We start from the raw sequence: 72,089 nt of genomic DNA on the forward strand, positions 1-72,089 counted from the left end.
ACCATACATATTGCATATATAATAATTTTAACTATATATGCGCATATAAAATTAAGGAACTTCATATATCCTTCTTCCGGAATAATAGTTTTAGGAAAAATATTATGATTATCCGATTTATTTAAATTTACTTGTAACATTTTCACATTCTTAGTAATATATTAAATTCACAATATTGTTTAAATGTATGTGATGTATTGTATTAATGTATGTATGTGCAAATAAATTATAGCTATTCATGAAAATTTATTTTATATATTTTATAACAATAATAAAATTATATTTACCATGAAAGAAAATATAAAGGAACGTTTCTTATATGGTATATTTGTTTTGAAATCCTTTCCAAAAAAGAAAAAGAAAAATCAATTTCTTAGAAGAAATAATTCACTTGTCAGGCGAAAAAATCACATAATAAAATAAACACCAGGATGTCACATGGAAATCGGGGAAAATATGAAAATTTTTTTTTTTGGTATTTAAGAATTTTCTTTTATTATCGTTCTTTTTCTTTCTCTTTTTTCTCTTTTTTTCATAATAATTCTCGAAATATCTTTTTTCAATAATTTTTCTTCTATCTCTTTCTAATAATACGATTTATTATTTACTTTCAATATTTTTATTTTCTATTCTCTTGAATGTCATTATTTTTATTGTTCTGTTTTCCTTTTTTTCCTCTCTTCATTTTTATTTTATTTTTACATTCGATTTCATATTTTTTTTCGATTTTTTTTTTACTTTTTTTTGTTTTTATTTTAATCCGTTATGATGTATGACATTTTTATTTTGTTTTCTCCTTCTTTTTTTGTTATTTTTTTCCCAATAACTTTTTGTTTTTTTTTTTTAATATTGTAAACGGTAAAAAATTATAGAATGTTTTTTTTATCTTTTCTTGACACACGTTGTTTCCTCTTCTATTTTAAATTTCAATTTTGTTGTTTTGTTGTTTTTTTCGTATTTTATTTTTTTTTCAGTCAATTTCTCTAATATTTTTTTCTTCTTGGTTTGTTTTTCAAATTGTTTATCTTCCACTCTTCTTTTGTGTTGTTTTTGTGTTGTTTTTGTTTGTTCACATGTTCACATGTTCGTTTGTTAAATTGTTGTTCGTTTGTTTGTTTGTTAGCTTGTTGTATATTTTATGCATTAAATATTTTTAAAAAGTTTCAATTTGAGTTGATATTTTTTCGATTTATTTCTTGTTTTTTTTTCTCGCTTTTTACCTTTGTAATATTGAATAGTTTTGTATATGAAATATTCAGGCAGGTGAAATTAATGTATTCACATTTTGAATAATAATATAGTTAAAGTAAAAAATTTTACACCTGAACAATCTTATTGTACCGTTATATATACAAATAAAAATGACAGAAAAAAAAAATGAAAATTACAAAAATATTTTATAGTGCGCTATTTTCATAGTCATTTTTTTTTTGTGTTTTCAACTACATATTTTTATATTTTTTTTTCTTATTTTTATTGTGTTTTCTCTTTCTCTTGTACTGTGTTATATTATTGCTCTTAAAATAAGGAAGGTAATTTAGATAAGGACGTGATAAAGTACAAGCATACATTTATATATTAAATATATGCATTTCTAGGTACCTACTTTACTTGTAATTCTTTTTGATATTAAAATATGAATGATAAATTTTACTTTGGAAAATACATAAGAGATTTTTATGAATTTTGTAATTTTAAGTAATAATAATTGCAAATGTAAGTGCATTATACACTCATATAATATAGTTAAAAGTATATCATGTATATAAAAAATTTAAGTAATTTGTATTTTGCAAGAGATGATAATATTATTTTGTTTTTAAAAGGAATATAAATAATTTTGCACGATTTATGTACATATATAATATTTCAATGATTTTTATTATACCCCTTGTGTCTGTCATATTATAGCACGTTCCTATAAAGGGGTTTTTTTAAAACAACTTTCAAATTTTTTGTTTTTTTTTTATAATACAACTCAAAACAGAACAAATTTTAGAATTTTTAAATTGATACAGACACAGATCTGTTAAAAATATAAATAATTTTTTTATTATTCGATTTATGTAAAAAATGCAATAACTACAAAATAAACGAAAATATAGTAAAAAATGTAAAATATTGGTATAATTACTTTTTTTCTTAGTTTTCGATACTATAATTTAAAATTAGAAAATTTAACAATGGGAAGAATTTCGATTTTTTATCTGAATTACGAAAATCGGCTTTTAAATTCAATTAAAAGTTCCTCTCAATATATAGACAATTAATAATTATTTGTGAAAATAGAATTTAAATTTCATAAAATACATCAAATCAAATTATTCAAAAAATATAATTCTTTTTTTCTTTTTGCTTAACTAATTCATTTTGGAAGAATATTTAAAAATCACAATAAAATTGTCCTACAATTCATTCAAACTAGGAACATATTCGGGCGCCATCATCTTTACCTTGCATAAACTCTAAATCGAGTATTAAATTTAAATAACAAATTTATATTCTCTATTCCGTTTTCTCTTGATTATGAGCATTATCACTGGAACCCTATAAACATAAAATTCACAAATTAATACGAAATTCTTAAAGTACTATTTCCATTTTTATAAAGTTAGATTTCTCAAAGTAATATTTTAGTATTAATTTAAATAAAAAATGTGTTATACACGTTATTTAAAAATCTGAATTTCTCCGCGTATTATTAATGCATTCAATATTACAAAAATTCAATATTATAAAAATTCAAAACGTGTCTATAAATATGTCAGTGTAAAATACTGAATTCGGTTATAACACAAAAAAAAATGATAATAAATATTTTTCGATATTTGAATAGTTCTTTTGTTATTTATTTGGAAATTGTTATTTCAACCATATAACAGAAAAATATGAAAATCAATAAAAAAAATATTGGAAAAAATTTAATAAACGCGCGCGAAGAATAGGTGGAAAAGTGAAAAATAAAAATTCAAGGATTTAAAGGATTTTAAATGTTATTTTTAAAAATACTTAATTTTTTTTTTGTTTTTTTATAATATTCGTTTGTTTTTTATATGTGCAGGTGCAATTTTTAATTTGTTGAATTTTGTTTTTGTTATTTTAATTTACTGATTATTTCTTCTTTGTTTACACTTTTAATAATTTTTAATATTTTTTTTTTTGGTGTTTTTTACTTTTGTTATTTTTATTCTGTTTTTCTTTTTACTATTTTACTTCCTTTTATGTTTGAACTTGAACTTTATTCTCATTAACAGATGTCGTCCACATACCGCTACCGGAACGTGTTTTTCTTGCTTGTACAATACCATCCATAATATCTAATTGTAAATTATGAACACTTCCTCGATGTTCAGTTAATGGTGGACCAGCAATTGCACTACCTCTACGACTATAAAATAAAATTATGAAATTTATGAGATATTTTTAATTTATATGGAATTTAAAATAAAATGATTAAAGTTACTTGAAGTACTTTTGAAAATAAGATTAAAGACTGATTTATAAATCAGATTTGTCGAGCATCTAATGGAGGAGTTTATTCTACTAGAGATATGGTAACAGTTTGGCAATTATATTTAGAACGAATATTTCTCTATGGAATAATATTGGAAGATAGGAACGCAAATAATAGTAATAAAGTATCAACAGCATCACTACAGCCTACAAAAAATGGATTTATTACGTACAATTAAGTACATAGAATGAAAAACGTATTGTAGTCGCACTTGATCTTTTTGTTAAAATTTTAAGAAAAATTTTAAAATACGTGCACGATTTTTAATTCTGTAAAACATTTTCACAAACTAATAATAATATATTATGTAATTAGGATTTTGGATATCATTAAAAATTTAATGTAATATTTTAATTTATGTATAATAAAAGAATATTTTCTGGTAGACACACGAAATTATCCTTATCTATATATAAATTGAATCTAAGTGTCCTGATTTATTTTTTTTACAAAAATATTGTACTATCGCATAGTGAGAAAATGAATACGTTCTTCATAGAGTAAGTTAAGCTAAATTGTATGGAAAAACGAGAAAAATTAGAGTTGACTGGGTTAAACAAAATTTGAATACTATACACTTTAAAGTACACACATAGCTCATACCATAGCCATAAATTTTAATCAAATACTGGGCCTAATTCTCGATTAATTTGTACTTAATTTAATTCTCTTTACCTTGCAGTTTCCGTAATATTGTCAAATTATTTTTAAAATTGCAGGGCAGCTATTTAGTTCGAGACTGTTTTGATTGAATCCAAATGAAGGGTTCTTATGGCAACAGTCTTTTTAAAATGGTGAAAATTTGGTTAGCCTTGATTAAATAATCTTTGAGTTAGGACGGACAGATAGAAGGACACACGAACTTATGAACGGGCAGACATTGCAAAATTTACCCACAATTCAATGCTGATCAAACTTATATACTTATGCCTATTTCTTAATATTTCAAACGAAATAGCCAATTTATAATATCCATTGAATATTTTTGTGTACGGCTCACTAGTATAATGCAACAAAGATAGTACAAAACCTAATCAGTAACCTAATAGTTATAACAATGAAACTTAATTGAATATTTTTATAACGATATTTTTTCAATTTGGCAATTCTTGAAAATACAGACTTGTTAAATGTTACGCAAAAATGGAACGTAAGGCAACCCCGATGTTATAATCTATTAAAATATTTCATATTTTATCATATGAAATAATTAAAATTATTAAATTTACAATGTAATGAAATCAAAACAGAGGAAAAAAATTAAAGCCCTTTCAAAAAAAAATGTCAGCAACTGCAACTGACAATAAAATTTTTTAAAATAAAATATCTTTCAAGCATCCAACAAAAATAATTTTATTTATGATTTTAAATACAAAAAAACTTTTATTACCTAGTTGAAATAACACCTATTGATTCCCTTCGATTTCGACCGAATAATGACGTTGGTACTGGTGATATTGTAACAACTGAATGACGTCTACCACCAGATGATGGACCAGCTGAACGTTGAGATAATGTTGCCAAAAATTCAACTTCTTTTGTACTTAAAGTTGTTGACTCAGAACCGGCTTCAGATAAACGACGTACTTGACTTGCTGTTATACCCTCTGTAATTTGTAATGATGGCAATGAATGTTTACGCCTTTGATGAGGATCATTAAATGGACATAATAAATATGGATTTACAGGAGACTGTGGTTCTGATTCGTCACTATTTGAATTTTTTTGTTCTAAATTTGTTTCATCACCTTCTTCACCGGTATTTGATTCTTCCACTACAATTAAAGGTTCTTGGGCACTAGCATTAAAAATCGGTGTAAAAGAGGCTCGTCTCATTTTGATAATAACTTTTTTTTTAATGTTGTTGTTATTATTATTTTAATTTTTAATTCGTTATTAAATAATGTTACTATTGGATATTTTTTAATAAAAAGAATTGAAAAACAAATGAAAAATTGTTTTGGTTATTTGTAAAAAATTTTTGGTGTTTTGATTTGTTAAATTTTTGTTTTGAGTTTTGTTTCTTTATTTTTCTTTTATACTTGGAAAATTGGATCCTTTAGTTACATGCAGTTGATTGTCTGAAAATACGAAAACAAAAAAAAAAATATGGAAATTAATTTTGTGTTTAAATTTTTGCGTAATTTTGTTTTTTATTTATTTATTTTTTTTTTAATTAAAATATCAAAAAATTTTTTACTTATATTAAAATAAGTAAAGTTTTTCATCATGAGATTTTCACATTAAATCTACTTTGGATTTTTGCAAAAAAAGAAATAATAAAAAAACTTGTTGAAAGTATCCTTGACAAAATTTTATTTGAATTACTCGTATATCCTTCAAGCAATAAAAATCGTCCATTTTTTCAGAACAAAAAAAAAAAGAAAATCCTCTCAGATTCAGAAATTACTGAAGAGCCATTAAGGAATATTGCGCATTCCCTCGGCCTACACAGATTTTCACGAATACCTTTTGATACTAAGTTACTATTGTAATTTGTATAAATGTGTACCTGAATTTAAAGGAGAAGATTTGTATTTCAAAATTTATTTGCAATATCTTGTCGGTGTCTTCATTTAAAAATAAAAATATTTGATTTAGACTTTCTTTATTGTTTTACATATGTGATTATTCTTCTTCGTTTCCACGGATAAAAATAAATGTAGTAAAAATACTCCAATTAAATGTGAAAATATTATTACCGCACACTGACCAATTTAACTAATCTAATATGGTTCAAACAATGTCGGCATGTTATTATAAGGAAATGATAATTAAATGAGCGCTACCTAAAATTTATTAAGGTGATAAATACCCTTGATATTTCAAATTTGCATGTGCTTTTACCTAATATTCTTGATATTTGGTTAAATTTTTTTCCACAATACAAGAAAATAAACGTTTCATATACAAACAATTTTTAACTTCACCTTGCTTTCATAGAAATCACTCAAAATTGGCAACTAATTTAGGTCTTATATAAAAACGCCTAAAAAAAGAGCAAACTATAAATTACTAATTGTGGTTTAATAATAGAAAACAATTAAGTGAAATGTAATTTTAGCAAATGCTTAAAACTTGAGAGTAAAGTTAAAAATTATTCAACATTTCAGTAAAAAAAAATTTATGCTTTAAAATTCAACACGATTTTGTGTTGCGATTTGCGAAAAATGAAAAAAAGTAAAATTTCCATTTCTTTGAATTGAAACATTTTGGGATGTTGAAGGGCTTGTAATACTTAAAAATGCAATTTTATACTTGAAAATCTATTCTTGTGCTTTTTTCTATTTATAAATTGCAGATAAATAGTTCAATTACAAAGTTTTTTTAGTAATTACACGAGATAAAAGAAAGTAGATAAGGTCCTTAATACGCTGATTAATATTACGTGGGGTAGACACATTTGAAGACGTATTAATAATGAGTTCATTTGGGTAATTTCCAAAACGAAAATATTTTCTTTTATTTTTGAGAACATCAGAATACTTTTGTTTTTGGTATTCTACTAGACGCGAAATGTGATATGACAGAAGAATCGAAACCCAAAATTTTTTGAAGTTTAAAGGTTAGAAAATTGTTTTTGAATAAACGGGTGACAGAAAGAAGTATAACTAATTAAACAGAGAAAGATGTCTTCGACCGGTTTTTGGTTTTTGGGAAAAAGAAGAGGTGAACCTGACAGAGACAATTAAGAAAACTTTTATATCACTGTCGACTACTAGACGCGCACCTAGTAGATTCGCAAATCTGTCACCTCATACATTTTTATGTGCGACGCGTAAATAATTATCCAAATTAATTCAAAAATTTATTAATCTTGGAGAAAGAAAGTATTTATTCACGCTAAGATAGGGTATCAATAGTTATATATGTATATTAATTAGTAAGTTATTAAATAAAAAATAAAGAATTAATTTTCAATACCAAAATTTATGCGAAAAATTCAATTTAAGTTCCCAATATTTAACTTATTAAAATTATTTCATAAAAAAATTATACGCAAAATTACTGCAATAATTAAAAGAAGCTTTTATACCTTAAATTTCATGTAAAATGAATTGAAAATTAATTCGAGTAATTTCCTTTATAAAAACTTAATATTAGCTCAGCACCGCAGGAGAGAGTAAAAGCACGACCGTAGAGTAAACTGTGCTTCCATGTCTTTATAGATTTTTTTGTAAATTTACCCTTTGTCTAGAGAATATTGGATATCATCAATGATTGGATATAAGGAATATTGAATTCTGGCTGTAAATTGCTTCACTAAAATAACATATCACACAATTATTAGGAATATTCTTTAAATATTTATTTTACTGGCATAAGCATTTCCATTCACCACCTCAATTACATTTTTAACCTTCACTAAAATTTTTCAACTAAATTTTGAAACAAAACGTTGTATAAGTAAAGTTTTGGACGCCATTCCGTATTGAATGATTTAGATGTAATATAAATCGGATAAGCTTAATCCATCATTGCCTCAGATTTTTCTTCGTCTATGGGAACTTATTAGTACTTGCAAACAACGAATTAAACAGTTTCCGTTTATATTGTGTTAATAATGGGTAGAATTTAATGTTAGTAAAATTCATAATTTTCGGCTCATTCACAAGAAAGAAAAGATTCTTTTGGAGTTATATAAATTTATAACGTAAATCTAGACGAGTTCTTAAAACAGTGAGTTTAGTCAATAATCTTAGGTAATAATAAGGTATTTTACATGTTCACAAGCATTATTGCACACAGATTTCCAAATATTTAAAATATTTGTTATCATAAGTAAGCATCTAAGGTATATTTCAAAATATAATTTCCACGTCTGGCTATCATGTTACGTTGTTGGTCGACGGTAGTCCAAAAAAAGATTTTTGAACTTCGTTTTTTTGGGATGTAGATGGTCTAATCCAAACTTTTAAAATTTATAATCTAAACCTTTAAAGTCTTAATAAAAAATTTTTCTCAAAAATCTTAGCCCGTCAATTGTTAATTTCTTTTATTGATATTATACACACATCAAACCATAGTGAATCCGATTATGTTTCCTTAATATTAAAGCATTTCTATAGAGCTATAAGAAATGCTAAAAAATCTACATGATATTTGAACAAATTAAAAAGTTTTCGTTCCTTTTAAATAAAAAGTCCTTGTGACAGCATTAAACAGTTTATTTTTTTTAAATAAATTCTGGACATTAAAAGAAAACGAAGTGAAAAAACAATTGTGCAATTTTTTTTACAACTTGTCTAACAATTCTATTCTTTTTAACGTTTATTTTCAATTAAGCATTTAGAGCTGTGAATAATAGTGACGTAAAATAGAAAAATATGGAAAGAAAGGAAAAACGGATATCAAATAAAAATGAAAATTTTATTTTAAATGTTCGTTCTTTGAAGAGAACTTGATTATATAATTAAAATGTACGGAAAAAAAACAAAATGGATGGGAAAAGAAAATAATAAAATTTTTATTCAAATAAAATTGTGAAATCGGATTGTATAAAGGTGTTATAGCATAGAACAGATCGTTTCGCTACAATTATTTTTAACGATGTTAAGTTGAAAATTTACGTGCACAATTGAAACTATACGATTGCTGAACAAACACATACACACATACAATATTAACAAAGATTCTATTTACTTTGCAAAACATTTTCATTTCATGTTTTATTAATTGCGTTTAACACAATTACAATTTATTTTTCATTTATGCAGCAAAGGAACATTTCAACGATGAATGGCTGATGATATTTTTTTAAAAATAAATTTCTATTTTTTACTTAAAAATCACTGCAGGGTTTTTATATTTTGAATTATTTTATGGCATAAGTTTTATACGTCTAACATTAATAGTAAAATTAAAACTGTTTCTTTATCGTTTTATCACAAATTTTATGCACTGAGGCTTTCATTAATAGATTTTGATGATTATTTCTGATTGCTTAACTAAGTCCTATCGTATATTAATAAAATTGATCACATGTTGGAAGTGTTTAATCATGAAAATTGCTAACAAAATATGAAATAAATCACAAATTCAAATTTGTATTAAATCTAAGCCTTTTAAATCAATAAAAATTTAGTTTAATTCTATGAAGTGGGAAATGTTAAATTCTCAACACAACAAATAATAGGCTAAAATCACAGCACAAACTCCACAGATGATTTTTGCATAGCTTGGGTTTTGGTCTACGTACCTTTACGAATATTACAAAAATTTACGCAGTTTAAAATAAATTTGAATGCAGTAACCAAGTTGTTGATATTTTTATCAGATTTTACAATGAAGACATTAATGAATCTTTTATACTTAAAATCAATTAACCACCTTATTCCTTGTTATTTTTTGCTTTAAAATATTTTTTTAATTAAGCTTTTTAACAAATTTTCGCTTCATGCAAAAATATTCAAACAGTTTTGCCTTTTAGCTTCGTTAGATTGATTATTATAAATTTAAATTTTTAGTTGAACACAAACTTAATGTGATTTTTTTTCTGCTTTAAAATTAATTTCATAAAAAAATAAAAAATAAAAGTTTTCCAACTTCAAAATTTAATTAAACTCCGATGAGTTTTACTCTTCAGGGTAGTAGAGTGGATTATCAAATATATTATTTAATTTTATGAGATCCGATTACTTCAAAATATTTCCAACTTATTCAAATCCCATACACTGAAACAACAAAATTTATTCTTCTTTAATCCCTGATGTTTGGTTTGGTCTTATTGATCTTTTATCGTAACAAAATGAAATTTTTAATGTAACGTACCACAATTTCATTTTCTAAAAAAGGTGAAAAACAATAGTAATATTATGATAAAGTCAAGTTAAAACTATTGAATATGCAAGGCAGTTAGTCATCCATGCCCTTAGTTGCTATCCACAGTCCGCTAGTTGCTTAGACTATGTAAATGCTATATTTTAAAAAGCTCTACGAAACTTCTACGAAATTTTCAATAATAATTATCAGTTTATATTTTCTCCGTATTGCATAGAACTTTCCTTCATTATTTGTACTTACAGCCAGTACTACTACTAGACTTAACTTGTTAAAGATTAATGTGCTACTATTTTTGCAAACCATTATTTTAATGAAGTACATTTTTGAATAGTAGGCTCGTTTTCATATTTCCTAAAAAACTTCTTCCAATTCAATCGTAGCACGTTGGGACTTAGTACTCAAATCCCATATTGTGTATGTGAAACAATGCGAGGGTATGTGCATATTTTTCAAACTAAATTCTTAAATGAATTTGCCATATTCCAGGAATATTTGCTTTTAATTGACATGCTTTATTTATTGACAGACCATGAAAAACTTTATCGTAAAATAAAGTTACAAAAAACATATACGAGTAATAAAGTGCAAAACTTTTAGTCTGAATATAAAATCAAAACTTTTCTTCCCTTTGACTCACAACTTTTTAAAACTCCCCTAAAAATTAAATTCACTCACACTTTTCCAGAATTTTAAAATAAAAATTAACTCTGATTTTAAATCATATTTCATTTATTTTTTATTTATTTTTAACACTTCGTTCGACTTAAAATTACCAGCTAACTATACATGAATACATGCTCCTTTTGGCAGCAGAATCTCAAATATTGTTAAAAATTAAAAATCTCTAATGGAAAACTTTTTAAACATTATAATGTACTCGTACAACTATAATAATATTGTAAAGTTTTACAAATAGTGGCAAATAAATATAGTTAAATATTATTGTCAACTCTGGGATATTCACACATCATGTAATGTAATTCATAGCAGGTAATATTTTAGAAAACGGAAGTTTAGAATGAGAAGGTAATTTTTGCAGTTTCAAAATTAATAAGATCTTCAAAGTGGCTTATTCAATATTTACTTTAACGAGTTTGTAAGCCTATAAAGAAACGTTTATATTGCATATAGAAATTTCAACTACCTCAAACGAAAACGCTACAGTTGACAAAAACAAGTTTTCGAGAAATCAAGCAAAATTTGAGAACAATTGAAACTTTTAAGTTAGATATTCTACTTGACTCCTTGATCTTAGGAGCCAGCAATAGTTCTGTGTGAAATATTTCAACATTATAAATGTAAGATTGAATGTCACCGTATAAGATTCGCCAAAAATTTCCTGTTTTTATTTTTCATTTTATAAATTTTGATGATAAAGCCAATTGAGAAAAAGTTCATTGCCGTACAAAGGCTGGGTACAAAAAATTACTTCAAAAGCCGATTTCTACATTCCCTTTTTTTTCAATTTAGAATCTTCTGTTTGAATCAGCCGATTTGTTCGACATGATTAAAAACAAAGTTCATAATGAAAATCAACTTTTGTTTTTAAATTTTGCTTCCAAAACTGTTTTTAAGTATGAGAAATGTAAATATCAACCTATATACAGACATACATATTCTCATTTGTTTAAAACTTTTGTACAAGCAGATTTTCACACATACATAAACAATGCTTATGTGGTTTCAAATAAAAATTTGGTACGTATAGAACAACGAAACTTATTGTAACTGAAATAGCAACTCGTTTTAAAATACCAAATAAAACAAAAATATAACAATAAATTTAAAAGTTATGACAACGTGAGAGTTGTTTTTTTATATAACAGTAAATAAGTTTTAAACAATTTGCAGTTACAAATTTTCTTTTGAATTAAAAAACAACAATAACAGAAAATTTAAAAACAAAAGAAAAAGTTTTTAAATCAAAAGTTATACGAATTGTTTTTATAAAATTCCAAGTAAATAAAAAAAAACACAAAGACGAAATTGAAAATGATTTGTTACATTTGTTTCCCTAATATTTTCCATTTGAAAGCAAGCAGTAACGGATTTATTTAAAGCCAAAATTCGCTCCATTAGAGAGATGCAATAGATTAGCATTTTATTTGCAAAGTTTTTTGTTTTCAAAAATTTCAGGGTGTGCGAATAATAAAAATAAATTCTTATACATATATTGCATATTTACATGTACAGAATAGGTTCTTATAAAATTACAAAAAGTTGGTGGGAATGGCATTTTAGGAAACTAAAAAAATCTCTAAATTATTGTGAATTTTCATTCACAATATTATTCGATAAGTGTCAATGTACGAATGTTTGCTTGAGGGATATTATAGATTTGCCTCTCCTTTTGTAAAACTTATTAAATGCCAGAACCCTATTTAAATCGGAAGTAAGTGGAACATTAGGTTGAGTAGCTGCCTTACAGACTTTATCTCAAAAATTATAAAAACTTAAATGTTGAGATTCGCATAAACAAATACTTGATAAGGCCCGTTATATTTGATAAAAATTGTTAAAATTTTTTGACTCATTGTTGTAGCATTTGATCATATTATAGAAACTTTTGAAAATTTGCAAAGTATGGTTATAATTTTCAGTAAAAATCTTTGATAAGTTTGAATCTCATAACATTATGGGTTTATAAAGTAACTGTAGTTATTTGTAATGTTTTTTATACACATATGTATAAAAAACATTACAAGAGTTCTTGGAGGCAGTTATCAATTATCATCTCTTAAAATCATTCATTCGTACGGGTATAACAGAGTTGGCCGGTCAATCCTAATCTATTAATATAGTTTTTAGCACTTTTCCAAAATTTTTTTTGAAAAAAGTGGATATTAGTTTCACTCTGTCCGTCCGTCCGTTCGTCCGTCTGTCCGTGTGTTGTTTACAAAACTTCTACACCCTTGAAGATAGAAAGCTGAAATTTCCTACGTACATAGATCTTTACTAGAAACTTATTTCCGTAGAACAAAATTTTTACCTATCTCCCCCCCTCTAGAAGTTATACCCCCCCAAAACTCTAAAAATGGCCTTTTTTAAATATTTGTTGCAATGAAACCATAAGCATTTTTGAAATTTTGCAAACGCAGAAAGGCAGTGGCTTGCTTCCACTAGCGCGGTATACTATAGTTAGACTTTAGAAAAACAAAATGGCCGTTCAAATTTACCGTTATCTAAGGTCCTTTTTTTCCAAATTTTTGATGTCGTTTTTCTTCTAGACCCAAGACTGTAGAAGCTTGAAATTTTAGGAGCTTTTAGACATTATCAAATAGTTCATTTCGTTAGAAGAAAATTTTTTTCCATCTCCACCCCCTCTCAAGTTATAACCTCTTGAAATTCGTAAAATTTGAATTTTTGACACCTTATATTTCCGAAACCGCAAGCTTTTCCAAATTTTTATAAACGCAAAAAGCTAACGGTAAATTCCGTGAAATTAAAAAATATAATTATTTTTCTTAACTCACACAAATAACCCTTAAAATCGAGCATTATGTTAACCCCTTTTTATATTAATTTTTGCTTTATTTCAAAGACTGCATATATGCGTCATCCTAAATATATGCAATTCTAGAAATAGCTTTGTATATGAATGAAAATAATTTCAATAGTGTGATAGGTATACATAGACTGTATTTAAAAGCAGAATTTTCACTTGTTGAAGGGAAAAGTGCTACAATACAAACCATTGGTTTGACCCAACTTTATTTTTACTATTAATATTAATTTTTACAAGTAACTAAAACAGGCTGAATCTCCAAGACATTCTGATCGCTCTTCTGATCAGCATCAATTTTAATCATAAATTATGGATATTAAATATAGAAAGTATATTATTTTCTTACCAATAGTAGCAGGATAAGAGCTTGTCTTAAACGAATAATTTGTTCTTGTCACGTTTCATCTTATTTCTTTAAAATTTTTTAACAGCAAAATTAATAAAATCTCTTGTTCTCAAAAAGTGTTTTTCAAAATACAATTCTGAAATTGAAAATATTTTAATAGAGTTCCACTATCCAGCCTCACCTCGCATTACAGATTAAACATATTTTAATATGAACACAAAAATTAAATTTAATGCAAAGTAATAATTTATTAATATAAATAATAAAATCAAAATTCAATTAATTTTAATAATAAATTATTTCAATTAATTGAATTTGCAATAATTTAAGATTTCAGACTTCGGACTAATGACACTCTCAAGGGAAAAGATTGGCCACTCTCGGAAAAGTATTTTTAACTTCAGGTACCTGTATGAAAAACGAATACGCACTTCAATATTAAATTGTTGCGTTATTCAATATAGAAATAAGTGTGAATTCGAAAATTCATAACCTCTTGTATAAGTGCTAATAAACCTGAATACACTCAGTTAACCGTTTCCAAAAATATTTGATAACATAAAAGGCAATAAAACATAAATAAAAATTCACTTTAGCTTTTAATAACCTTCTTATCAATAAATTATTAATTAACTTTTTTTAATGATTTCATTCAATTTTTTAATTGCCTTCTATACCATTTAAGAATAAAATCCAAACCTACTTAATTTTAATAAAAATAAAAATAATAATTATTAATATAAAAACAAGCGAATCAGAATAAAATTTCATATTACGGCGATTAAAAGTCATTCAGATTATTAATAATAAAAAAATGTTTAATCATAATTAAAATAATTATGTTAATAAATACATGTAGGTTTACTGTCATAAGTCCAGCAAGACAAACATACATTCATACATAATGAAAGGGCATGCATGGTTTTAGACAGTTATTACCATAAATATTTGAACAAATAGAATTTTCAAATAAATTTGGAAAAAGAACAATTTTGTAAATAGTCACAAAAGTGCTTGCTTTTTGTATCAAAAATAACATACTCGATTAACAGAGTGATATTGTATGTTGCAGAACTTAAAGAACTGGTATACTTATAGGTAACACTAACATACTACACTTACAGATAATTAACATCATTTCAATCTAATATAATATTAATTTCGAAGAAATTTTGAAATAGCTTAAAAAATGAGAACTAGTTAATTGTGTTAAGTACAATTTTTGAAAAGAAAATAATGTTGTTGTTGCATATTAATCAGAAAGGTGTTGAAGTGGAAAGAAATTTGGTTGGAATAAAATAAAATAAATTCATGGACAATTACAAATTCATAAAATTTGAGTATCCTTTGATTTGCTATTTGTAATGCTTATAATTCTGACATTTTAATATTTTGTATAATTTTAATTCGAAAAATATATTAGAAAATAGCAAACTTTTTTTATGAACAATTTTACAAAGAAACGCGGAAATCTTTAAAATATTTAATTCTTAAGAATCCCAGTTTTTCTTTTTCTTTTCATGATTAATTTTTAGTATGGGCAAATAATTATGTCTATGACTGTGAAATGAATTTATAAATTTCAAAATTTTAAATTTAAATTTTTCGTACGTTGATTCCATTTAATATCAATTTGGAGTCAAGTGGAAAATAATTCATAATAGAACAAGCAATTTATTTAACGCTTTCTACAAAAAAATAAATATTATATAATTTAAATTGGTTATAGCAGACAATTAGACGCTGAAATTGCAAAGTTCACAATTTAAATTTATATTAAAATTTCATTCATTTTTTTGTGAATGAAATTTTGAAATTAATTTTTCGTTTATTGTTAATATCAACAATCACTGTGGCAACAATTTTACAAATATTTAGGTCCATACATATATTCAATATTAGCAAGTTAGTTATTAGGATAATAATTTAGTTTGACAACATGTTGTGATTTGAATTAATTCTGCCTATTAGATGTCAATAATAAAAAAAAATCTACAATATTGCAAACTTTGAAAAATTAATGAGATAAAAATTTTGATATTTGCCTTTTACGAAAAAAAAAACAAAATTTAAAGTTTTTCCTGAAAAGAACCGATGTATGCTAAAATTTTAATAGAATGAACTACTAGACAGTATTCAACCATAGATAGAAACTCAAACATACATAGATTTTGGGCAACATAACACATTTAAAGATGGAAACTTTTAGAAAATAAATACTTTCAACTGGTAACCATTTTGTGAAGAAACTACAACTATTCCTTTCAGATATCAAAAACTAAAAAAATATGTAGTTGAAAAGAAGCTAAAACTAGTAAGTTTCTAGAAGAAAACTTGAATCTGGCATCAGATCGCACGAAACAGTTAATTCCAGGATTTATAGAACTTTCTATTTTATTTATAAGGAACTATCGTACTATTTAAGAAGAAAGCAGAATTCTCAACTAATTGAAGATAATGGAAATTCAATTTGAAAACTCTTAATTCTGAAAATAATAGATTGAGTCAGCTAACCAGCTAAATTTAACCCACACATCTTATTGTATGAAATCCGTTCGCTAAAATGATAAAATTTTTTTTTCATTATATTATAATCAGTTATCCTTCAAAAATCAATTTATAATTTTTCATCTCATAAAAACAGACAATCTCACCTACTTCTATTATCATTTAATCGTTAACCTTTACAATCTTCACATATTGTACATAACTATATACGCCACCAGAAACCCATTTATAGTTCATGATAGCAAAGAGCAAAGCTCATATTGCCTCTTATTTATGGTACAATCCGTTTAATTAGATTTTTCTATCGGTATAATTTTTATTTAAAGGAAAATTACCATAATAATAATTCAAAAAGCTATTTTAATACACGTTATTATCATCATAAATTTAATTATCAAATAAGAAAAAAAAATTTCAAAGATTAAGTTACACATAGACCGCTACAAATTTTAATATCACTTAAACCAGACAGTTTATTTATTTGTGTTGTATTTATTATACAGGAAGAGTCCATAATATGAAATGATATAGAAATTTGAATTTATCACATTTTGCTCCCACTCTCTTGCTTTATTTATTGAAATAAATTTATTATGTTTTAGATAAATGGATTTGTCGTGCATCCAATTAATTATCCAAGGATCACTAGTTTAAAGTCAATATTCAATTGGTATTAGGCGCTTATAAATAAGGATAATTGCTTCAGAGAAATTTGTAGAAAAAATTTAAAATGATATTGCCACAAAAAGTTCAATTCTAAATTTGTTTGCTGAATTTATTTTCTTTAAGCAATTAATTTTAGACCAACACTGGTCAAATTTTTAGGTTTTCCCTGGATATAATAATTTCGATCTTTTAACACTTTTCCCAAAAAAATGTTAAAAAAGGTGCTTATTAGTTACACTCTGTCCGACCGCTTTCAAAATATTTACAAAACTTCAACATTCTTGAAGACAGAAAACTGAAATCTCATGTACACATAGATCTTTACTAGAAATTTTCGTAGAAGAAAATTTTTACCTATCTTACCCCCTCGAAAAATTATACCCTTTTTAAAAACAAAATGGCCGATAAAATTAACTGTTATCTAAAATCTTTTTTTTTCAAAATTTTGATATAATTTTTGTTCTAAATCACAAGTTGTGCAACTCTTAAAATTTTTTTCCTCCTCGGCCCATCTAAAATTATCGCCTTTTGAAATAATGTAAAATTCGCATTTGCGCCACCATATATTTTTAAATTTCTATGAATAAAAAAATCTAACGGAAGACTAATTATTTTTCTTAAATCCCGCTATTAACCCTTAAATTCGAGTTTTACGTTAACTCCACACACTCTTATTGTCCAATCATTACCTCTGAATATGTAGCATTGATGGAAATTATTTCTTTATTAATTGTAGTTTGCTTCTTGACATCAAACATCCCTTCTTCCTTAAGAGTTCCGTTTGGGTAAGATTGAATACTAGTGATCAGATTTTCAAATTCTTTTTATATACAAATCGATGAAAGCATACAAAAAGAATGCGAAAGTTATTTTAAGGGAAAAAGAAAAGTTGTAAACGAAAATTAATTAACACAATTAATTAACCGTTATATCGAAAGTCTACATCTTTATGAGAGTCTGTTGTCTATATATTTTTTGGCACCTCCAGATGGTAAATGTTAGAACTAAAAGCAGTTTTTTTTTATAATTTCATTCGTAGAAAAAAATTCTTAATCTTTTTACTTAATTTTATTTTTCCGCTATTTTACCTTACTATACGTCGAACAAGACATGTTTTGAAAATAGGAAAACAACTTCATCAATATTTTTAATGCGATTAAACATCGACGTGTGTGTTCTATTGTTGACGAATCGCATTTATTATACTTGTATTATTAAAAAATTTTGTTTTAAATACAGAAAATTTAATAATAAAAAAATACTTTTCTTCATTTTTTCTAAATACCTGATTCAGCAACTTTTATTTAAGAGCACCGTAATACTTAAAGTAGATAAAATAAATATAAACTTTACAAAATATTTTAAAACTTTCAATAAATCGATTTAACTGCTCTATACATACATACTTATTCATTTTTATAAAAGTAGAAATAATCATAAAAATTTAAGATAGACGACGAATGACTGGAATAGAAAGCAAAATCATCAGAGTTTTTCATACCTCCCATTTATTTTTATGTTTCATTGTTTGTTAATTTTATTATTATACCTCAATTTAACATTGTAGACTTTTGACAAATGGTATACTTGTGTTATTACCACACCAGAACAACTTTATTTTGCTTTCTCTTTTTCATTTTGACAATTTATTATTTACTAATGGAATTGATTTTCTCAAATAAATAACAGTAAAGTAAAGTAATATTATTATATTTTGAAAAATCACTGAAGTTGATAAAATGTTACAAAATTTCCAAAAAAGAAAAATAAAATAAAAAGATAGAATGCCATCTAGAATAAAAGGAATGAAAAACAAGTAAAAACGTTTCAGTCGGTATAAACCGATTGAATTATACCCTGCACCTTTCGTTATTGTGTAGCAATTACTCGAACCTGTGAGATCATTCTATAGAAACTTCACGGACATGTCTGACCTAAAATTGGACATCCGACTGCCAAGTTTCATCAATCTGACCTTATAATTTTTCAAAATATTTAAAATTAGCTTTTGGAGTTGTATGGTAAGTACCTAAACCTGTCAAGCAATTCCATCAAAACTTCACAAATATATCTGATCTATAATCGGACATACAACTGCCAAGTTTCATGAATCTGACTTTATTATTTTTCCAAATATTAAGAATAAGCTTTTATACTTGTATGGGATCTACTCGAACCTGTTAAGCAATTCCACCACAACTTCAGAAATATGTCTGACCCATAATTGGACACATGACTGCCAAGTTTCATGAATCTGACTTTATTATTTTTCCAAATATTAAGAATAAGCTTTTAGACTTGTATGGGAGCCACTCGAACCTGTCAAGCAATCGCACCAAAACTTTAGAAATATGTCTGACCCATAATTGGACACACGACTGCCAAGTCTCATGAATTTGACTTTATTATTTTTCCAAATATTTAAAATAAGCTTTTGGGGTTGTATGGCAAGTACCCGAACCTGTCAAGCAATTAAACTAAAACTTCACAAATATATCTGATCTATAATCGGACACACAACTGCCAAGTTTCATGAATCTGACTTTATTCTTTTTCCAAATATTTAAAATTAGCTTATGGAGTTGTGTGGCAGGTACCCGAACCTGTCAAGCAATTAATCGAAAACTTCGGAAATATGTCTGACCCATAATTGGACACATGACTGCCAAGTTTCATGAATCTGACTTTATTATTTTTCCAAATATTAAGAATAAGCTTTTAGACTTGTATGGGAGCTACTCGAACCTGTCAAGCAATCGCACCAAAACTTTAGAAATATGTCTGACCCATAATTGGACACACGACTGCCAAGTCTCATGAATTTGACTTTATTATTTTTCCAAATATTTAAAATAAGCTTTTAGGGTTGTATGGCAAGTACCCGAACTTGTCAAGCAATTCCACTAAAACTTCACAAATATATCTGATCCATAATCGGACACACAACTGCCAAGTTTCATGAATCTGACTTTATTCTTTTTCCAAATATTTAAAATTAGCTTATGGAGTTGTATGGCAGGTACCCGAACCTGTCAAGCAATTCCTCCAAAACTTCGGAAATATATTTGACCTATAATTGGACACATGACTGCCAAGTTTCATGAATCTGACTTTATTATTTTGCCGAATATAAAAAATTTGCTGTTGGAGTTGTATGGCAGCCACCCGAACCGGTGCAGCTATCCCATTATAATTTTTAGAGCATGTGTAGAATATAATTGGACACATGTATACAAAATTTTATATTTACAGCTTTATTAGTTTTTGAAATATTTAAAATAAACTCTTGGAGTTGTATGGCAGCTACCCGAACCCGTTGTCCGACTTAGTCCAATAACAATAGGGTTCGTCCTTGGCACAAAAGAAAAAACTTGTGAAAGTTTGGTGTCGATTGCATTATTGGTTTTTGAGTTATCGTGCGATCGGACGGACGGACGGACGGACGGACGGACGGACGGACGGACGGACGGACGGACGGACGGACATGTCTAAATCGACGCAGAATTTTACGCTGAGCAAGAATATATATATATGTCCATACCGCAGATGACTCCTTCAAGTAGTTACAAACTCCATACCAAAGTTAATATACCCTTCATAGGGTATAAAAAGGTAGAAACATAAATAGATTTTACAATTTTACCTTAATACTATAAAAAATTACCGTTATCAATTTTAATGACATTCTCTTTTGCTATTTTTCAATACGCAGAATATTCGCGTAAAATTTTACAATTTAAAAGGTATTTTGGAACAAGAATGTTTAATACAAATTTCTTCTGAAATTCTAGGAAAATTGTTTTCCCTTACTTTAAAACTTTTATGCTTAATAAGGGATTCGTTGTGGAATATTTATGTAGGTGAAATTTTTAACATAGGTCAATTCAAAATAATAATATTGTGAAATGTAAGATTGATAGATCATTGCGCATTAAAAAAATTGAAAATTCGAGGGTATTAAAAACGGTAAATATTGAAATTAAATGAATATTAACAAAATAAATTAATACCTTAAGAAGTAAACTAAAATAAAAATAAATTATTAAAACTAAAAATAACATGTACAAGTTTTATTAGTAAAATTCATTGGACTTTTTCTGTTATATAAAAAGAAACTGAATAATAAAGATTTGATTCTTATTTTCATCTTTTATGACCTTACTATATGGCATCGAACTAATATTCCAATAAAAAAAGTTTTTTTGCTTTTTGAATTTTTTGCAATAAAACAAAAGTTCTTTTTGTTTCTATTTGAGCATCAGATGGCGAAATTGTAGAATTGTGATATTTCAATGTCAAATTAATTTTCTTTAAAATTTATATAAATAGATTTACGTCTACACATGTGTGTGTACAAACGTATAATATAATAAGCTCTCAAATGTTTAGTGAAATTTAATAAAAAGATTTTGTTAAATAAAAAATAGCATAATTCTCTTGCTCTTTTTATTATTGTGCACACAAAACACATAAAACTCGAGAAACGTTTCTATTTTCATCATTTGCAATTTATTACTAAGCAAAAGAATTTTATGAGCAACATTAATATAAATTACAATTCAATATTAATTTGAAATTATGACTTTCTTGCTTTATTAATTTAGGACATGATAAAACCATATGTACTTTTAATAAACTTTGCTGTTTGATTGATATTTAAAAAAAATCTGATATAGCCAGCACATAACAGAGCCCAATATATATTTTCCACAAAATATAATTTAAAGTTCTCTCTAATTTTTTTTTAATTTAATTTTGTTCTTGGTAGAAGCTTAATTTCTGCGACCCATTCTTTCTGGAAAATTTGCTTAATTTGCCAAATAACATTAATATTCAAAAATTCCGTTGATAATTTCCTTAGATATGGGCATATCAATGTGAAATTGAGACCCACTAAATTTTTGCTTTCCGAGCCTTGCAATAAATTTGTATAAGTAGAAAGGTTAAACTATCCCAATTTATCTATCCCCCAAGTACTAGTCTACAAACGTTTTGGTTAAAATAAAAAGCTCCTTAAATTGCGAGAAAAGTTTAAATATTTGATGACAAAAAAAGTATCACTCAAAACTTAATATTTTACTTGTATATTATACATATACATATATACACGTAGTTTTCAAGAAAAAAAAATAATAATCTTTAAATATATGGATTAAAACTTTATGATGCACGAAATTTAAATGACTTGTCTTAATAGTAAAATTAAAAAATGTTTTCACTAGATTTATCAGTTCTAGTTTGAACTTTATGCCACCAATTAACTTCTAAACCTCAAATTAATTATACCCAAATAATAATCGTAAAAATAGATAATAAAAATAGATAATAAAAAGAAATAATTCGAATTTAAAACTGCATAGTAACAACAATAAAATTGTTATTTCCTCTATTCTACTCTATAAATATGAATTATGAGATTTCGGTACAAGCAAGTACACTGAACAAAAACATAATTATCGAAGATTATAAAAAACTTGCAGTGAAGAATGAAATTTGTCTACGATTTTAATTTTTGAAAACACAGACTAAATGAGTAGAACGGTATGTGTTAAAAATGTGTTCTTGTTTTACTGAATTTCATTAAAACTCAAGGTAAATAAACTGGCGCCAAAACAACTATATGTTTTATATATTCCCTATGTTCTATATATTGATTTTCTTTTCTAGTAATAGAAATTTAAATAAACGTAAAATAGCAAAACACAAAAACACAATCAATATAATGAATATGCAATATAATATTTTTGACAATTCTATAAAAGCTAGACAGTATAAATGATTTAACTGCAGTGCTCAAACAACTTCACTATATTTCTGGCAATTTTGCCAGAAATATAGTGAAGTTGATAAAATAAATTTGATTGATAAAATTTCTTTAGGAATACAATTATAATGCAGTTAGAGTTTAGGAAAATAATTATAGTGCCCACTACATCACGTTATACTGTGTTTACGTAAAGAATTTGTATAATATGCATACTAACATGCCATAGCTGTTGCATGTATCAAAAATGCAAAAATAAATCAAAAACCGTTTCAAATCATTGAATTTTAAGAATTATATCAAGATATAATTTTACTTTCTGTCAAAAAAAGGAACTCAGTTCTTTTAGAAGTGTTAACAAAGGTGAAGGTTTTTCGCTAATTTTTAGTAAATATCAAAAAAGTTTTAATGGATAACTCGTTTTTCTAACTAAGACTTGATATACTTTATGGAGACTCTATCCCAATTTATTTTATTCTGCTTCACATTTACAAACATAATACATACATATAATGTACATGTTCCTTTATACATACGTTAAGAGGTTGTACTTAATTCTTAAAATATAAAATTTAAAATATTAATCAAAATCACATTATTTGTTTTCTTATTCAATGTAACCTCAATATTAAACTTCATTAAGTAAAGCTGACGGAAAATTATTTTATAGCATTTTTAACACTATATTTAATTACTTAACAATCAAATAAAAGACCTATTTTCTTTTTCATTTTGATGCTCTATTTTTATTGTTATATTGGTGGTTTTTTGATAAATGGAAATCGTTTTATTTCATCTTCTTTCCTTATTAACCTTTTTATAAGTCAATATTATGTCAATTATACATGTATATATTATGATCTATATACAAACATATATTTTTATATGCCTATATGACTACAGCGACCAAGAAAACAAAACTCAATTATGAAATATAATCCGTCCGGCGAAAAAAAACGGCTATAAATTAAATCACAATTACGTCACATACACGCTTAATCGCTTTAGTATCTGCTATAATGCGATCATAATAAAAAATTTTTTACAAATCTCACTCACTTCACAACATAACAACAGAACAATAATTATTGATCGATGTTCAGCTTACTAATTTTCTCACTGCTGGTGTTACCATACGCTGTTTACTTTCCTTCTTCTTTTATTTTATAAGTGCAAATGCATAAATATAAATGAAGGAAAAAAAGAATTAAAAAGAAATCACTACAAACTTGTTTATTCGAAAAATTCAAATAAATAAAGTTGGGTCAAACCAATGGTTTGTATTGTAGCACTTTTCCCTTCAGCAAGTGAAAATTCTGCTTTTAAATACAGTCTATGTATACCTGTCACAATATTAAAATTATTTTCATTCATATACAAAACTCTTTCTAGGATTGCATATATTTAGGATCAACGATTTATGCAGTCTTTGAAATAAAGCAAAAATTAATATAATGTGGGATTAACATAATGCTCGATTTTAAGGTTTAATTATGTGAGTTAAGAAAAATAATTATATTTTTTAATGTCATGGAATTTACCGTTAGCTTTTTGTGTTTATAGAAATTTGAAAAAGCTTGCGGTTTCGGAAATATAAGGTGTCAAAAATTCAAATTTTACAAATTTCAAGAGGCAATAACTTGAGAGGGGAAGGAGATGGAAAAAAATTTTCTTCCAACGAAATGAACTATTTGTTAATGTCTAAAAGCCCATAAAATTTCAAGCTTCTACAGGTTGGGGTCTAGAAAATAAACGACATCAAAAATTTGGAAAAAACGGACTTTAGATAACGGTAAATTTGAGCGGCCATTTTGTCTTTCTAAAGTTAACCTTTAGTATACCCCGCTAGGGGAAGCAAGCCACTGCCTTTCTACGTTTGCAAAATTTGAAAAATCCTTATGGTTTCATTGCACTAAATAGTTAAAGAATGGCATTTTTAGGGTTTCGGGGGGGTATAAAGAGGGGGAGATAGATAAAAATTTTGTTCTACGAAAATAAGTTTCTAGTAAAACTCTATGTACGTACAAAATTTCAGCTTTTTATCTTCAAGGGCGTAGAAGTTTTGTAAACAGACACACGGACAGACGGACGGACGGACGGACAGAGTGAAACTAATAAGCACTTTTTTTCAAAAATTTTTTGGAAAAGTGCTAAAAACAAGAGAAGAATATATCGAATATGTCAACTTTGTGATACACGTTTCGAATTTTTAGCAAAAGTGATAATATTTGCTGATACTAAACTTTTTTCTGAATTTCTAAATAAATGTTCGGATGTCACAATATATTGCAGCTTTTTAGTTTTTTGAGATTATTTTTAAAGTTTTGTTGCAGCAAAACAAAATGTTTTGAAAACAGAGATTAACATACACGCTTATCCAAAATTTAAATTTTGTGAATCTACGCACCTATTTTGAAATTTTGTTAAGCGGGTACAGATTTATAAAGAAACTTACATAATTTAATTGCTAAATTGATTCAGAATTCGAAGATGATCATGAGTATACATATATTTTCGCAGCTCAGTGGCCCTTTTCTTAGAAAAAAGCATAAAATAATACTTGTTATAAAATAACGTGAAATAACACTTATAAGATGAGTATACAAAACAAACATAATTCATATTGTATTGACAGAATGTGCATGCTATAGAAATGTAATCAAATGAATTGAAATTTTTGTTTTGAAAAAACGCCAAATTCTTCTACATGAAAAAATAAATTTAGTAACGAACTCTGGCAGTACTACTTATTTCACTCAAAACAAACTCAATCTCATTTTCACTAAATTAAGATTTTTTTCTCTTATCTCAATCTTTCACCAGTTTAACATTTTTCAGCTGCCGATGATAAAAAGCAAAACCGAACAGTTTTACTTGAGCTTTTGTAGTGAAAATATTGACCGCTTACGGACGAGTTTCTGAATATAATAAAAAAGAATATTTCAATATTTACTTTTTTAATGCAAACGTTATCTAGTTGAAAAAATATTTATATCAAAACTGAATTATATGTTTAATTCTGCAATAAAGATAAATTTGAAAAAATTTGTATAATGAGCTCATCATTAAATGTTGAAATAGCTAACGATAGTGATAATATTATCAAGCTTGAAGCAATAAAAAGTGCATTAACAAATGATTGGAAATTTTTAAAAGAAATTTATGATTTACTTTTGGAAGGAAATGTTTTCCCGGAAAATATAAAAAATGGTTTCAGTGGTTGCGGAAATCATAAAATCGTTGATTACATTTGCCCAAGTGAATTAAAAGTAAAATGTCAAAGTTATTTATGACAATTTTAAGTAATTTTAAAGCAAATATTTCAAGTCTATTTGAAATTACTTTCTTTGTGTAATTTTATAGTCAATGAGCGTCTAATAAAAAAAGAAATTAAATTATCTTACCCGTAATTTCGATTTGATATAAACCCGAAATTAATCGATGTTTAGCCCTGTAAAAGCGTTTTTCTTCATCTTGTACATGTATGTATTTCAAATTTACCAAAGTTCAATCAGAGTCCAAAACCTCTTATCCAAAATTATTTAACCGAATTGGTATATAATGAACAAATAAATACCTTGTACGAATTTCTTAACACTTATTCTCATTGATTCAAAAGTCATGCATTCATTTTTGGAATTTATAGCATCCAAAACTGATAAGAAATATGTACACTACAAATTGACTTGTCAATTTTAAATTCAGATTTATTAGCCAATAGCTGAACCATGTAAATCTCAGAACAATGGAGCGGCAATTTTTTATTTATTCATTCTAATGCTTTAACCTATTTCTAACAAACTTACGATCACGAATAGCCCCTTTTACTTCCCAAAAATTTCATGGTAATCAAATTAGAGTATAGGACTGGATAAAGTATAGGACTGCATAAAGAACTCACAGCTTCAGAATTCAGAAGAAAGAAGAACTCAGGCACACATGCATTCATTTTTTATCTTAAAAGAAGGGTAAGATTCATGAGGTCCAGTAGTGGATGTAAAAATTTTGTAAAATTGATTCGTTTTCTGAAATTTTTATCTTGTTGTGTGCGATATCGGGTAACTAACGTATTTTTTCAAAATCAACTTTTTCGGCTTACACGGATTTAATAAAATTTTAAAAATTATGATTTATGCAGTATTGAATGCATTCTGTGATTTCGAACAAGAAGAACGACATATCGCTTAAAATAGTTTCTTTGTATTTAATAAATATGTAGTAGCGTAGTTCCTTCAAAAATTTAGAATATGAAAATTTGTTTTTCTATTGCAAGCATTGCCGTTGTAATGTTTAAAACAATTTAATTAAAAAAATATTTTATAAAAATCTAATTTACTAAAAATCCTTATAGAAAAAAATTGATTTAAAAATTGATAATTCGTCAAAGTCATCTTCGTTCTACGAAACGAATAACTATGAAAATATTAAGGATATTCTTAAAGATGTGATTAAATATTCAGTCAAAACAAATCATCCATATTTCCGTAATCAACTATTTGGTCAATTGGATCCCTTCGGTTTGGCCGGAACTTGGATATCAGAAGCTTTAAATACAAGCACGTAAGTAGAGGAAATATATACATATATGTATGTTAATGTATGTGGGAATGTATAAAATATGTATAAAAATATGTTGGAATATTTAATAAATGTATGTCAGAAACAAAAAATTTATAAGTTCTTAAAATTAAAAAACCAAAGAACATCTTTCAAAATATAAAATCAAACAAATCAATTGCTAAGAGTTACAAAAATAAATAAATTATAAAAAATGTTCTTTTTATTTTACTTCCAGGTATACTTTTGAAGTTGCTCCAGTATTTTCGCTTATTGAAACGGAAATAATTCAAACGTTTTGTAAATTTTTCCAATTTCAGAATGGTGATGGAATTTTCGCTCCAGGTGGATCCATTTCAAATATGTAAGTTGAATATACAAGTATTTTTAAAAGAACGTTTCAGTCAATATAAACCGAGTGAATTATACCCTACACCGCGACAATTTGAGTTTAGAAATTTTTTTTGAAAGTATTTCGAATTAGCTTTCATTGTTGTATGGCCATTACTTGAACCTGTCAAAGCATTCATTAAAAACTTCTGGGATATATGTGTCGTACAATTGGATACACGACGGCCAAATTTCGTGAATCTGGCTTTATTATTTTTTTAAATATTCAAAATCAGGTTTTGTAGTTGTATGGCAGTTACCCGACCAGTGTAGCCATTTCATTAAAATTTTCAGAGTATATGTGGAATTTAATTGGCCTTACATAATTTGATATTAATATCTGTTTAGTTTTCGAAATATTTAAAATAACCTCTTTAAGTATAGCAGCTACCCGAACGGAATTGTTCGTTGTCCGGACGAGTACAGTTATAGCTTAAAGGAGCAGTCCTTGGCGGAAAAAAAAAACTTATGAAAGTTTAGTGTCGAGTGCATTATTCGTTTTCGAGTTATCGTGTGATTGGACGGACGGACGGATAGTCATGTCTAAATCAACGCAGAATTTTACGCTAAGCAAGAATATATATATTTATATATATATCCATACCGGATACAACTCCTTAAAGTTCCATGCCAAAGCACCTTGACGAAGGTGCAGGGTGTAAAACATTTAATTACGGCATTTTATTCTAAATTTTATCATTTGAAAGATTGAATGTTTAAGGATACAATTTGCAGAATAGTAGTACCGTTTTCAGCTTTGTCTGGGTCAAACAGTTTCCAAAAACCTGCTTCTATTAAATTGAATAGATTCGAAATAAAAAAGGTGAACGCATGGACCGTTTAACATCAAATCATGCGAACCCAATTTAAATCAAAAACCAAATTATTATAGACTATGTATGAGCATATTTTTTTTAATTTCATTACTGTTTCTACCTGATGCATGATTACAAACATCAAAAACAAAACTTACTGTTTCTTATTGTCAAAAAAGTCGTCGTAATGCAAAATTCCAAAGAAAAATGTGCGCATCCTCCCTAGTTCTTTTATTTTATTATTTTTGCATTAGAATGAATACTAATAACATTGAGCTTGTTACTTAAGAAAAAAAAGTGGTTTAGCTTTTGATTTTAATAAAAACAAGTTTTTCGTCATTTTGAAGAGAATAAAAACACGACAAGAATTCGATATTTTTTTATGCATACAACGTTTAAACTTGTTGTATTCAACCACTGAATGATTGATTTTTTACGTCTGTAAACGTTTTTTCCCGAACACATTCGATTTTGTTGTAAATCAAAGACAAATATTCGGTATAGATACCGCTTCCGAGCTGAATATTAAATTATGAGTTCAAAATACGTAAATACTTAGATATAATTTCTCATTTTGAAATTTTCATTTCTCTTTTCAGTCTCATCTCTCAGTTGAATTGACGTGACGTTAAGTTAATGTCTCTATTTTATTTTTCTCTTTGTTTCTTTAAAATACCAAAAATTTTATTGTTTCTCTCTTAATGTCCAAGCTCTTTTATGGCTTATAAATTGTTATGATTTCATTTTATATGCTGAAAAATTTTAGCAAACAAAATAACTAATATTTTTGTGCTTGTGATGTAATTTTTAATTTCGAACAATCACTCAGGGAAAATATTTTTTGTTATTATACCCGTACGAACGTATGTTCGAAGGGTATACTAAATTTGCCTTACCGTTTGTAAGTCTAAGAACTAACGGTCTTAGATATAGACGCAAGTGTATGTTTTTGATCAGCGTCAAATTCTGAGTTGATTTAGCTTTGTCTGTCCGTCCGTCCGTCCGTCAGAACGATAACTCAAAAACTAATTGAGCTAAATTCACCAAATTTTCAGAAGTGATTTAATGTAGTAAGTGCTAGAACCCTATTTAAATTGGACGTGATCGGGGTACCGGTTCGGGTAGCTGCCATACAACTTCAAAATTTATTTGGCTATATCTCAAAAACTGTAAAAGCTATGGTATTAAAATTTCACACAAATGAATATATTAGTAGGGCCAATGTGCTTGATAAAAGTCGTTGAAATTTCTTGGCTCCTTCTGGTACCTGCCATACAACTTCTAAAGTTTTTGGCTATACCTCAGAAACTATAAAAGCCATGGTATTGAAATTTCGCACAAGCTAATATATTAGTAGGGCCAATGTGTCTAATAAAAGTCGTTGAAATTACTTGGCTCCTTCTGGTACCTGCTATACAACTTCAAAAGTTATTTGGCTATATCTCAGAAACTATAAAAGCCATGGTAATGAAATTACCATGTAAACAAGCGAATATATTAGTAGAGCCAATATGTTTGATAAAAGTCATTGAAATTGCTTGGCTTCTTCTGGTAGCTGCCGTACAACTTAAATAGTAGTTTAGCACACACAGTATTTTGAGAAACACAGTACTGAAATTTTGCATAAATTAATATGGTAATACGGCAACTTAAAGTCCCATAGTCAGTTATGTCAAATTTATTCACACATACGATAACAAATTCGTACGGGTATCACAGAGTTGACAAGGTCACCTCTATTTTTTCTCGTTTTAATTAAAATCGATACCCCAAAGTATATAATCAATACCCCACGATATAAGTATATTCAAAAATCAAATTTAATAGTCGAATATGAATTAAAGTAAAAATTAAAGTAATGTTGAGCAGATTGAAGGAAACTTCTTTATTGTTATTTAAAATTAAAACCCAATAAATCAAATTACGAAATGAAATTATTGGAAGAAAATTACGATTTCAAGATTTTATTTTAAAAGTTAATTGCATATTTATTGTCATCTATGCAGGAGTAACAACAAAATTTCCAAAAAGAAAATTAATAATATTCATTTTCTTTAAACCTTGTGCAAGAACACAAAAACCTTTTTATTAAAATTTTTCATAATAACGACATTTAAAAATATTTATTTACAGGTACAGTATTGTCCTGGCCAGATATAAAAAATTTCCAGAAACGAAAACAAAAGGATTATTCGGTTTACCGCCTTTAGTTATATTCACATCAGAAGAATCACATTATAGCATAAAGAAAGCATGTAATTGGCTTGGCTTCGGGTATAATAATTGTATTACAATAAAAACAAATAAATTTGGTCAAATGCTAGTAGCAGATTTGGAAGAAAAAATACTTGAGGCAAAAAATGAACATAAAATACCATTTTATGTTAATGCTACAGCAGGTTCAACCGTTTTAGGTGCATTTGATAATTTAGAAGAAATAAGTGATGTTTGCAAAAAGTACGATTTATGGCTTCATGTCGATGTAAGTTGATTTATAATAGGACGATATTATATCGTATATTATAGTAAAATATTTACAACACTTAAATAATATATCACAAGAATTTTGTAGAACAAAAATTCAGATAGCACAATTAATATTAGAGAAAGAGAGTAAAATCTACAAACTCAAGCAGTTTCTGAACTTAGAAATTACCTTGTCCACATGTACACTGTAAAATTAATATTAAAAGATGACAAAGTACAGAAAATTGTACTTGATTCGGCAGAAACCAGGCGGTGGCAAATACGGCTTAATCGCGGAAAACTATTGACAAATATTAGATGACAAAAAATTAATTACATTATAAGTGTATGATAGATGCAGATTTTCACTCAGCTTAAGAGAATATGTTGGATAGAGATGTTACTGAGTCACTCTTCTAAAAAGTAATTATTTTTAACAAAGATACCTTACCAAAAATGTACCCTAATTTTTGATTACTTAATTTGAGATTTTTCACTATCTTGGATTTTTTTAGAAATTAATAAAAGCGCTTAGGTTCATAGTTCACCTATGTCAGTACTCGTGCAAAATCACTATTTCTAATGTCGTTAGTTTTTATTCCAAAGTCATTGCTTACAGTTTAATTTTCTTATAAGACTTAATACATATTTTATTTACAATTTTTAGTTGATTTTAAATAAAATTTTATTAAGATTATTAAATTTTAAATTCTCCTTACTTTTCTTGTATTTCGAAGGCATGCTTAGGAGGCGCCGCAATTCTATCAAAAAAACACAAAAATCTACTCAATTCAGTATCAAAAGTGAATTCAATATCATGGAATCCGCATAAATCATTAGGAGCACCTTTACAATGTTCTTTATTTCTAGTAAATGGAAAAGAAATTATGACCAATGGCGATGTCAATCATGAACACACTGACAGTGATTCATCTACAACATCTTTACTTTCACAATGTAATGCAATCGAGGTTAAATACCTATTTCAACAGGACAAATATTATGATGTATCATATGATACAGGAAATAAAAGTATTCAATGTGGTCGTAAAATTGATGCATTCAAATTTTGGGTTATGCTGAAAGCAAGAGGATTAACAAGCTTCGAAACGCTAATTGACAATGCTTTAGATATTGCAAATAAATTTTATATTAAAATAAAAAACCGTCCCGGTTTCCGTTTAGTGCAAGAAAAATTTCAATATACAAATGTATGTTTTTGGTATATACCGAAAAATATGAGAAATCAACCGGAAAATGAAAATTGGTGGAAAATTATTAACACGGTAATATTAATAAAAATTTTTTTAAAGTAAAGTTTTATTCTCTGTACAAACATAATTGTTTTGCTATGGTTTGTTATTTCGAGTTAAGGTCTAGTTAACTTTTTATTTCATCTCTTAAAGATTCGCATATCTGCATAAAAATTTGCTGTAACTAATATTACGAATTTTCGAAAATTCCATTTTGCCTTAAAGTCAATAAAAATGTTATTTGACACAAGGAAATTAAGGTTATGTTCCGGATAATAATCTCAAAGCTCAAAGTTTTTTGTTTCTGTTAAGAATTAAAATATCAAAACCCACACCTGAGTTTCTTCTGTTGTTTTCAATTAAACAATATACGTATTACTTGCTAAATCACTAAATGTCGCCAACAGATATTTGTTCATAAATGTTAGATATACCATGAAAATTTATTTTTACTAAACCCAGACACTTTGTATATTAAATTTAACATATATGAACATATTTTAATTGAGAACCATAACATGAACATAATTGGAAAGTTTAATTTACATTTTATTTCCTTTATACTTTAAAGATTACAATATCACGTACAAATATTCAGATATACTCCAAGTACATCACAAAACTCATACAATAGTACACATAATATGGAAACATCATATTTTATTTATAAGTATACTTTTTGCCGACCGCATTGTTAACAACAAGGGAGGTAATGTTATGGTACCAAATTTTTATGTCAGAATCTCCGTCATATAGGGAAATAAAAATTAACTCTTTTTATTGAAACTTTGATTTGTCTGTCTCTGGAATCGCGAATTTCAATTTCAGCTAATACGACTTTCATGAAAGTTTATATCTGAGTCATGTCATGAATTGATTAACTTTTCGGAGGTATTATATCCGAGAAATTGGAAGTTTACTACGGGCCAATTTTACATTTCTATATATGCTTTCTCTGACAAAACGACAAGTTTTACTTTACCAGGTCAAGATATGCCTTACCAGATGTCAGCAAGAGTACTTATATCATTGGCCGAAGTTACATTTTTCCACAAATATCGAGAAATATTTTCAATTTTGATTCAAGTTTTTACTAATGTCAGGGCTGGGAAACAGAATTTGTATTATTGACCGATATTGCATAAGAAACTAATTAGAGAAATTTTTTGAGGTCTATTATTTGTTAACCTTTTCTTACTTTTAAACAAAAGTTTATTTTCCTTTTTAAAATTTTAAAGGAATGTTCAAAGGATATTTTTATAATCTTGCACAAAACATTCACCAAATCGTAAGTTATATTTTTCGATCGGTTATTTGCTGATCATACCAAATTTTTTACTGGAAAATTTCTAAAAATTAAATGAACACATACACACATACACGTAATAACTAATTTTTTTAATTTTAATTTTTGCAATTTCAGGTTGCTCCAAAAATCAAAGAGAAAATGATTATGTCAGGTACCATGATGGTTGGTTATACACCTTTACCATATCGAAATTTAGGAAATTTCATACGAATGGCATTTACATGTTTTCCGGTTTTAAATGAAAATGATATAGAGTTTTTAATAAATGAAATCGAAAATCTAGGGGAACAAATTTGTTTGTAAAAATTTTTGGTTTTTTTTTTGTAAGTTTTAAGTTTTTGTTTTTTTTTTACATTTTTATTGTAACTTTTTTTGTTAATAAAATAGGGAAGTAATTTATATAATTATATGGGTAACTTTTATAAATTATCTTCTAAATAAATTAAGAATTTTAATTAAAAATATTCAAAAATTATTTTGATATCTTTTAAAATTTAAGAAATTGTACAGTTATTAAATAACTTAACAACAAAGAATATAAATAAATTAAATTTATACACTTCCAGGAGCACATTCGCGTCAAAAGTATTACTTAAAATACTATGCATTACATTTGCATCAAACTGTGAATTTCTCCGGATGTAACTGAAACCAGAGGACTAAAACCAGCAATTATGCTTATTAAACAATTCAAAACTATATAAGCTTCTCGAATCATAACTTTCTTCACAGGATAAAACTATTTATTGCTTAATAATGAATGTTAAATATTGAACGCTATATGTCATGTCGTTTGATAGTAAATCCTTTCATTATTTACGTTTCAGCTAAATATAAATTTTTTAAGCCCCACATATAAATTTAGTATCCCTCAAAAATCGTATTACTGAACTACAAAGATTGTTTTTTTAGAAAACCTTATAGAATATTGAATGAGCTATGAACATATGTATGTGAAACTTAAAGTAATAGACCTTTTCATAACAATGCATATTTCAGTATATCATGACATTATAGTGAAAACTTGGCTATATTCAAAAACAAAAGTTGCTAATCTAGTTTGTTCATAAACAATGCTAAACTTTCGCGAAATTATAAACATAATATGCAGGGTAATTCAGAAAGGTATACAATAACATATACCATTGGTTAGAGGGTTGAAAATTGGTAAAACTTTTGTGTCGGACCAAGTGCGAAATCTCAAGGGTTTTCGAGATAAAGGGATTTTAACTTTGTCGAAATTTTTACTTATCCAAGTTTTTTTCATAATAACTTCGGTCCTGAAAAAGATAGGAACTTCAAACAAACAATTTCAGAAAGGCTTAGCAAAGGACTTAAAATAGAAATACTGCTTGATTCTGTATTTTATGTACCTTCGAAATAGCAAGCATTCGAACTTTAAAGAAAATAAAATTTTTCCTTTGATTTCTCAGTTTTTTCTAGTTAGATAATTTCGTAAAAAAATTTTTAAAATCTTGAAATTTTAATTATAAAATTTTGCCCAGCCGTTTAAGCTTTAATTTAAGTTGTCAAACATTAAAAAATTTTGTATGTTACAGAAGATATAGCACAAAAACCATTTATATGTCAAGATTTTAAAGGCCCTTAAAAACAAAGATTTTTAACGCTGTAATTATTAACTTAATTATTAGCATTAATTTTTGATGACAAGAGTCACTCAAAAAAACAGTTGACATTTTCAAAAGCCGTTATTTTGATAAAAAATCTGAACTTTAATGTTTTTATTGAAATGTGATAAATAATAAGAAAATTGAAACGAAATTTTGAGTTTGAAAAAAAAAAATTAAATTTTATAATTTTGAAATTTATAAAAAGAAAAACTAAAATTTTGTATTACAAAAAAAAATCTAGTAATCAAAAATTTTTTTTCGAAACTTTTCTTGGTAAAGAAAATTGATAGGTTTTTTATTTTTCCCAATTTTTATAAGAAATGGTACCTATATGGTTTGAAATTTTTAAATGCATTTTTCTCAGATTGGGTGCTCTATAAAAATTTGAAAAAATAATTTTCGAAATCTAGACACCATTTGGCATCTTAAGTTAATAAAATTATCTAGCTGAAGCAAATTTTAAAAGTCATGCCATACAAATTTTGACATTTATTTTATTTGAAAAAATTTTTTTTTAATAATAAAATTTAATTTTTTTTACAAAATGGAGTTTGTAAATGAAATTGTATTAACATTATGAAGCTAATAAATAATTACATAAAATTGTTGTACGGTTGATGCAACTAAAAAGGTGTTCCATTAAAGCAATTAATTTGAAATATGCGATTGAACAGAAATAGCTTTGAAAGAAGAAAAACATAAATTTTTGCCGAACTAGGTGAATTTAGTGTTCGTTTTGAGAAATTTGTAAAATTTTTAGATAAGGAATTCGTATTGCTCCAAATTTTTTGATAAAGGAATATTAAATTGAATTTAATTTTAGTTTCATCAAAATCTGGTTTGATTTTAATTGAATTTGTGGCTCACAATATTTATGGTTTTTGTGCTCTATCTTCTGTACCATAAAAATTTTTTTAATGCTTGATGACTTAAAGTACAAAAAGCTGGGAAAAATTCCTTAAAAAAAAATTCGGACGCTTGGTATTCCGAAGGTTCATAAAACAAAAATTAACCAGCATGTCTATTTTAAGCCCTTTGCTAAGCCTTTCAGAAAGTGTTCGTTTGAAATTCGTATCTTTTTCAGAATGGAAGTTATAATCCAAAAATCTTGAATAAGAAAAAATTTCGTAAAAATTCGTTCAAATCGCTGGAGCTCGGAAACCATTGAGATTTGGCACCCGCAGTTCAGATCATCCTGTATATAATGATATAAAGCCAAAACTTTATAGAATTGTCAAAAATATATCGCAAAAAATATACCCATCACATAATATTTTTGCAGTATTGCTTATATAACAATATCTAATCTAATTTTCAATTGGAACGGTATAATTCTAAATTTTGTTTTAGTTTTTCTAGATTTCATTTACGAGGTATCTTATAAACGTCGTCTCCTCATAATGATTTATGGAAGTTCACTAAGATACGAGACACCCTGTATAACTAAAATAGTCATCAAGTTTGCAACTATCAAGATTTTAATTTTCCGCGGTTAAATTTTATTTCCGCGGTTAAATTTCATTTTTTAACTGTGCGCATGTAGTTCAGTTATAAATATATTATTGCTTTATTTAGAAATAAATTTGCATAGTACTTTAAAAACGAATACATTTAAAAAGTTAGAGTAGTTTTGTATATGTCAACGGAAGTTCGAATTTGTATGGCTATACGTATATAAAAAAGAATATAAAAAAATTAACGATTTTTTTATTAACTCTAAAAAAAAAATTTAAACAAATTTTTCTAATTTTCCTTATTATATCCTGAATCAATTGTATGACCACTACCATTAAATTGTTCGCAAAATGAAAGGTTTACAATTTTTGTATCCACAGCCTATATTCTTTGAAATTCATATGTATTCTAAGAAATATTTTTTATTCACACTTAAAATATTAATTTGCTTTTGAAACTGCTATGAGTTCATTTTTTCATACAGAAGGCTCTGCGTTTGAATCAATTTAAAAATATTGCCCATAATAACGTAATTTGTATATTTTATGACTAAATAAAACTCTATTGAAATGGGATTGTAACTATGGAGAGAAGGTAGCTGTAGCTCATTAAAATTACGATTAACTTTGTCTTTTTAAAAAGTGGATTAAAACAAAATCGCTTAATTGAGAAATTGCTAATAATAGATTTATTATAGAGTAAGGAGTAAGTGGGAAGTATAAAAAAGCGTATATTACAGATTTCGCTAGTTTGAATACAAAAGCAATTTAATTTGTAAAAAAATATAAAATATATTTAATATACATTGTATAAAATACTTTACTAATATGAAGGGTAAATAGAATTAAGAGATGAATAAATCTGAATATGGGATGAGTAAATACAAACCCATGTCTATTATAAAGTTATAAAAATTTGCATATACCAATAATATTTATTATCATACAGAATAAAATTCGCGGATGTTGCTAATTAAAATTTTAAGGCAACATTTTCTATAATCTCTTCCTCTCTTTTATAAACGAACACGTCATATGTATGTGTGTACAAATACTTCATATACGAGTACTACTTTTGATGTCTTATTTTTAAAACTTTAAAAGAAAGTTTACGGAAAATGCTAATTTTCAAGATTTTATCAAAACAAACTAGTATTTGCATAAAAAATACATAAGAATATAAAAAGAGTAGAATATATGTATGCGAACACGTAAGCATAAAATATATGAAAAACTTTTGAATTAAAAATATTCAGAATGAAGCTGTAAGAATTTTAAAATAAAATTTGGAAAAAATTGAAAGAAGTTTATAAGGAAAATATTTACATAAACTTATAAATCTTAAATTTGATTGTTAAAAATTTTAGACTTGTTGATTTTATTTTAAAATTTTTCTTTACTTACTTTATAGAAGCTATAATTACTTAGTACTAACAAGACTTCATTCATCCGGTCCTATAGTACAGAAGTCAGATGCCATTTCACATTTTACGGTGATGAATATTTAGTACTAAAATTCAGAAACTAGAGCTCAGTTTATCTAGTGCCATTTACTAAACTAGTTCTAGCTCTAAACTAGCGCATTTACCAGTGTTCTTTATAAGAAAAACTACTAAGTAAAATTTCTCGTAAATTTCCAAAGTAGGTTTATAAGTTTCCCTTCATTTGTCCCTGTATTGGTCTTTTCCCCAAAATTTCTATATCTTTTAAGATATAAAATTGAAAACTTAGAACAAATCTTAGCAAAAACATGATTTTTCCAGAACAATATCATAAAAAATCCCTTCACCCTTAGCTATATATTTTCAACATCATAGAAATCATACATAGTGTTGAAATCAATGCACTCGCAAAATAAATGTTACATCGTCTCGTCCTCTTCTAGGCAAAAACGGCAGTTCTCACCCTCCGATCAGACAAATATTTAAATAATATTCGAAAAGAAAGCAATGATAAGTTGAAACGTAAGGAATATAACATATGTAACTAGCTTTCCCCCCTTCCAAATGGCTGTTTTCCCCCTAATTCACGAGCCTAATTCAATAAAGACACAAGTACAGCATAATTTTTCATAACAGAAAATAAATATCTTCCCTAAATTAAGCGGAGTTTACATAACGAACCATTGGTAGGATCAAAATTCTGTACCAAAAGAAACTGTAAACCAAACTATAAATAACTCGTTATCGTAAAATGTAAATTACACAGCATTACAAACTTATTCTTAAAAAAAAAAACGAGGATAAAAATAATTAAGAAATTTAAAAATTTTTAATCAAGAAATTTTACAATTTAGCATAGCAATAACGTTAGAGCGTGAGTCTATGAACTCATCAACGCGTTATAGTCGAAAACTTTATTATGTATGTACCTCTCTACTCTTATATTATAATATAAAAGTCAAGGGTTAAAATTAATATTCAAATTATTTTAATAGACTAATGTAATCAATTTAAGGACTCTTTTTTTTTTTGTATCTAAAATACTTCAAAATATTTTCTTAACTTCTTCTTGTTTGCCAAAAACCTTTGTTAAATGAACAAAACACAACAAAAAAAAATCATAATGCTCAAATCTGTTTCACTTAGAATTCTCATTTTAAAAGATAAAATATTTTTCTTTTCTACTACACACAATTTATATACACATACTTACAAACAATTTATCCTCTCTTTAGAAATCTTGTATATATGTAACTGTATTAGAAAGGAGGAATTTTTTTGCCTAATTTAAATATTTTATCATTTGAAATTTATCCAATTTCAGGAAGATTTGAATCCTAATTTTGTCTACATATTCCATAGATAAATCTAAGGTATTTCTCATTATTTATTTTAAGCATAAATTTAGGCTTTCCTTATATATTCAAATTGTGAAAAAAGATAAAGGTTTTCTTTTCTTTCTTTTGTATTAAAATTAAAGTTTCAATAAAAAAAATAATAAGAAAAGGAAGAAATAATAAAAATAAGAACCTGAATAGAAGACAAACAGGATTAATGGATGACCTTAATTTCGTGAAGGACCCTAAGTCAATTTATAAGAATATAAGGAAAAAGCAAAAAAAAAACGTAACAATAAAATAAAATTTGTGATGACGGGATTGTTTTTTTTTTCCTTAACTTTTCCTTATAGGTTTTGACTTATCTGTTCCTTTTCATAGAATTGTTCATTTTATGGGACCCATTTCTCTTATAATTAATTTTTTTCGTTTTTTTTTGCAAAGTTGTGGGAAATAAAGTTTTTCTCTCCGTTTTGGTGATGAATATAAATGTGACAACATTAAAATATTATTCACGCTTTTTTCAACCAAAAAAACAAAAGAAAAAAATTTGGGATTTCAGTAAAAGATATTCGAAGATGCTTTATGTAAAGAGGAAAAAAAACTACAATATTTTATCAAAAATAAGGAAAATTTATTAAGTGTAGATAAGAAGACAGATGATTCAGTTCATAGATAATGTCTATATCACTTAAATCAATTGATACACAAAATTTATAAGGTTTACAAATTCAAAAACAATACAAAGTATTCAGTCAACCAGATCAACGTTTTATACATTATATTTGGTATACCAAAACAAATTTGATATACCAAAGACAAAATTTTCGTTTGCATATGTTTTAAAAAACGAAAGATCATCATTTACGTTGTAAAACTTTTTATGAAGAATCTTACAGTTCTTCATCGAAATATTAGCTGCTAAGAAAGTAAATTTTTGTTACTGTACCTTGTACTCTTATGCGAAACTGTTTAAAATTTTAATATTGCTAAAATATTAGATAATCTTTTTTATTGAAGGAAAGCCACTTTGTATTGTACTTTAAAAACATATCGCCTCGCATTCAGAATAAAATTCAAATATTCATTCTGATTCTGTAAAAGTGTCAGTAATTAAACTGTGGCAAATAAACTATCTAACTGAACAGTGCCTATACTTCCAACTTTCAAGGGTAACAATTATAAATCTTAAAATACCACAATGTTTTTACGTTGGTGCAAGTTAAAACTCTAGAATTTCACCTCACATCAAAACTAATGCAAAATCTAATTTTAAATCACAATTACTAAGTAGAAGAAATAAAATTAAAGCAAAAATTTCATCAAATTACAATTAGATTTCTATAATTAAGTGTTTCAATTGCTCAGAACAAAATTTTCAATTTTTTCTCATTTAAACTCTTTTATATAGAAATAAAAGAATTGTACAACATTACAATAAAATTCAAAATGGAATTTTTTGTTATAAAAAATAAAAGTTTCTTCAATACAAAGATTAAATGAAATAAAAAAAATATTTCCTTAAATTTCAAGTTTAACCACAAAATTTTCTAGAACTTCTTTTAACAAACATTATTGAAAATTTTCAGAATACTTGTAGTTTTTCCTTCAATTTATCTGTTGTTTCATCTTTATAATTCAATAGACACTCTAACTATAAAATACTATTTTTGAATATAAATTATGTATGTATATATATGTATAACAGAATTTACACATGTACACTTAAAGAAAAACGTTCATGTTATTGTGCAGTAAAAGAAGCTTGCGGCTTTTCTTATATCCTATATTTTCTTTTTCTACTTCTATATTGTATAAAAAACCTATTCTTTTCCTAAGGATCGAAATAAATTAAATTTATTTTAATCGTATAATAAACTTCAGGTGTTATATTAGAATTTAAGGTAGATATTTGTTATAAAATTATAAAACATATTTTCTATTACTTTTTCTTATAGACAAAAATGGAATGCAAGACTTGAAACCACAATTATTTTTATGCGAAAATGTATGTGTCCAATAATTTAAAAAAAAGTCTAATTTATACATCTTTTTTGAAACAAAAAATCTAGAATAAACTATTCAATTTAATAATGAATACAAAATTTTTAAAAATTACTCTGCCAGACGCATAACTGTTGTTTTAAAATAACTTAACTCTTAAATTGAAGTTTCACAAATAACATGAATAAAATGAGTTTCAGAATTTTAATTGAAGAATAAAAGTGTAGGTGCGTTAGGTCAAAATATTTTTTAAAATTAGATATTTTTTAGAAGTATTGTGACTAGAATCAGGGAGCTCGGTCGAATTTAATTTGAAAATAAAAATAAAAATTTAAACACCGACTCTTAACTTCCGCAAAAGTGCTAAATTTCCTGTAAATTTACTACATTTTTAACTTCAAGGCCCGAATCATCATAATTTTTCTATTCGGTTCACAAATAGGCGAGTAAATTTAAATTTGTTTAAAAAAAAATTTCACTTCAGTTTAAGCTTAACTTCTCATGAATTTTTCACTTTATTGACTTATAATCTTAAAGATTAAATAAATAAAAACAAGTTGATAACTGTTATAACATTATTTTGACAGATATAGCACTTAGTTCTCGAAATTTTTTTATGCCTCAAATTAAAAAACGTTTTGTGTTCTCTAATTTTACCCACAATTCCTCATCACTATTTAACCAACATAAATTTTAGAGTCCGCCTAATTTCATTAGCGCATTAATGTTCTTTTTGATTTTGAATTTCGCCCTAAAAATATGCAAATTTTACTCTTTTATAATACTTTCAATATCAACGAAATTGAATAAAATTCGACCTAAACAAGCCGTGTTCGTTAATCGTTCATGTTGATTTTCTTGAAAATCATTTTAATATTCTTATTGCCAATACCAAAAATAAAATATACAACTATAAAAAAAAAAATTAATAGACCTGACTTCGTGTAATCTTTCAAAATAACAAAAAAAAACAAAATTCTATTTCTGTAACTTTTCCTCATTTTATTTTCGCATGTTATTGAAGAAAATTAAACTCCTTAGCAATTAAGGAAACAATTTGGAAGGATAACAATCATATATTATGTACGTATGTTCAGCGCTATATAAGTTTTAATTATTATTAGAATTCCAAGGAATTTTACTTAATTATGTATTTGTTTTTTCCTATTCCCGCTTAACATAAAACAATTCTAACTATTTTAGAAAGAAATTCATATATGAAAGACGAATACAAATGAGATCTACATAAAGAGAAAATGAAATTGAAAATAGAAAATTCTGAATTTTAACCCTTTTAAATAAATTATTTTTTGAGGAGAAATCAAGAAAATCAAACAGAAAAACAAAAAAAAAAGGAAATATAAAGCCTTAAAATAATTATCATAGAAATTATTTTCAAAAACAGATCCTTTGTACAAAGGATAATCTATACGTCTAATAAAATGTTTTTGAAAAAAAAAAAGAAAAACAAATGCGCTAAAGAAAACTCTTAGAATCCATAAAACGTCTCTATTTAAACGTAAAATTTTATTTTTAACGATGATGATCCATTGAATAACAGGCAAGTTGTTCAAAAGACAATTAAAGAAAACAGTTTCTCTTTTACATTCTATATTTAAATCTGTAGTTATACAAAACCTTAAAAATTTTACCACAAAACAATTAGTTAACTGGATACAATAATTAATTTTCGTTCCCTTTTCAACTTTAATTTGAGTGTTCCCAAAAACTGATAAAAAAGGAAGAATATTTTTTGATTAAATTTATTTGTAGTCAATTTTCTTAATAGCAATAAATAAAGGAATACGAATAAGGCATAACAAATTATTTATTCCAGTTATAATAAGATAACTAAATTGGATAGCATTTATGACATACATTTTATTAGTATACCACAAATTAGTTGGCTTTTAATAAATTTCTAAAAATATTCTATATATTATATTGTACGTACTAGTTCGTACGTACAATATAATATACGTACGAACTAAACTCCTGAAATTCATCCTATAACTATGCAAATTTCCATTGAAATGAATATATTGCGGTAGGCAATTTGATGAGACTGGGCCTGTCGACCTAAAGAATACAAAGAAAAGTTGAATTGTATAGTAATAGGCATTAAAGAATCAATATTTTAATATTTATGCCAAATCTGGTAAAAAATCGAAAAATTCAAAACAAATACTTGAACGTTTCTTATAATTATAGTTTACTCTACTATAATATATTTGATTAAACTGGATCAAGGTAATATTTCATTCGAAAACGTAAAAATAAGAGTAAGAACAGATTTTTTCAAACTCTTCTAACTCACGAAAACCGAATAAAAATTAAAATAGGGATTGTTGACCATACCAACGCTGTGATATCGGTATAAGAATTCATGCCATTTATTTGTTACGAATCGAGAACTTGTAATTAAGATATACATATGTAAATACAGCTCGACTTTAACTTTAGCATTGTAACTTGAGTATATCTAAAATATAATTGTCAAAGTACCAAAAATCACAATTTATATATGCAAAATTTCAAAATTATATCTTCAATAGGCTTCCAAAATATGTTTAAGTAACTTTTGAAGTTATACGAAAAAGAACTCATGTAATCTTAATGATCCACTAAGGAAACGGTTGTCCCTGTTACTGAATTTGTTTGTTCACAATTTCAGTACGGTATAGTTAATTCAATTTCTGAGATATGCTCAAACAACATTTAAAGCAAAATGAAAGCTATTCGAACCATTTTGCCATGTTATTTGTGGCAATTTAATGAAATTAAATCAATTATAAATTAATTATAAATATCAAATGTACTAAGAATTCGACACCGACATAGATTCTTTCTTAGCTTTACACAAAGAACGTTGAAATTCATAATACCGTACAAACTTATATAAGTGAGGTGTAGTAAGTGTTTTCTCTGAATAAAATATAATTAAATACGTAATAATTAATAATATTTTGAAGTGTCATTAATTTAAATTATTGTGATTTGGTCTTCGAACTTGATATTTCAATGAAATACAAAGCTAACTAATTTTATCGTTTTGTTTTACAATGCCAAATCGAAATACATAAGTAACTAAGATATTTTAAAATAATGATTATTTTTCGATTTATCATCAGATCCCTAAAATTACTTCAAGGTTATTTAGCTCTATCAAAGAATACAAATGTTAAGAATGAACGACAGTATTTCTAAAGTCATTCCAAAATTTCCGCAATTGTGTTGAGTTCTTATATAAAACGCGTCTTTATCATAAGGATTAAGTATACATAAAAAAAACTATATTTGAAAATTTTTTAATTCATTTTCTAACTTTTATTTTTAAAAGCACAAAGAAATTTTACAAAAAAATAACAAAATTATGCATTTGCATTGTTTATACATACACACGTACTTAGTAACAGTATGTAGGCATATTTTTTTTTTAACATTTACAGTCTTTAACCTTAAGCAATTGTACTTTGACATTAAAATCGAAATTTTCATAAACAAACAATTATTAAAAACTTTAAGAAAAATTAACAAAAGAAAATAAAACAAAAACAAAAATAATAAAGTAGAATTCAAAGAAATTCTCTGAAATTTTCTTTTAAGATCCTTGACTTAAGAATTTATAGAGAATTCTTAGAAAAATGACTCCCTCAATAATCCTCCCGAATTATAAATTAAATATATCCATCTTCTATAATCTCACACATACTTACATACTTATATTATATTATACAAAATATTATTAATTTTTTAACAAAAATATAAAATAAAATTTCTACGAAGAAAAAAATTTATCTCATGCCTTGAAACCATAAATTCAATTCCAGGATTGTTAGTATCTCCTAAATATGTTTTACATACTTACAAAACTCTAGTTACCTGAATTCCCTGTCTTTTACAAAAAAAAAAATTTAACATGTAAGTTTGATTAAAAAATTTATGATTAACGATCAAATTATACAGGTTATTTCGGAAGCAATACAATAAATAATCTTATACAATATTAACATAAAGTACTTGAATATTTAAATCTAAAGATTAATTATAAAAAATTTTGTATATATATTCTTACACAGAATCAAATTCCAAATGGATCTAGTTATGTACATCTGTCCGTTCGTCTTTTGTTAAAGAGGACATGTATGGAAGTTATCGGTTACAGTGGACCAATCTTCTTAATTTTTAAAAATATTTGTTTGAGAAGGACGAATAGAAGGATAGATAAACGGACATTTAAATTTACCGAGAATTTGATTTTGGGCAAGAATGTACATACATACATTCTTTATGGCAATGTAAATTTGAATATGCCCTCTACACAATTATAGACGGGTATAAAAGTTAAATGTATGTCTTATTGGAAAAATTTTCTTTAACTTGAGTAACAGACATTTCACTACCAACAACTTTGTAAATACAACATTGAACGATTCCCGAATATAACACATCGAAAAAATGAAAATGCATAGAATTTCCCATACGTCGTATAACACATTTTCATATTATCTACATTTTTCATGCGACGATTTTAGTAGGTAGTCACACATACAATACTGAAATATGAATTTTTGTTTAAATAAATCAAAATAATTGTCTTCATAATGATGCGCCTTCTGCTATCATGAGATTGTAAATCTATGAATATAGGAAATCTTGACGCATGCAGTCAGTCAGCAATGAGTTTTTCTTAAATTATATTAAATTTAAAAAAAAATTAATTAAAATATACCAATAAACATACATAAATATGTAAATACGATCTGGTCAACGACCTTTAAACATAGATAAGGAATTACGAAGTTCTTGACGAATAATTGCCCCTTCATTGCTTCAATTTTAGAAAAACCCCGTACTTTTTTTCTTAAATTTTATTCTTCACTACCAAACCTTCCTAAGAATTTTCTATAACTTTCACCGCATAAATTACATTTTGAGCACAATGCCTTTTCACATTCAATAATCAAATAATTAATACCTGTCCCCCTATATTATGTTGTTCTAACACTAAGAAGGAAATTAATGACAATTTCAAAAATTAATCCAAAATAGAAGCATTATTTATTTCTGTGCCAAAAACAAAATTCAAATTTAGTTTGATCTGTTAACCGTGAAATTTATTTTGAAAATGCCTCATAGCTAGTCATTAAAATATTAGAAAGCGTGAAAAAAAAATTATCTGTATCTTTTGTAAAAAAAAATAAAAGCAAAATGAAAAGTTTAATTTTCATTCTTACAAAGTTAACCAATTGTATTAAAAGATTTTATAAATAAAGTTTAGTGAGAGTGAGTGTGTTATTATGCAGCGTGTACTTCACACCCCTTGTTCGATTGTTAGAAAATTGTTAGATAGAAATCAACGTGAATCTAAAACAATATGGGAATTCTGTATAAGAAGCTTTAAAAACCTACTTATATTACGTGCACTTCTGCAAAATGTAATGGACTACTATAGATCAGATTTAAAAATTGGAACGCTTCTGTCAGCATTAATTATTGTTGTTTTTTTTCGAACTATTTTACAATTACATGTTTGTATGGTATCACATGTATTCAAATCTTACCTTCAGCTGATAAGTTGCAAAACTTGTTCTAGTCAAATTTCAGTGGCCTCAAACACAAACCGCCTAACTCGAGTTAAGACAAAAATGAGATATGTTTACCAGCGAATTCTCCGTTTTGAGTTTCATATGCTCACAAATTTTGGTGGTTCTACGACTATTGCAGCCGGAGTTATTGTCGGATTCACACATGACCTAACTCGATATGGCAACCATATGCACTTGCACTAATCGCCTAAATCGAGTTAAGAGCAGAAAACATCTTTTTTATGTTTTGGACAAACCACTTATTTCGAGATAGGCTATTGTTGCAAATCGAAATTAGTGACATTTTTTTTTATTTGTATGAATTTTTACAACCGCTTATCTCGAGTTAGGCTTTTGTTGCAAAATTAATTTTGAATTTTTTTAAATACTAACTCGACATAAGCGATTTGTGTAAAATAATAATTGTTGGTTGTTTAAACTCATCTCGAGTTAGGCGATTATTGCAAATACAATTATATTCCAAAAGGCTTCTTATGTTGAGTTAGGTTTTTATAACGCGTGCAAGTAAGAACAAAACATCAAAATTAAGCGTTTAGTGTTCAAAATAATACCTAATCAGTATAGAATACTTTTTTTTATTTTTTATAATAAAAAGTATTTTATAACGCGTAAAATATTATTTTATGTGATATATAGTGTAGGTACTTTATGTCCGTGATTTAAAACTTGTTCACTACACTGAACCAAAAATGACTGTAAATAAATCACCAATATTGCACTTTGTTTTTTTTTAACTAACATTTCGTTGAAATAAATGAAATTTCAATTCTTTTTTTGGAATTAAAAGTTGAAACTGTAGATATTTTGCTACAGTCACAGTTTGTGAACCGTTGTTTTCGATAGTTAAAAATTTGTTCGGCAGAAGACGTTGAAAAATGAAATTGATTTAACAGTCCAACCGTCGAGTTGGTTCGTTAAATTTATCTAGAAATATAAACAGTATTTTATTTTATTTGACAGTCAAAAACCATTAATTGAACCACCTTGATAAGTAAATTAATTTTATCAACAACAATAGAAACAAAAGTTGGGAACATTATTTTCTTTTCAACAGAGAATATTATAGAATTTGCTAACAAAACGTAAAATTTATATGATATTTGTTCCTTAAAATTAATGTGTTTTGTAAGTTAATTTACACTTTGTAAGTTATATTAATTTTGTATTTCGTGTTTATTTTTCTTGTTTTCCAAAAATTTTTTTCAATCAACAAATATTTTCTCAATTAATATGTAGATTTTTTTAAATTGGAAATAAAGGCATTTTCAGTTTTTTTATTTTTTAAAATTACTTTTGAAATTTAAAAATTATATTGCTTTGTTAATTTTTAGTACCTGCTTACTTATTTCTTATATTAAATTTTTCAATTATGTACATAAATACATGTCATATTGTTATACATGTATGTAGCTTACAATTCACATATGTACATAGAAAACGCATAATATTATTTTTGCATTGTAGTGATTGTAGAATATTCATATTACATAAATTTCTATGTCATAAAATTATTTTCATATTAAAGGATTTTTAAATTTAACCATCGATTTTTTTTAATTCACTAAAGAATTTAAAATAAAAAATTATTTACGATACTTAAAAATATCATAAATCTTCAATCGCATACTTTTTCTAATAACTTTGTCAATCTATTGTATTATATTTAGCATTGAAATATCTAATCTGAAATGCATGTGCTATCAAAGTTGAACAAAGACCAAAGAAAAGCATCTGATTATATTCGTTTGTTTTTACGAATTGTGATTTTTCTGATCAATGAATTATTCATACATTTATTTATTAAACTGAAGAAGATTTAAGTATTTCGAAACAGGTTCAAGATACAAGCATATATTTAGTCATTCAAACAGACTTATAACAACTAACTAACTACACTCATATAAAATTATAAAACTAAATGTGTAAAATTGTTATGTGATAATATTTTTTTTTAAATTTCTCGTAAATTTTTAAAGCACTTTGTACAAATATGAAAACACAAATACCTTAAAATTATTATTGCTTGGTGAACAACATGCCGACTGTAAACATAACGTTCCAATAACATGATAAATTATATGTCAACTGTAAAAACAGCAACCAAACAATTTTTAAACAGTTTTTATTTTACGTTTTGGTAAATTGCTACAACAACTGTAACATTGAAATTCGTATTCCAATTTACACACAACAGTTCAAGTCTTCAAAAATACCGCTTAGTTTTTAAATTATGTACATATGTATTACTTAAAATATATTAGTTTTGGTCAGATTTCGCACAAGGTGATTCAAAGTTTTTTACATAAAAAAATAATTTCCAGGGCAGAATATAGCGTTTCATTTAAAAACTTGAGTCGACTTGAGTGTATATAATTAATATGTAATTCAATAAATATAAAATTGTTAAATAATAGGAATCAGAAATATGAGTCAAATTGAAATGTTATTTGCGAAACGATAATGAAAATTGAATTATTATATGAATTGTTAAGAAACTGGAGTTTCATCAAAATACTTATTTTTCAATAATTTATAATAGAAGTATACATATAATAATATATGATTTGCTTATTCTTTTTATGTTTTTCGCCAATTATTGTTCGTTATAATACAAAAAAATTTCAAAATTGAAATTACCGTTTAATATACTTAATTTCTTTATACATATTTTCAATAAATACGTAGCGTAGTCTAAACAAGTCGTGTGCGTATGTGTTTTTTCCAAATATTGTATTTAACACGCTCTATATTCTATATTGCGAACAAAATATTTGAATTTAAGTTTGTTGTGTAAAAAGATATAATGAAAATTTTGAGCAAACTTAAACGATTCTCATGCATTTTAAATTAAAGTCCTGCAGGCTGCAGTACTTATTTAAGTCGAATTAGCGTAGTAGTTTTTTTTACCTCTATACCAATACCTTTATACAGACAATTTTTTATGTAAAGAAATAGTAAAATAAGATTTTACATTGATATAATTTATTCAAGATGGCAATATTACAATAAAACTTAGAATACAACTTAGTCCCGTTCAAAACTTGTGCTCAATTTTTTTTTATTTCTGGGTTTCAGCACAATTTTTGAATTTCAGCTGGATGAATACTCTTATTTAAAATTATGTGAATATAGTGTATCAGATTAGAAGAATTTTTCTCTGTTCACTTTTGCTAAATGTGACCAATTTTAATTTTAAGTGTAAGGAAAAGAAATAGTGCTAGAACTTGCTTATCAATCCCCCTGTAAAAAGTTGCTCATATATCCCCCTGTAAAATTAAGTTGAATTATTTATAATATAAAATTTTTCTGTAAGCTAGTACGTTAATTTAACTAGCAACAACTGTTGTTTGTGCTGTATGATAGTTATATTAACATTCCGACCGTAAAAATAAATCAACTTGATGTAGTTCAATCTTATGACTCATACACTATTTTTACAGTATACATGTTGTTTCTATCTACCTAAGGTAGTTCAAAACAACGGTCCGTACATTATTTTTGCAGTAGACATGTTGTTTTAACGAACCTAGATTGTAGAAATATAGTATCCAACGCATGCACGCTCATGTTTTTCAGTTATTTCGTTTTAGTCGTTTTTAGAATATTGAAAATGAACGAGCGTTTTTGTGAAAAAAAAAGTGATTTTTGCAATTAAAATAAATCTATTAGAATATTGCAAATTTAAATTAGAAAAATTAAATTAGGATTATTAAAAAAAGTAAAAGTGAAACAAAATTAAATACATATAAAAAATATCTATTTTAAAGTGACATCAATTAAAAAGAAGAAAAGTAATAAAAAGTTTTTAACATTTTGTGTAAAATTATGAAACCTAAGGTGAAAAACCGAAAAACTTAAAAAAATAAATGAAAACGGCATTCTCATAAAACTTTTGAACCTATGGAATACGGACGAAGCTGTTATTAAGAAAGTTAAAGGTAAGCTTTTTAATAAAATGCAACTCCTTAATGTATACATACAAATGTATTATCTACTGTGCTTTAGTTAATAACTCCATTTAAATATTATTTATAATTCAAAAAATTAGAAACGTGGTTTTAACAATTTTTGTTTTTTATTGTATTTAAAAAAAAAAATTAAACTTATTGTTTTTCTTTTAAACTAATTCCTTTAAACCAATCTTTTTTCTCTAAATTAAATATAATCGGTGAATTTTGTAATGTGCTAAATATTACTTTTATTATTTACATATGTATACTGTTAGAAAAACTAATTTCAAAATTTCTAATATAATTTCAATTTCCAGAGCTGAAATGGAATATTTTAAAACTTTTAAGGGCTAAAGAAGAAGATTTAATGCAATTTTACATGACTGGCCAAGCTATACATTACCTGATGGATACTTGCTGGTATACCATAATAAATAATATGATGAAACTTATAAAATCGTTTATTATAATTTTTAGATCGACATAGATTTCTCATACAAGTTTGATATACCAGATGTTGATTTTTATGAAGAATGGAGAAAGTTTGAAACTTCAATATTCAAAATCTTCGAAGCGGAACTAAAAAATAAAAATGCCAAAGAACTATTTCAAAAATTGTTATTAAGATCAGACTCATCAACAGGTAAATAAAAATTTTCTTTTCTATGAATATAGACTAATTTTAAATTGGTTATATACATATATATTTTTCTTTGCTACAGGTGTCGATTTTATTCTTAATTCTTTTGTTTTTAATGTACAATATTTTAATAATATTATTCGCTTTATTTTTCTATCATAACAGATTCAAAACATGCAGTTATTATTCAATTGATGCATAATATATTGACTCCAACCCAAATGTTTAAAGAAGAAAGATCTAAGAAGTACAAAAAATTATCCATTATAGATTCGCAGTTAAGTGAATTTTTAATACGAATTTTTAAGGAACCAGTACAACTCGATTCTCTTTTTCAATCGTCGTCGCCAATACAACCTTTTATTATAATCATTGGTGATGATATTTTCAACATTAAGCAGAATGTAGTTTATTTTGACAAAAGGAAATATGAATGTGGAAATTTTTTAAAGTGTTTTAACACTTGCTTTAAAATATTTAATGTATTTAATTTGGAGTATCCGAAGCCAGCAAGAAACTTTTGGTACTTTTTTCAAAATTTATTCAAAATTCCAACAGAAAAAAACCTGCTGCCCCCAGAAGCTCACAACATAATATCAAAACTTAAATTAAATATTTAAAAAACTTAGTAGTTTTCACTTTGTACTTTGTGAATAAGAATTTTTTTAATAAATTTTTTAATTTTTATTTAAAAATTAATGATTTTTCTTATTTTATATTACTTTTTCAGAATTTATATTTTCAGGATCCCATTAACTGTTAAATGGAATTATTTCAATGTATGTACATTTATACGAATTTATGAAAAATATATTGAACATGAATATGAATTAGTTTAACGTTTTAATTATAACAATAATTTATAAGTTCATAAATTGAAATAATTTCAAAATTCCCGGGAATATATGTACATATATACATATATTATGTTTACATGAATATATATCAATATATTCATGAAAACATATATATATACGCCAATAACAACCCTGCCTATTATTTTAAGAGCAAAGAATGCAATATGAAAACAACAGTAAACTTCATGTTAATTTTATAATTTCGACATTTAATATTAATTAACAAGAGGTTGTCTAATCAGCTACACAAGAATGTAGTATATATTTTATGTAAGGGATGTTAGAATAACAGTTGAAATGGTAAATGATTTTTACACTCCACCGTTTAATTTTACAGCTCAAACTTTGATAATCCTTAATGGCTTAGTTGTCAAAATAACTAGCGAACAGTTAAAGCCATTCAACAATCCAAAATGTTAATCTTACAAGCGAAGTCCGTATTTTCTTTTTAATAAGCGAGTCGTTAAATTTACAATCCTATCGGTTGTTTTTTTTCAACCAAGTTAACTCTTAAAATGATTGTTGAACAGTCAATTTTAAACAACTGTTCAAACAGTTAAATTGAATGACTACTTCAACGTTCGAAATTCAACAGCAATTTTAGCAGTCTAAAATTTGTATTTTTAATTGACGAATTCGGTGGCATAAAAAGTACTAGAAAATACGTTAAATCTATTTACCATTTCAATTAATTTTACAGTGTTTTTTCGTTCAGTGTATAGTTAAAATTAAATCTTACATTCTCGGCAAGTAAGATAGTTGTATTTTTTAACCCAAAATATAAAACATCTGCACAAGTTACCTGCATTTTTAATGCTCTAATTACCCAAATATTCCATGTTTAAGATTTGAATTTTTTTATTTAACAAATAATCTTGTAGGTCATTTCGTGATTTACCTGCGACAAATGTTTTTTTCAATTGACGGAGTTCTCATGTTAAAATGACACGTGGCTAGCTACCTGATGGTACATTGTTTTGCCTTTGTGGTCTAATTGTATTATTAAACAAAGTGTTGTTTTATTACGCTCTTGTAAAACACATGTTATTAGGAAGATCAAATTTTTGTGTTTAACAAGAGTTTTTATTTTAATTATTGTATTACAAAGCAATATTTTTATTATTAACTAGTAAAACGCATTTTGTTAAAAAATTCAAATTATTATAATTTGCAAGGGTTTTCAATAAATAAAATTGGTACATCTGGGAATAACAATAATTTTGTTATACTTTTTATTACTCATTTCCGTGAGATTAAATTTCTTCGATTTTCAAATATTTATTATATTTTTGTTATTTCGAAGAAAGTATTTTTTATAAAGACAGTTATTTATTATTGTTTTTAAATGTTCTCATGTTGGAAATTGGTAAATATGCAAAAATTATCCAATATAAACTTTATTCACGCTTAATAAATGTACGTTAAAAAACTTGGAACTTGCTAGGAGAGCTGAAATAATTGTGGCGGATATTAGAGGTATTGCAATATATTAGAAACTAACATAACGGATTCAAAGTGTTTTAAAATATGGAAATTAGCGAAACTGGTCCTATAGTAAATAAACAAGCGTCAACAGATCTTACTTTGAAAACCGAAGTAAATACAGTTTTGAAAACCGCAATTGACTTTGGTCGTGGTGACTGTATTAATGATCCTGATTTTAAAATTGACAACCTTCAAAAGCAAGTTTTTGAGTCCTATAGGGCATGTGAACATATCTGTAGAGATAAAAAAATATGAAAGGCTTTCTACTTTTATTCTTTTAAGAAAAATCCTTTTACAATTTGCCGAACGGTTAGAAAATTCGCTTAATCTTTCGCGACCGGGCTTCCTGAATGCACTCAAGTACATGAACGCTCGAAACTGACTCGTGGTTAATTTGTATGGAGTCTTAATTGAAAAGTAAATGCTGACAGCTAAAATAAAAATGTCGAGCAAACTTACAATATTCTTTGTTTATTTGATAATCAAATACTTATATACTCTATGATAGGAGAGCAAATTCCGAACCAATTTACTTTGCCACAACTTTTTAAGGAGATCTGTATACTTTTTACGGCAGAACTTAGAGAAAAACTAACGAACAAACCATTTTCTATATGTAATTAATAATACGTCTCCAAGATTTAAGTTTCACAAGTATCGAATTATTATTTTCTATACGAGTTCGAGTTCACTATCAAATTTGACTTTTCATTACAGTAGTTGTAATGACTCACACTCGATTTCATTTTGTTTTTGATTTAAAAATTTTAATTAATTCGCATTTAGTATCATTATGAACAAGTAAGAAAGTCATATGGACTATAGTACATAAATAAAATAGCAAACACCAAACTCATAAACTCATTTTAGAGATTACTTTATGTGCTCATTTTTACAATAATGTAACAACTTTGTCAGATCCGTTGCACAATTAAGCCTTTTTGTAATTGAATTACTTTTTGAAATTCTCTTAAGTGGAAAGAGTCGCACCACAGATTTCAAAAAATTAACTTCCAAAAATATTTTACAAGAACAGTTTATACAAAGATTTTTTATATTTTAAGACGAGGTGTTAACTAGTTAGATTTTCAAGACATGTTCCAAATTGAAGAAGAAGAGAAAATTAGTCCCAAAAAAGAAAAACTTAGAGTACTTAATGCAATTTTTTTATCTGTTGGTTTACAAATTTTACAAAACTATAAAGACTGGAGATTTAGCAGATACTCATCCATATTTAGTTGGAGAATCCGAGAGAGAATAAAAGATACTGTCACCTTTCTTAAATTTAATGAAAAAATTATTTTTAAACTTTTAGAAAAAATTTTTATTTGAAGTTTATTCATTTTTTACCTCAATTTATGTTTCTTATGACAATGATTTGAAAAAAGAGTGAAAAATCAAATAACGTAAAAATAATACATATATTTCTTCCCTTTTCAATATAACTTAAGTCACCTAAAACCATATTTTCAGTTTTGCAACAACAGCTTAAGTCGACTTAAGTTTGACGAAAATGCAAAAGTAATTTTTCACAAATCGCCTAAGTCGAGTTATGCTTTGCAAAGTGCTTTTTATAAATTTTGTATAACCGCCTATCTCACTTTTTTCATAATTATGAAAATACTATTAATTGTTTTACTTCAGATTATGAGTTAATCGCTTCCTTTGTTAATTATCTTTCGATCAAAAAAAAAATTGGCTCAAAAAACTTCATAACTTTTTTCAAAATTTAATTTAAAGTTTAAAATGCATTTATCTCGAAATCACTAAAACGGACTTAAGTCGTTTGTGCTTGAAGCCACTGATTTATAACTTTCTTGACCTTTGAATTTTTTGAAGTATGTAAAATATTTAGTTATTTTTGTAGTTGTTTTACTGATATCCAAAGTACTTATGAAACCGAAACTAAATTTTGTCGCAATAAAGGCTCTGTTATACTTTTACCCAAAATTTAAATACTGTGGTTTTTATAATTTTTGGCATTATGACGAAATTATTTTTGAAGTTCTATTGCAGCTATTGTAAGGGCTCATACAAACATGACCAAATTTTGTCAAAATAGCCGCCTTATCACCAAACGCATTTGTACAGAATTTAAAAACTCTGCTTTAAAGTTTCTTAGATACGACTGCAGTATTTTCGAATTTCAGCTACATGCTAATCAAATAATAAATAAACAGTACATACCGTCATTAATTGGAAATTGGGAAAATTTGGGTACCCTAGGACAATTCGTACATCCATCTCTAACTCAAATGGCCACTTTTTAACGTTACAAACGCAGTGACAAATTTATGTACCCTTATATTATAAACACACAAAAATACATCAAAACCACAACACAATAAAATATAAAGATTTCTAAGCTTATTTTATACCAAAACTCATTATAGAACTTTTCGTAATAGGCAAAAAAGCAGTCCAGAACTGAAAAATCAAGTTTATGTCTATTAACGTCGATATTTTTACATTTATCTTCCCACTCATTTATTTGGTAACACTGGAATCACGCATACAGAAGTCTTGTAGGAGTGTATGAGTAATGAGATTCAACAAAAAGGCACACATAACAATCTTCCCAAGGAGTTCAAAATTTTAAGGATTTTTAAGTCCTTGGTCGAGGTCGAAAAATTTAAAAAATTTAATTTCTTTCAAATTTATATGCAGATATCTTGCAGTCAGATCGGAGTTTGGCTCCTGCATTCAGATTCACATTTGAAATTTTGTAAAATAGAGCAAAAGGGGCAAAATGTCTATTACGCAAGAAAATGATGCAAATTGCAAAATTATGTAAAAAAATTATGCAAAATTGAAATTTTAATTTTGAATAAATTACAACGTGCAAATATGGAAATCCTCTTGCACGATTACTTCCTTAAGGAACTAAAATTTGAATGAAAACAAATTTTTTACTTTTTTTTATTTCTAAGATTTTTGTTGAATTTGCTAAAATAACCTTTACATCAACTTCTTTCCACATTTCTTAGAAACGGAGACAAAATACATTCACAGCTTCTGATCATATTTTCAAATTATACCCATGACTCTAGACTATAATAAATTTAAGTGTCTGCTAAATTGTAATTTCGTTTTCCGGTTGAAATTTCATTTTCACTTCGCTTTTGTACTTGAATCCATTTTCTCCAGTTTTCTTCTTTTACACACATATTTTGTGAAGCAAGGATAATGATTTATATTATTTTACACATTATGAAAATATACATAATAATATATATACATATTTATAAAATATTATTATATTAGCCAGATGAAAATATTCCAAAGACGAAGTTAAGGAAAAATATTTTATATAATTTTCCAATTTAACTATTTTTGAATGTGATTTATATATGAAAATTTTTTGGTAAAAATATTTACATTCACAATCAGTTGAAAACTTTGCAGAATATTGGATCTAGTTTTGAGGACAATAAATTTTTGTCTATACAAAAATAATACAATATATCTTAATTGAGAACGTGAAATTCAAAAAATCTGATAAGATCAGTATATAATCGACGGCATTGTTAGCTAAAATGCTGATATATTAAAATGCCATTTGTGGATTTTTTTTCGAAGGTTAAGAAACCAAGTCAATTATCAATTTTATGTACCACGAACAATTTAAACTTGTTCCTTGATCAAAGTTAACATTCTTCTAAACCCCGGTGATCCTGAAAAGTTTATTAAATAATTTCTTCGACAAACTAACTATTTGATTAAATTTGGTTAAAATTGTTGAGTAAAAATATTCAATTTCCTAGCACTGATTCCCTTGAAAAGATTTTTAAATTGTTCTGGCACCTAGCTTTGAAATATAAAATTTCAAGAAAATCTACTATTATTTTCTCACATAAATAAAGTACAAAGAAAAAATTAGGTCTCATAGATTAAAAAATCGACGTGTATAGTAAAAATAGTCCCAACTGCACCTTTTCTAGAAGGATCTGTCGTACCCGAAAAATTTCCCAAAGCATCTCATCGCCGCAAAATGAACATCAATATAAATTCATCAATTTAATGAAGCTGTTATCCGCCAAAACTCGACATGTGAAATTTAATACGATTACAAGACTTCCCTTAAAATATGAATACGGTCGGTAGCGAAAGGTCCGTGCTATTATCCACATTGGAAAACTGTTCTCAGATGGAAAATTGTAATTCATGTTCATTGTTGCTCTTAAAATTGAACTTTTTAGTATGAATAAATTCAAATGTAACTATTAAATTAAGTTAAATTTGATATTTTTGCTACAGAATATGAAAAAATTCATGTTAATGTTATGTTGCTCGACTTAAGAATTTAATCCTAAAATGTATGGGGAAGAATATATATTTAAATGGAAAGCAAACAGTAAAAACGGAAATAGAACACGTGGCCTAAATTAATATAATGGTTGTTAAAAGTTCAAATACTTCATTTGACTTTTTATAATAATAATAATTGTTAGATAGCAAAATCGCAGAAGTTGACCTCAAAGTTGTTTGATAAGGATACAAACCATCTTCGTGCCATTGCGAATTTCTTCATCGGCCACTACTCAATAAAATATCACTAGCATGACCTGGGAAAATCGGAGTCGGCCTTGTTTAGGTTTTGTAGGAACAGTGACAAAACTATCATACACTGTCCGATATTGATTGTCCGACATCGCATTTGTTTCGGACAGGGTTTTCTTAGCATTCGGTAACTGCTGTCCAATCCGCTTGGGGATATCTCTAGTTTTCTACGAGGAACTGTGAGCTACAATAGTCGGCGAATAGCTGCGGAGGCCTCGAGGAAGTTTCCTCTTAAAATATTTGATATCAATTCTTTAAACATACAAAACAGAAAACTACAATAGATTTGCAGAATCAAACGTATAGAAAGACGAGACTAAATTTATTATCGTGTACATATACATTCACAGTGTTATTGCATCGTTTACTGTACTGTACTCTACTAGTGCTTTGCGTAAATCAAATAAAATAAAAGAATTTCATTCAATAAAATTTAAATTACTTTATTCTTTGATCCATTAAAATAAAAATAAAAAACTAAAAGCTTTTAAACTTTTTAGCCAACAAATTTAATAATTTAAAATTATTAATTTTATCCTTTGAATTTCATTTTTTGACATTTTCCGTCCATTGTACACTCTATTTTTCCATTCTTTAATGGAATTTTATAGAATTATGAAATTGCGTCCTTCAATTGATTACTTAAAATTCTCTACAATATGGAAATTTTAATTCAATTTTTAATTATTTGGGTAATCAAAAGTATATTTTTCCAAATATTTTCAAATATTTGAAAAAATATAAACAATTGAAAATCATAAAAATTTAAAACATGCCAATGGATTGCGAAGCTTTAATGTAAAAAAAATGAATCTAAAGTTTAAAGTAGCTTTTCTCGGAACACGTTCTACAAAATTTTGCTTGCTATTGCAGCTTATATAGTACACAATACGAATTCAATTAGAAAATTTCTTAAAAATATTCTTAAACGAAAATATGATGGTTGCATTCCATTTGTTAATTTAGAATTATAAATATTGTAGACCTTCTTAAAAACAAATCAGTTTTCACTCATCTAGCAATCATAAGAGCTCAAACAATTTCGATTTCAGACTGATGGTCAAAGGAAAGAAAAAACTATTGAAAAATAAAGGTCGTATTTCCACAAATGAGTGTTATTTATTTCTATATTATAGCTTCATTAGTTCTCCAAAACTAAAGGCGCTGTTAAAGTTATATAGCAAAACATGAGAACCTTAAAGACTCACAAAATTTTACATTTTTTTATTAAAATAATGACTACTTTAATAGAGCACAATATTATTCTATAGTTTCTGAGATATGACCGAGCTACTTTCGAAATTGCATAGCAGTTTTAACCCCAATAAATAGTATTAAGGAATTTTCCACTTTAAAGCAATTGCAAAAATTATGCAATTAATTTTTGGGTTATCACTGGAACGGATTTCGATCATATTATTAGCGGGCGACGGAGAATTTATATATGCATGTCTACATATCTCAAACCTTACTTTATAGTGTTCAAAGCAGTGTTACAGAAAATGGAACGTTAAATCCAAAATAATTTACGAATACAATTCGTACAAGTGTAATATCATACATTTGATATCGTCTATCATACAGTTTAAGAAATCAAATGAAATTATAATAATGTGCATACATAATGTCCTTAATTAAAAATTTATGAAGGATGTAGAAGGAAATCATACTTTTAAATCCAAAATTTCAAATAATGTTAGAAAGAAATTTTTATTCGGAAATAATTACAAATTCAATTTATAAAATCCTTTTTAGAAATATGGTTAGACCAGAACCGCAAAACCTTAAAAATAAAATTGCAACTTCCAACTTGTGCCTGGATTTTAATTTTATAGTAGAGAAAAAACCTTTTTCACAAAATTTTAAACATAATTTTTTGCTTTTATTTGTTCTTAATTTAAGTCATTTTTTTTTCTTTCGAAACATTTCAAAAATTTTAAAGGGAACTATAAAAAATCAATAACCTTGTATAGACATAATATAGAATAGGTTTCCTGGGAGATTTAATGCACTTCTTGTTTAATGTCCAGATTTATAAACACTTCAATAAACAAATCAAACAAACGAGCAATTTTATTCTTAAATAAAGTTGTGTCAAGCCAATGGTTTGTATTGTAGCACTTTTCCCTTCAACAAGTGAAAATACTGCTTTGCAAAATAATCGATGTATACCTACCACACTATTAAAATTATTTTCATTCATAATTTCTTATTTTAAAACTATTTCTGAGATTGCATATATTTAGGATGAACGATTTATGCAGTCTTTGAAACAAAGCAAAAATTAATTTAAAGACGGGTTATAATGCTCAATTTTAAGGGTTAATTGCGTGAGTTAAGAAAAATAATTATATTTTTTAGTGTCATAGAATTACCGTTACCTTTCTGCATTTATAGAAATTTGAAAAAGGTTGCGGTTTCGGAAGTATAAGGCATCCAAAATTCAAATTTTACAAATTTCAAGAGGCAATAACTTGAGAGGCTGAGATGGAAAAAAATTTTCTTCTAACGAAATGAACTAAAAGCTACTAAAATTTCAGGCTCCCACATCCTGGGGTCTAGAAGAAAAACAACATCAAAAATTGGAAAAAAAACGGATTTTATGTAACGGTAAATTTGAACGGCCATTTTGTTTTTTTAAAGCTCGAGTATAGTATGCCGTGATATAAGAAGCATCCACTGCTTTTCTGCGTTTATAGAAATTTGAAAAATGCGTATGGTTCAACTACAGTAAACAGTTGAAAAATGGCATAGGTAAAAACTATGTTCTACGAAAATTAGTTTCTAGTAAAGATCTATGTACATATAAAATTTTAGGTTTCTATCTTCAAGGGTGTAGAAGTTTTGTAAACAAAAAAAGTGTCCACGGACAGACGGACGGACGGACGGACGAACGTACTTTTTTTCTAAAATTTTTTGCTTTTTTGGACTTTGCTAAAAAAGGAAATTGTAAATTAAATATATCCAAGATATTAAGATTCAGCCAGATAGAAAAACCAACAACATAAAATTGAAATATAAAAAAAATACTGAAAGTTAAGAAAATGACATGGCTGCCGTACTGTTTAGAAAATAAGGAAAAATCATACTTAAAGTTAAACGTGAGAACAGTTGGAAGAAATCTTCAAATGTTGTTCGGTTTCGTGCGACATATTATTAATAAATGTTGTGGAAAACGTACTTAGTAAAATCGGCGTGTTTGTTATTCATCAATTTGCGTGCACATAAAATTTTCTGACAATTAGTTACTAAATCAAAGTATTTTAATTTTAAAAAGCAGGGTTCCAAGTTATAGCAGCGCTTTTTTCAGTACGACTTACTAATCCGGCAATAACGACTTTTCAGTTTTTCAATGAAAATTCCTAAATGATATGGAATACCCTGAAAAATTTCAAGAACATAAGGAATCAAAATGGAATAATTTATTTTATTTCGTGATTTTTTAAGTGAAAATCTCTAAACAGATACATAAAAATTGCAAATTTAGTTGTGACTTTTTATTGAATTAGAAAATCAAGCATTTTTGAATGTAATTTTATCTAAATGTTGACATTATTCATGCAATTCAACCCGCAGTCACCTGCGGTTCAGCTGATCGACTATCTATTGATTGACTAATGTGAGAAATTAATTGCTTACGCAACGCATTCGCAATTAAAATTATTTTGAACACCAATATTTTATAAACGTTACTTGGACCTTAATTACATTATAGTGGAAAAGCAATCGAAACTATCTCGATTTGATATCGATAACAAAACGAATCACGCGCTAAGTGTCAAAAATAACAACACAAAAAACAGAACAGGAAAACAAACTTCGTTACAAACTTTCGCCTCCTATAAGTATGCAATATTTTAACTTAAAAATTTTTAACATTAAAAATTTCGATGAAATCGAATACTTCCTTAATTATACTTAGAATAGCCATTACTATACTCTAATTATTAGAATAACTGATTAGTTTTCTTATATTCGAATTTTCCAATTTATTTTTTAAAATTAATTATCTTCTTGATAGCGCCATTTATTTTAATTTTTTTTTGTTTCCACCATAAATTAATTGAGTCTCATTAATCATTTTTAGAAATGTGTAATAATAAAACTTTCAACTCGAAGCTTTACACATATTTGAATATTTAATATCCAATGACCACAATTGAATGAATAACAGTGCTATTCCAAAAAATGATTAATGTTTTAATACTAAATTAATTCAGAATAAAATGAAATATTTTAATACAAAATGAATCTTTTCGTGACGAAGTGAGTACGGAATTTCAATGTAAGACGAGAAAAGTTTGAAGTATTGTTCTTCAAATTGTTGGGTCAATCTTTTGGAAGTAACTAACCCTTTTATTTTGAACAAGTAAAAATAATTATTTTTTAAAACAATCTAGTTGGCTATTTAAGTCAGTTAATTAACAAATCATATATAAAAGTATTGCATATATTTCGGATGAGAAAACAAAATTTAAAGAAGCTAAGTGATACACAACGGTCGAATTCGATGTTTAAGCAACTGAATTAAGATAAACAACAATATTTTTTGATAGCATTACATTTAGCATTAGCTTTGTGCTTTAAGAGAAATTCAAAAAATCAATTTTAGAAATATAGGGTGCGGAAAATTCAAAGTTTACGAATTTCAAGGAGGATAACACGAGGGGGGGTAGAGATGGAAAAGCTTTCTTCTAACGAAATAAACTATTTAAAAACTCTAAAAGCTACTAAATTGCTGTTATTGTAATGTTTGTTTCAGCTTCTCAGTTTTACTATAACTTTTAGAGGCAGCAAGATAGCAAAACAATTTTTCACCTACAGAAATAAGTTTTAAATAAAGTCCTATTTGAATGTTTATTTTTAGCTTTCTATATTCAAGAGTTTGGAAGTATTGCGAACAGAAACATGGGCGTCCGAACGAACATACAGACAAAGTTAAACTTTTCTTTTTCAATTTAGATTTAGGAGCATATACCACAAATAGGCTTAAGGTTATATACCATTTGAAAATAGAAAGCTTTGACTCGGCAAGAATTTAATGTGCCCAGAACTGTTCACTTCAATAAAGTTATTTCTAAAAAAATATTATGAATAAGATATTTAAGAATTTCAAAAATCTTCCTGCCATCTGATTATTAATTCTATAGATCTCAGTTATTAGTAGATATTTTTAATGCCATTTAATATTATCCTTGATTGACTGCGAAAAATAATTTTAGAAATTACAAAAATAAAATAAAATTGCCTGGCCCACGTATACAATTAATAACCTCACATACCTTTAATTTATTCTCGATTTTCCCTTTAGGCATAATTTTAAAGACAGCCTAGTTTAATTTTACAAAAGGATACTCGATAAGTTTTCTGTTTTTAATATCCTTCGTCTCCTTAAATAAAAATCAAAACAAACAGAAAAAGAAAAAACATTTTATATTTTTTTTTGTTCACTTTTTATCATTTATCAGAATTAAAAACTTTTAGGCTTGTAAAAAAGTTTCCATTTCTTTTTTTATGATTTTAATTTTTTGTTGTTTTTTTTTTTTTATTTTTTTTTTTGTAAATTTTTAAAAATTTCTAATTAAAACTTTTAGAGAATTTCTACTTTTATTCTTTTATTGTTTTTTTTCTTTTTCTCTTTATTAATTTCCTTTTTATTTCAAATACAAAAAGAAAAACGGCAAAAAAAAGTCCTGCAATATTTAAAAAAACAATTAAAAAAGAAAAATAAAGGTAAAAAAATGGGATTAGAAGGTGCTCAAGACATTTTAAAAATCGAAAAATTCTGAATCTGTACATAAAAAATCATTTTAGTTTCTTGTTTTTTTTTCACTAATAAACTTTTTAAATTCCTATTATTTTAACAGGGCCGTCCAAAAATGGAGTCCGTAATCAGACGAAATTTAATTTTATATCGCAAGGGTTAAGAAAAACCAAATTGGATTTAAGTGATTGGAATCTTAAAAAGTGTGCATTAGTGCACCATTACTTAACTACTAAAAACAATTTATACTTTTTATACTACCAATTTATGAAATTTCTAATCTGCTGTACCAATTCAAGGAGCTTGCCAAAAATTTTTCACTGAGTTCAAATTATAACAAACTACTATTTGTAAAAATCTTGCGGTGAATTGCAAATTAAAAAATGCACTTCTCTTCAAAACTCTAAACAATTTTAATTTGAAACTTCGCATGCTTTTTCATACCTTTGCATGATTTTTCATACCAAAAAAGTACTCAACAATAAAATATGTCAAAAGTTTCCAGGTATTCAATTTGAAATTCTCGATCTTTTTTCACCATTTCTCCAAAACTGGTAGCATTGGACAATTCAAAAATGATATGCAAATGCGTTATACGAAATAATAACATTAAAACGAATTGGTGTTGCCGTTTAGGTTCGACTCGTGTATGTCATTTGGTATGTCATAAAGCAAGATAAATATCAAAATCTTTGTAGGTAGAGTTCACCTATTTTTTAATAAGTTTCAACCTTTAAATCAAGTATTATAACATTTTTTTCCATTAACGAAGAGAGATATGTTCAAAGGAATTCCTCAGTCAATATGGGAAGGCTACAATAAGCCACAATCATGGCTTATTTTAGCCTTTCCATATTCCACTTAAACTGCTCCGGTCTTAAGCAAAAACGCGGAAATATCCCTCAGAGAATTAGACGTGAGCTCCCCCACATTGAGAAATCTCCGCGCAAACCATCTGCACCTCCTGATAGCCATAGCAGAACAGTCACACAGAGTGTGTATAGCTGTCTCCTCGCCGTCCCGGTAAAATCTACACAAAAGAAATCCGACTTACCCAGTTTAGTGTAAGTGATATTTTACAGCACAATGGCCAATACCGAAACCAGTAACATTACCAATTAACCAGTATTATAACATACGTGCCCAATTGTTAATAGTTGGTAAAGGAAAGAAATACAGAGTATAATGACCGAGGTTTCCCTAGGACCAGCTCAATTTAGCAGCTCTTTTCACTTTGTAAAGCCATGCAGAACTCTGTTGTTCTTAAGCCACACATGTCACACGCAAGATAGAGTAACAATGGACAATTATAAAAAATTTTTTGATTAATATTGCAAACTGCAAACGAATAAAATTTAATAGGCCACCTAAATATTTTATAAACCTTTAGTCATATAAGGTACGTGCCTGTTCTTCACCCACTTATATATTGAATAATTTATTTGATTTGAAATGATATTAAATTGTTAAAAGGATATTTTTTTTTTAATAATATTAATCGACCCCTTTCTCTATACATTTTTGATATAACTAATACAGTAGAAGGATAAAATAAATAAAATTTTTTAAAGTTAATCATCTAATCTTTGTTATAATAAAAATCTTTATTAACACTATAAAGGGAAAACAATTTTAAATTTATTATCCTTATTGTTATATAGAGAATATCCTTAAGAAAATTATTATATAATTTTTTTTTCTTATTTTTGGAAATATAATTAAAGAAATTACTTATACGTATATTGAAGCAAACGCACTTAAGTTATACATGCTAATAAATTTTTACTTAATATTTTATGAACACGTAAGTTGCGTATACACAATATGCTACACATATTATGTCTATTAATATTATAACAAAAAAATACATATTTTTCAATAAGGATAAATCGTATGCGAGTCGTGCCAGTCCTCACAACCTCCAAACCATTTTTTTTTTGCACAATAATAAAATAGAAATATGCATGTCGATTACTCTTAACGATTGTGTACATGTGAGTAAAGTAAAATATGTTTATATATGCATATCATTTTTAAAATATATAAAACTAAACAAAATTAGAAAATTTATTATGTAATAAAATATAAAAAAGCAAAAGCATTTTAGTTCAAGTCTTTATAGGGCTTTCAGTTCAAATCTTATAAGGCATAATATAGACAGCGCACTTTAAATCAAGTTAAACGAAAACGATCGGAAATCATTGCTTAAATTAAATTGTTAAAAGAAACACAAAGTCAAACCTAAATTTGAAATTTTGGAGAACATATCATAGATGCTTAAGGAAGCGGTAATATATCAATTTCAAAGTTTATTTTCGAAAAATAAAAACGCTTTCAATATGAGTTTATAAACAAGCTTTTATATTTTTAGAAAGCTGGAATTTTTTTTATAATTTCAATTTCATTACAATTTTAAAAATATAAAAAGTAAGTTTCCTGAAATTCCCAAATGAGAAAATTTTTAAATTAAAGTAATACATTGAATACTTAGCTTCCAAGTGGTCCCACCAATTTTTAATACGAAATTTTAGTATGAAATTCAAATAAAAACACTTATACAAGTTGATTGAGAAACGAGGAGAATATTTAAACATATTTTAGCATGAATAAATCGACCAGCTGTTCTTTAACAATTCTAATAGTAATACAATTTTTTTGGTAGTTCATAAGGTTTTTCCCAGCATATACAATATTTGCAGCAATTGACATTAGTCTGAAACTCCTTAACGTCATGGCAGAAACATTATAAAGTCTAAATAAAATTATTTTCCGATCATTTTAATTTTTTCCGCATTTTTTTTAAAATTAATTCATAAATTATTTAGTTTACAAAATCAAGCGAACAACATGTTTCACATATGATTGTCAAATTTTTAAATTACTGTAAATCAACCACAAAAATGACAAATTTATATTTTTAATTGTCCAGCAATTTTCTGTGTGAACAAAATTTGATGAAAGAACCGATTCGTATTTTAAAAGAACAAGTTAAATTAATTCAGAATTTAGGACTCTTTTCTCAATAAAATTTTTCTTTATGTGAATAATAGTAACAATATTGAATTTGGCTTAACTGTAACAGCAAAATAACATTTTTTAATGTAATTACATATTATACTAACAATCATCTAAAATTGCCAAAATGACAAACCAAGAGAGAAAGATTTCTTTTAAAAACACTCTGTATTTCCATGTCCTACCAGAAATTTAAATTAACAATTATTATTATATTAGAATATTTTCCATACTTTACATAACAACTAACACATACATACACTTAAATACAAGTACACAAACATAAATGGTATCTGTTTGAGTATGTGTAAGAGAAAATCATTATTATATTATAAATTCCCTTAAAATATTTTATAATCCTTACGTCAGAATGTAATAATATAATTATAAGGATAATTTCCAATAAAATAATGCTTTAGAAAATTTTGAAAATTAAATTTACTACTTTGGGATATTTTCTTTACTGGCATCATACCATCATTTTATGTAATAATAATAATAACGTTGTTACAGAATTTTATAACTTTGTTATTATATAATTTTTTTTTTTCATATTAAAAAGAAAAAATAATTTCTTTGTTTTTGGTTTTTTATAGACTCAAAGCTATACAAAATAATTGTTATTATTAGAAAATTACTTTTATAATATTTTAAACGTTGAGTTAATCGTTTGATTATTAAAAAAATTATAATGAAATTGTTTGTATCACCACATTTATTGTAAATTTAATGGAAAATAAAATATTTTAATTACAAGTAAATGTGTAAACTTAAATTTAATAATTAATTCAGATTGGAATTCGGCATGGCGCAATTCAAATGGTTTTTTTTTAAAGTGTCATTAAGAAATGTTCTATTATTGCAAATCAAATTTATTTTTTTTTTATTTAAATTAGGTTCTCCTAACTGGTTTTGGGATCGTTAAAAAAAGATGTTGGGGTAATGTAAGATGCATTGGAAATTAATTAAAAAAAAAAATAAAAATTTTTTATTATTTTATTAGAAAATTTTAATTTATGTGGAAGAACTCTGCCAAAAAAATAAGTTGAATATAATTTACTCCTTTCGAATAGTATTGGAAAAGAGGTTAGCATATTCCACAAAAATTTAAGTATCCGATTACTGTGAAATTGTTGTCGATCAGAGGTATATTTATTTGCTCCAGCCTCTATTTTTACAATAACTTTAAAAAAATATTAATTATCTTATTCAATATAATTTTCGAACACAAATCAATATTATTGGAATTAATCACAAAATTAGTACTGTCTTTAAAAAAATTTCGTACAGTATTAAAATATATTTAAATATATAAATCAGAAAAGGTTCAAGAAAATGCTTCATAAATTTTACACACACTAATTTCAATACTAAAATATTAATCACAAAAATCACATGAAATATTAATTTTGTTTATTGGAAATGATATACGAATACCGATTCCCAAAGCTGTATTCAATTTTATTCTTCGTTAAATTATGATAAGTTGAAAAATACTTTAGAAATTCATGAATATTCAAATTCCTTTAGTTTAGGCCACACTAAAACAATTATTAACTCTAGTGTAGAAAATAATATTTATTAAATAAGAATATTTTTAGAGTGTAAGTCTTTTGTTTCAATGAGAAAATCCTATGCAAGTTGATATAAAAATTTAAACCAAATAATGTTATAGTTGTAAATCTATTTCAAATTTTAGTTCTTAATTTTATGCTACAAGCTTTTGTTCCATGGTAAAATTACAATCTTAAATCGTCCTTTTTTAAAATGAATTTATTGAACTTAAATAAAAACATAGTTTGAATTAATAAGGCAATTCTTTCGTTCCGTTACCGAAGAGCATTAGGATGGCAAGACCAAAGGAATGAAGCTGAAAGCAGACTGGTTCATTATGTCAGAATGTCACATGCCCTAAATAATTGTAAAAAAATCCTAAATAAAAATCACTAAGAAACTTTTCACATATTTTTACAAATTTTGCTTTTGGAATTAAAATTCCCTCATGTTTCCATGTATGTTTGCGCATCGATATGTTAAAAAAACTTTTATTTGTAGCAAAATTCTTAAAAAAAAAATCCAAAAAAAATTTCCTCAATAATTTCCCAAAAAATTTGAAAATTATGTATTCAAAAATAATAAAAATATAAAAGGAAACTCAAATAAATCAAATGAAAATTTAAAAAATGAAAAAAAAATTCCCAGATCCTTTTTTTGAAATCATATTTCAAACGTAGCATATTTTTTGCGATTTTATTTTTTGCTTATTTAGAAAAAATGGGCAGCTTCAAAGGTTTTGGATAATAAATTCGCTGAATAAATAAATAGTACTATAACAAAGACCATTTAAAATGTGATGAATTGCTAACACGCTTGATTCTTGACACGTTGTCGTACGTGACAACTATAGATATTAAGGAACAGTCTTCAAAAAGAACATGACAACTACAGTTTTGTTGATACAGTTGACAGCTAAGAATGTATCAATTAGCATATGGAAGAACCACTCATTTTGATGAAAATTTTGTGAATAAGTTATCAATTATTCGGGATTTTCGGGATAATGTAACTTTTTTTTGTTTATTTATGTTACCAATCTGAAGAAAACTAAATTTTTTATTGATATGCTAAATATTTAAATATTTTGTGATATCCGAAGTTCATTGGAAAAATCTCATTGGAAAAGCAATTACAAATTTCATTAAAATTTTAAAATTTTATTTGGTTTTTAGTTTTTATTTCGAATTCAATCAAACTATACAGTAAATGGCAACTACAGTTGTCAGTGATTTTCTTTGTATTTAGTTTAGTACATCCTAACAAGTATGACAATTAACTACAGTCACAACAATCATAGCTGCCATGCTGTTTTACAAAATGGAAATCTTTATTAAATAATATTACAACTATGTACATATGTGGGTATATAATTGTCAAAAATTCAAAATAAAAAAATATAGCTATTTAGATTGATTAATTTTCGCGTATAAACAGTTACCGAGTTCACTGTACTGAAATATTATTAAAAATTATTTTAATTTATTACAGAACTAAAGTTGAAAATCACAATTAAGAATGCTATTTTAAAATATAATACCTGTCAAGTCGATTAATTAAAATATTTAAAGTAGAGTCGGAAGGCGACTATTGGAAATTTCTTAATTCTTAATTGATATTGAAAAAAAATTTGTTCAGACTTATTGTTTTTGAAAAATCACATTATCTCTTTAACAATATAAACCTAGGGCCTGTATTTATACACTATTTTAATTTAAAATAATGAAAGTGATAAACTTATAATTTATAATTTAGAACACTTTTGGGTAATAAGACGGTTTCTGTATCAGCTTTTATAGAACCTTATCTGTCAAAGTAAAGCATTACCAAAAATGGCATTTTTCAAATTTTGAGTTCCAAAGAAATTCAATTATATTAAAAAATTATTTCACACAAACTAAAACCTGAAACCGGGGTTGAAAGAGGTAAGCATAAATTTGAGTGGTTCGTTTAGGATGAGTGGTTTGATCACATGGCAATTTTTGATAAAAGAAAAAAATTCTTGACTTTTCAGAATTATTGAATTGTTTTTGGTTCGGAAAAAGTTTAGTTCCTTAAAATGTTTTATTTTCATGAATTTGAATGACTGTTACCTGAAATTGGAAAGAATTTTTACGTTTGTTATTTTAATTTTTAAGTTTGTTTACAAAATTTCATCCTTCTATCTTGAATGACGCACAAAATTTTGTATATAACCTGGAAGATGACAAGACAAAGGGCAACTAATCAAAACATTTTTGACAAATCATTTGCAAAATATACCAAAATACTTTGTTTTAATCAAAAATTTCTAGAAAAGGTGATTATCAGACGGTAAAAAAGTGTATTGCATAAGGTCTGCCAAAACTTAAAAAAATGTACACTTTCTGAAAAAGAACGGCTTTACCTCAATAACAAACATTTTTGTAAACATCGTTATTCGTGAAAAACCTTTAAGAAATTAACAATTGGTAACAAAAACTACAAAGAATAAAGGACACCTGACTTATATTCAAATGAGTCTTACAGTTTCTGTTCTTCTGACTTGATAGTCCTCAATAACTTCGAAATCTTAACGGATAACAGTTTTTTTCTAAATTGTATAGAAAATTTATAAAATTACTCAGAAGAGGTTTCTTTTTCCGTATTTCAAGTGTTCTTATCACCAAAATTACTAAAACGAAAGTTTCTTCTTACACAATATCACAAAGAATGCGAATTGAATCAAGAGTTAAAGTAATTTGTTTTTTATACAATTCCCAAAAAGCATAAAACTTTCAACAAGTTTTGAATAATATTTATTTAAAAAAAAAACCAAAAATTCTTTAATACTGATTTATTTCTCAAAGGATGCAAGGAGTATTTATTTTTAGAACTTAAAGTACATGCAATAATGTTAGTGTATGAGAAGAAAACTAAATTACACTCAAAA

At 26.3% G+C, this 72,089-nt stretch overlaps 2 protein-coding genes across 2 annotated transcripts; one reads left to right on the top strand and one right to left on the bottom strand.

The window, feature by feature from the left end:
* Window positions 1–1,074: 1,074 nt before the first annotated feature.
* LOC129618885 (uncharacterized) lies at window positions 1,075–5,595 on the bottom strand. The gene is made up of 2 exons (XM_055533912.1): window positions 4,905–5,595; window positions 1,075–3,388 (listed from the first exon to the last, which is right to left on the bottom strand). Exons 1-2 carry the CDS (start codon window positions 5,348–5,350, stop codon window positions 3,220–3,222), a joined length of 615 nt encoding a protein of 204 aa, XP_055389887.1. The 5' UTR covers window positions 5,351–5,595; the 3' UTR covers window positions 1,075–3,219.
* A 20,385-nt stretch (window positions 5,596–25,980) lies between these two features.
* Window positions 25,981–34,325, top strand: LOC129618884 (cysteine sulfinic acid decarboxylase). The gene is made up of 6 exons (XM_055533911.1): window positions 25,981–26,355; window positions 27,438–27,646; window positions 27,882–28,007; window positions 30,982–31,330; window positions 32,052–32,600; window positions 33,991–34,325. Exons 1-6 carry the CDS (start codon window positions 26,140–26,142, stop codon window positions 34,177–34,179), a joined length of 1,638 nt encoding a protein of 545 aa, XP_055389886.1. The 5' UTR covers window positions 25,981–26,139; the 3' UTR covers window positions 34,180–34,325.
* Window positions 34,326–72,089: the final 37,764 nt, after the last annotated feature.

This window comes from Condylostylus longicornis, unplaced genomic scaffold (assembly GCF_029603195.1).
Source record: "Condylostylus longicornis isolate FDR11 unplaced genomic scaffold, ASM2960319v2 ptg000010l, whole genome shotgun sequence".
NCBI classification, from domain to species: Eukaryota; Metazoa; Arthropoda; class Insecta; order Diptera; family Dolichopodidae; genus Condylostylus; species Condylostylus longicornis.

Coding starts and splice junctions, on each gene's coding strand:
- LOC129618885 (XM_055533912.1), bottom strand. CDS start 5,350: ATGAGACGAGCCTCTTTTACACCGATTTTTAATGCTAGTGCCCAAGAA. Junction 3,389..4,904: donor ATAGGTGTTATTTCAACTAG/GTAATAAAAGTT, acceptor TTTATTTTATAG/TCGTAGAGGTAGTGCAATTG.
- LOC129618884 (XM_055533911.1), top strand. CDS start 26,140: ATGAGCTCATCATTAAATGTTGAAATAGCTAACGATAGTGATAATATT. Junction 31,331..32,051: donor ATTTATGGCTTCATGTCGAT/GTAAGTTGATTT, acceptor TGTATTTCGAAG/GCATGCTTAGGAGGCGCCGC. Junction 32,601..33,990: donor GGTGGAAAATTATTAACACG/GTAATATTAATA, acceptor TTGCAATTTCAG/GTTGCTCCAAAAATCAAAGA.